General features: G+C 23.3%; 3 protein-coding genes across 5 annotated transcripts; all 3 read left to right on the forward strand.

Moving 5' to 3' along the window:
• Window positions 1-11,081: 11,081 nt before the first annotated feature.
• Window positions 11,082-22,974, forward strand: LOC122499728. Of its 3 annotated transcripts, none has more exons than XM_043608205.1 (6): window positions 11,082-11,189; window positions 18,960-19,103; window positions 20,709-20,750; window positions 20,941-21,190; window positions 22,192-22,396; window positions 22,514-22,974. In XM_043608205.1, exons 2-6 carry the CDS (start codon window positions 18,983-18,985, stop codon window positions 22,529-22,531), a joined length of 636 nt encoding a protein of 211 aa, XP_043464140.1. In that variant the 5' UTR covers window positions 11,082-11,189; window positions 18,960-18,982; the 3' UTR covers window positions 22,532-22,974. The 3 variants fall into 3 exon arrangements, with proteins under 3 accessions (XP_043464140.1, XP_043464139.1, XP_043464141.1); XM_043608204.1 differs by lacking the exon at window positions 11,082-11,189 and adding an exon at window positions 14,268-14,438; XM_043608206.1 differs by lacking the exon at window positions 11,082-11,189 and adding an exon at window positions 14,268-14,438 and having other exon boundaries at window positions 20,715-20,750; window positions 22,514-22,973.
• A 6,813-nt stretch (window positions 22,975-29,787) lies between these two features.
• Window positions 29,788-33,586, forward strand: LOC122499757. Its single transcript, XM_043608254.1, has 4 exons — window positions 29,788-29,931; window positions 32,588-32,799; window positions 32,987-33,083; window positions 33,446-33,586. The coding sequence occupies exons 1-4, from the start codon at window positions 29,788-29,790 to the stop codon at window positions 33,584-33,586; spliced, it is 594 nt and encodes a 197-aa protein (XP_043464189.1).
• Window positions 33,587-35,166: 1,580 nt separating this feature from the next.
• LOC122499758 lies at window positions 35,167-38,067 on the forward strand. Its single transcript, XM_043608255.1, has 5 exons — window positions 35,167-35,199; window positions 35,287-35,365; window positions 37,469-37,561; window positions 37,665-37,755; window positions 37,927-38,067. The coding sequence occupies exons 2-5, from the start codon at window positions 35,289-35,291 to the stop codon at window positions 38,065-38,067; spliced, it is 402 nt and encodes a 133-aa protein (XP_043464190.1). The 5' UTR covers window positions 35,167-35,199; window positions 35,287-35,288.
• Window positions 38,068-72,089: the final 34,022 nt, after the last annotated feature.

A 72,089-nucleotide genomic window follows, 5' to 3' on the forward strand; every position in this document is an offset into this window, starting at 1 on the left:
CAGGGATCGCGTCTTGGTCCTTTAATGTTCATTTTATATATGAATGATGTAAAACTTATTTTCAGGCATTCCTACTTTTTGCTCTATGCAGATGACCTTAATTAATGTTAAAAAATAATTAATTCACTTTCAGCAGAAAAAGACACTTCAGATCTGCAAAAGGATCTGAAAAGGTTACAAAAATGGTGTATGGTTATAAATTCATTTAAGTATTAATATTAAAAAAAATTATGTTGTTTCATTTTCTAAAGGCAAAGTTAGTTCATATAACTATACTATTGATGGTCAGAACTTGGAGAGAGTAACTAGATTATTGAGAAAAGAAAAAAATGAATGAGAATTTTCTTACCTTGACGCTGGATACAAATTAGCACTACAGTTGTTGCGTTCATGAACATGTATGTGCATCGCTCGGTAATCATTTGAACCTTTTATGAGTGGTCGGTAAAGTAGAAATCAAATTTTAATTTTTCAATGTTGCATAAAATTAATATAAATAAATATAAATACATATAAAAAATATAAATACATGTAAAAAGAATAAAATATTCAGAATCTCATGTCAGATCGTTTTCAGATCATTGATAAAAGGACGAACTAATTATTTTTGGTGAAAAATGCGAAATTAATAAAATGAGGCAGATCTTTTGAGATGTAAAAATTATAAATTTGTGCAGCATCACAAAACAAAATAATAAAAAATTTTTTTGCAAATAAAGGTACCCTACGGTACCGCAGTGTTACAAGAAGAGAATAATAATAAGGCTCATTGACATTAATTTAAAATTGAATTAAAATAATATTTTATTACAATCCGCTAATTAAAAAATACAAACTTCCCATGTAATGGACCATGTATATTAAAACTCCCACGCAATTTTGTACCTACGTATAAGAACAGCACAAAAGCAGTACACGTCATTGGAAATTATTTCAAAGCTTGTCGTACTATATACAAAATAAATATACGTTGAAGTGTCTATTTAATCAAAAAAAGTAGTAAAGAATTCTTTTTTTTTAAAATAAAGAAAATGAAAATTTTCCTACGAATGTACATTTGAATTAGGATTTTTGCCATGCAAAAAGCATCAAGTTTTCTAAAATAATTGAAATTCATGACGAATGACGCAGTCAACAATAAGGGAAATGACACGACAGCATTCTTCACTTTTTGAAATCCGTATTTTGCATACTCGGTTGTTCTTTCTTTCGCGTCACAACTCAGGAATAGAAGCGGGAGAAAAAAAAATGGAAAGAAATAGAAAAAGATTCAAAGTACCTCCGATCATTATTTACAGCCTCTCCTTGTGTCAAAAATTTAGAAATCATTTATTATCCTCTATAAATTGAGAATCTATTAATTATCAACTAGGTCATTGCGAAATTTATTTTGCCTGAGAGATATATAAAGTTTACAATACGTAAAGTCTGAATTCTGATATCAAAGAAAGTATTTTTTTTAAGGAAAAAATTAATTATATTATAATTTTTATGAATCCTGTTTAAGTAATGTTAATAAGTAGAGAATCTTTTTAAGGAAAGAAAATTAAATAACATTGGTATGACAATTTTTTTTCCCTCGACTGAAAAGAGTAAAGTCAGATTGATTAACACCTACTAAACAGGATAAATTCACTCGCGTAAATGGATTCGAATTTTCATACGATATTAAAAAAGTGCAAACCTTATTAAAGTCGGGAAAGCATATTCATCTGTAGAATGTAATTTCTGATTTTCTATTTCGCCGTTGCTTTGAAAAATAAAAATTTCTCTCTATTATTGAGATGAAAAAAATTGATTGAAATCTGATTTTCATGCCAAAACAATTTTATTATTAAATTTAAATTGATTTCTTAAGATTGGAAATAAGAACATAAAAATTCCAGAAATTATTGTACTTTCCGCAAAGGAAAAGAACTATATGAACTATATTTATTAAATTGTTGATAATTTAATAATAAATTCCAAAAGTGTAGAGTAACTATTTAGTATTTTTGTAATATTAGATTCTTTCTGAATTTTGTAATTTCATCTACTAGACTCCCTAATGTCCTTATAAGTGAATTATTATTTCAGTATAAATGTAAACGTTTTCAAATTTACATTTATAAGATCTAAATGGACACTAAAAGTTTAGACATAATTTTGAAATTAGATTAACACTTGTACTCAAATTCCCAAAAGACGAATTTTTAATTAACCCCCCCTTAAAATTTTTCAGATTCCAATACATTGAAATTGGGGTAAAAAAAAGTCGGAACATTTTTAAGAATATTGATTCATGTCAGATATGCAACGTACCATGGTAAAATTTGTGACTCTTTGGATAATTAAATTCACTTTAAATGATTATAATTTATTTTGCAAGAAAATCCTTAATGACTTTCAAAGGCATTAATTTTCTCACAAACAGTATATTCATTAACAAAACATAAAAAGTCGAGAGGCATATCCCTGGGCTTTATTCACTGTATATAATGCATAAATACATACACAAATAATACGCATTATGATTATATACAGACCATTTGCCACCGGAAAATACATACACGATACAATAAAGTAGAGAATGAAAAATAAAAAAAATGATACGAACAAAAAAAAATCCGAGAGGAATAAACGGCTTGCAATGGAAATGCAACAGTTGTCGATTTATATACTGCGACTCTCGTTATTGTGTCGTGGGTGTGTTTCGCGCATCGTTAACGTTTCATTCATTTCAGAGATTTGCCTTATAGAATTTTTATTGTAGGGGGGAGGAAATTTCTCAAAAGGATCAAGAGGCTTCTCCTTAAACTTCATATCATGCGTATCTAATTTTATTGTTTATTATTTCTTTCTCAGAGATAAAAAAATATTATCAGTTAAAGATTTTATTCTATTTCATGAACAGCGTTGACTTTTTCTAAATCTATTTTGTAAAAATTTCAATTCATTGTGATAGCGTTGACTTTTTCTAAAGCCATTTTGTAAAAATTTAAGTGTCATAAACACTGTCACTCTCGGATGTCTGGAACCGTAAGTCCGCTATTGGAGTGTGTCCTTCCTTATATACCTCCATCCCCACTCCACTCAACTGTGTGCGCAACGTCACATACTTAATGAGGGTGAAATAATAAATTGTAATACCCAATGAATACTAATTAAAAGATTTTTGAAAAATTTACTTACTCAATGTTTTGGCCGGAGCGTAAATACATTTATTTTGTTACGATTTAGTTTTCTAACAGAACCACTTTTTTGTCTGGAAATCAACTAACAATGAACCACTTTGACCTTGACAAAATCAAAGTGGTTAATTGTTTGTTTTATTTCTTTTCATAGATAGCGTTGACTTTTTCTAAATCCATTTTGTAAAAAATTTGAATTCATTGTGGTAGCGTCGACTTTTTGTAAATCCATGGTATTAATTGTTTAATAGAGTTGACTTTTTCTAAACCCATTTTGTAAAAATTTAAGTGTCGTAGACACCGTCACTCTCAGATGTCTGTAACCGTATGTCCGCTCTCCGCTCTTGGAGTGTGTCCTTCCTTATATACCTTCATCCTCACCCCACTTTTCCCCACCACTCAACTGCGCGCGCAACGTCACTCGCCGTCTGTCCCATTACACTTACTTTATCATACCAACATCCCCTCCATTTAACAAACAGAAAATTTAAAAAAAAAACACTAAAAAAGAGACTAATAAAAATATAATATTTACCTCACTCTCCTTTTTTAAAGTTTTACTTAATTTCAACTTGAATATTTTTATTAACTGTACATAATAATAATAAAGTAGTTAATTGAAATTTTCACTCTTGCGGCACGCTGTAACTTTATATTTCATTTAACTTTTGATCTAAGGAATGCGAGAAATAATTTTGAAACGTTTATTCTAACACAGATTTGAATGTAGGAGAATTTAATATTCGTAAATTGAGAGCGGTGAATGTTACACATTCTCTTTATCTTTGTGAATGCTTAAATTAAACGCTTAAAAGAGCATCAGAGCTAAGCCGTCAAACTATCGTTATATTGGATTTGCCCGCGTGAAACTGAGGGTTGAAGATAATTAAAAACGAGAGTAAGTTGCTAAACTCCCTCATCTTCATTTTGACGATTATACGATGAATTTACAATATACTTTGATTCTGATGGAAAAGAAGTTGGTTTTACAAATTTTTTATTTATTTCCCTTTCGAGGAGACTATTTCTAATGTACCTATTTAATTTATAAATTGACAATTACTAAATTATAAATCAAGATTTAAATATTTATTTTTATATTACTTTTTTTAGGTAAATTTCTGAGGAGGCGTAATGAGGTAATAATATTATAAATTAGTTATTTATGTACTAAGTAGCTACTGGGAACATTTCAACAAAAATTATATTACGCAGGAAAATCCCACTGTAAGGGGCTTATAAATAGTTTTTTAAACCATTTTTTTGAAAAGGAAAATATAACTTAAACCTTTGTGGTGATTTGAAATATTTTCAAATTTATATGAAGCGTCCGTAAAATTCCTTTTGACAAGAATTATTAAATATTATTAATATAAACAAGTTAAAATTAATTATTGACAGCGGTGAATATTTTGACTTCAAAAACAGTCAGTTTCATTACATGTTCCACTTTTAAGGTGTATTTCTGAGCTAGAATACTGACTTTATAATATTTATAATTAATTATTTACTTGTTAACTTGCTACTAAAAATATCCTATCCGCCATCTGTCGGTGGCGTCTGTGAACTAATTTATTTACTATTAAATCTCTTTAATTCCATATTCTTCTTTTTAGGTGGATTTCTGAGCTAAAATATTGACTTTATAATATTATTAATTAATTATTTACTTGATAACTCGCTACTAAAAATAATCTATCCGCTATCTGTCGGTGGCGTCATTGAACTATTTTTCTAAATTTAATATTAATATTATTAATTACATATTCGTATTAAAAATTAACAACTAACTCAAAAATCAAATTTAATTAAACAAAATTTTAATTTCTGAAAAATCCTTGAAAATCTCGTTGAAAATTTATAAATAAAAATTAATTTGTAAAATTTCACATAAATATGAATTATTAAAATTTGTTATCTAACAAAAAAATGTAGGGCACATACTTTTAATAATTGTAAAATGTTAAATTAATTAAATTAAAAAGCATACAAATATTGTGTCCTCGCATTTAATTACCAACATTTTATTATTGTTTAATTTTCATTTTGTAATTGCATATAATTGAAATACCTGCGTTTGAACATTTGATATCATAGTAAACAATATGTCAGGAGCTACGTTAATTCAGTTTCTCTCTTGATTAGACGAATTACAAGATGTATGTGTATATAAACAACTATCTTGGTCAATTTTGTATTTAACAACAAATGCTGTACTCTCACTTAATAAATTAATTAATTTTCATAAATTTAAACACAAGAACCAAAAAAAAAAAAAATTTTTTTAAATTTTGTTCCTAAAATCTTTTAAAATTATTACTGTTATTATTAAATGTTGGTTTGCAATACAAGTTTGCATTTCAATTTCCATCTTTGTAATTTTGAAAACTTTTTTTATTTTTAGTTTATGAAAAATAAAATTTAATATAAAAAATAGTTTTTTTCTCAAGGGGATTTGTTTAAGAGAATAAAATGGAAATATAGGCGAGTTGAGAATGAGATGAATGAAATATCGATTCACGTATTCCACTGTATATATCGAAAGCCTTCTCCAAAATATAGTAAAGTGCAATGTATCCCCTTGAGAAGCTTTTAATCTCTTGCAATTTCTATCAAGTATTATTTTCATTACAATTATTTTCTTAACAAATTCTCCCAGATACATTTCCATTTAATTTGTTTTTAGTCGTTAAAGTCAATATTGTATACATCAGGAAGCAGATAATCAAAAATATTGACACAAACATTGACCACACTTAACACGATTTTTTTAATTCAAATTGTTTTTTCTTGTAATTTTATAATTTTCGGATACAAAGAAATAATATATTTGGTGGGAGAAATAATTATTTAGGAAAACTGAAATAATTTGCAATTTCAGTAAAATAATTTATCTGCAAAGTAAATATATAAAATGTGTAAAAATCTTCTTCCAAATAATTAATTAATTCACGTTTTTCTTTTTAGTATTTTTCTAATTAGCATTATTCTATTTTCTTGAATGGAAATTATAAAAACCTACTTTAGAAATTAAAATTTACCGCAGTTGAAAAGTGCATTACATTTAGATCCTCTCTGGGAGCAATGAATTAATTTTTTTGTTTTAAATTTGTCAGAAAACCGTAATTCAAAATTATGAAAGTCTTCGTGTCAGTGAAATAGAGAATAACAAGAATTTAATTTAATGCAAAATACAATGGTATTTAAAACATTAATATTCTTATGAAGACTTTTCCTGGGTCAGAATTCGTGAAATTTTCACAGAAAACAAAAAGTATTTTTTTTAAATCGAAATGTTGAAAAAACATACTTTCTATTTGGCCTTAAGAATGTGTCCACCAAAAAACAGAAAAAAAAATTATTTTTTATAAAAATTATTGCAAAATTAATTTTTTTGCAACTTTTTAAACAAAATTTTATTTCTTCTAAATGAATGAACCGATTTAAATGAACCAAGCGGGAATATAAAGGGGATAAAATATACTTTTGTTTAGAATTAGAAAATTTTTAAAAAGTTTATTTTTTAATAATTATTTAATAAATTTTTTATAAACAATTTTTTTTAATGTTCTACGCCTTTTAAAAATTTGAAAAAAATATTAACATATACTTAAAACTATAAGAAATCAAAATCCGTTGAGAAAATTTTGGAGCGACAATTATTTTAAAAGTTATAAACAAATTATATTGAACGGAGATGCGATTTTGAAGATTTTCAGAACGAGGGGCTGTGGATTTTGATTTCTTATAGTTTTAAGTGTATTTTAATATTTTTTTTAAATTTTTAAAAGGCGTAGAACATTAAAAAAAATTAATTGTTTATAAAAATTTTATTAAATAATTATTAAAAAATAAACTTTTTAAAAATTTTCTAATTCTAAACAAAAGTATATTTTATCCCCTTTATATTCCCGCTTGATTCATTTAAATCGGTTCATTCATTTAGGAAAAATAAAATTTTGTTTAAAAAGTTGCAAAAAAATTAATTTTGCAATAACTTTTATAAAAAATAATTTTTTTTTCTGTTTTTTGGTGGACACATTCTTAAGGTCAAATAAAAATGTTTTTTCAACATTTCGATTTAAAAAAAAATACTTTTTATTTTCTGTGAAAATTTCACGAATTCTGACCCTCCTGGAAAAAAAATTCTTTTTTTATTTAATTTTATTAAAATAAAAAATTTCTAAATTTAGAAAAAAAAATTTTTCTGTTTTTTTAAATTATCTTTGAAAAGTTCAGGTATTTTTTCCCGGGGTTGAAAAGCAAACATACAATTCTAAATATTAAAATATCCAATCAAGAGGTACATGTAACACAAAAACAGTATAGAGTAGAATATCCTCTTGAAGATAATCCATGAATCTTTATTCATAACAGTAATGTTAAATTTTGTATAGTTTTAATGCAGTCAAGTTATTTTGCCTTGTTTTTTATGTCAAGAAGTGGATTATCCCAGTGAATAAAAATTGAGAGAAAAAATAAAACGATTTTTTGTTTTTTGAATTTTTGGAAAGATTCCATAATTTGTTAGTTTAGTTCTGCAGGCCTCGAATCGACTTTAACGAGACAAAAAAGTTCATTAAAATTAGAAAAAAAAGTCGAGAAAGTCGTTTATTTAATTCATTGTTGTCACAAAAAATTTTATTTTTTATTTCCGATTCTCCATTGATTTGTAAATTCAATTATTTAAAACTTGAATAATTTTGCTAAATAAATATTCAAATAAACTTCTTATTTTTTTCACGGGAAATAAAATTCAAAAAATAACAACTTCTGAAATTTATAAATTTATTAATTTCTTAAAATTACAACCATAACCCTTCCAAAATTCTATTATTTTCTACAATTTTGAACTAAAACTACTTCATATCTAAATCAATTATATTTAATTTTTAATAATTTTCCGAAAGTTCTTTGAGAATTCAAATATTTAAATACAAAAATTCCATTTTTTATAATAATTGAAACTGTCCATTTTTTTAAAGATATTAAGGTAAAATATTTTCAATAATTTTAGTTAAAAAAATTCTTAAAATTTTCTAAAAATATTTCTAAATAATTTTTAAAAGACAATGAAATGAAATGAAAGACAAATGTCCAAAAAATTGAAATTTAATAAAATCTTTTAAAAAATAGTTGAAATTTGGTAAAATTTTTGAGAAATAATTGAAATTTGATAAAATCGTTAAAAAATAATTTAAATTTGATAAAATCTTTGAAAAATAATTGAGTTTTTAAAAAATATAAAAAATAATAATCAAATTTTTAAAGAATTTTAATTGAAAATGATTTTTCCGAAATTTTAATAAATCTAAGAAAGTAAATTTAAAAAAATTTTCCTTTACTTTGTTCGAAGGTAATTGAATCTTAAAAAATTATGATAAACCAATTTGAAGAATTAGTTTTTTTTGATAAATATTGTAATGTAATTTTTCGAAAATAATTGAATTTCTAAAAATAATTTTTTTATAAATTAAAAAAAACCTAATTAATTTTTTGAAAAATTTTAATTAAAAATATTGAACATGATTTATTTTTAAAATTTTAAAAATAATTCTAAATTGTTAGTATCTTTTTTATGTGTTTGAATTTTCGGAAATATGTAATCGTAAATATTGAAAATAATTGATTTTAAAAAAATTAGAATGAAAAAATTATGAAAATTTAGTTTATTCAAAAATATTTTAATATTATTTTTGTAATTTAATTTCCATTAATTTTCATTTTTATTAAATTTACACTTGAAGATTTTTCATTATAATTTTTGAGAATTCAATTTTCATTAATTTAAAAGTTTCAATTTTCATTAATTTAAAAATTAAAATTTAATTAAAGGTGTAAGGTTACAGTTTCTTGTCAAGTCAATTATTCAGCCACAAGTCGAAACTACAACTACATCTAACTATTATTAAAAATTTAAATTTAAAAATCTATTTTTCATTAATTTACATTTTTATTAAATTTACACTTGAAGATTCTTCAATAAAAATTTTTGAGAATTCAATTTTCAATTAAAATTCTTTAAAAGTTAATTTTTCAAAATTGTAATAAAATATTTGTATAAAAAATGATTTATTTTCAATTAAATTTTTCAAAATTTCAATTATTCAAAATGTTTTTAATTGTATATTTTAAAAATTTAATTAGAAAAATTATTCAAAAATAACTTTTCAAATAGTTTTCTGTAGTTATACTTTTACACAATAAAAATCGAAATAAGTTGCATTTCATATTAAAAATGTGGTATTTTGTTAAAAAAAAACTTGGAAGAAAAGTCGAAAAAGTCGTAATTTTTTTAATATAAGTCGATAAATGTTGCATTATTTGAAAATAGTCGGAAAAAGTCGAAAATGTCCCTGGTTCTGCTAAAGTGGATAGTCGAAAAAATTATAGTTGTAAATATTTTAAAATACGAACAAATAACGATCGTAATTTGTGCATGCTCTATTCAATTTTCTCCCTCTGACTTTGCGCATTCAAGTCACGCGGATAATAGTAAAAGAATTTCGATTAGTTTCAAACTTTGGTGGCAATGACGCAATTATATAATATCACAGGTAACTTTAAAAAATAAAAGAAACTAAAAATAATCATAAATATGTTTGCTTTATTTGAAAATCGAAAATAATTTCATCACCGAGAATTAAATTCTGTTAATAATTTTTATCAATCCGATTTTTTTTTTTATTCTGACATTCTGCTGTAAAGAAAAAAGAAGATTAAAAAAAAAATAATTTCTTTTACTTTATTAGTAAAATGCAAATTATTTTTTCTTAGTATTCATAAAAAAAATGTTGGATTTCACTTCGAATTGTAGGAGGAAATATAAGACGATTATGATGAAAACTGTAAAGACGCGTATTAACTGGTAAATTTACACCTCCAGTGTTGTGAGTTGGTAAAGTTCAAAAGCTCCAGGTGCATGTATAAAAAGTACACGTTATTTTATGTGCGAACAGGGGCAAGAAAATGTCCACATTTTTTTACTTTTCTTTTTTTATTCAAAACATGTATCTTTACCATAAAATATTTATTTACTATTTTCTTTATAATTATATATTAATTCTTAAAACAAAAAAACAAAAAATATCGAAATTTGTCTATTTGACTCTGTTTGTACTAAACTTCAAAGAATTCATTTATTCATCATGAAATTTATAATCACTTGAATATTTTCTACCTGGGCCTGTGGTAAAATTCCTTTAGAAATGTTTTTTTACAAAAATAATAAAAAGAGAAAAATTACGAAGTCGCATTATGAGGGAATTTGTAAGAAAACATTTCGGAAATACAACGGTTTGGTTAATATAATTTCTTAAAGACGGGACCTAACGATATGAGAGCTCTTGAATTGTGGTCTCATTTCGGTCGAGCGCGTGACTTTTATACTCAAAGTAGGCGGGGCTTCCCTACTTAACGGTCGAGTCGCTGGTGGGGCGGCGCGTGCGCACAATCCCATCAGTACTTCAGGGTCGTATGAAGGTACTGCAGAACCCTGTTTGGCGTCGATATATTTCTGACCCTATAATCATATTATAATGGCAAAAAATTTTTAATACTTAAATTTTTTATTTTTTTAGATCAAAACAAAATAAATATAAAAATTTAAATTTTCCAGAAACACTATTTTTAAAAATTCGCAAGAAAAATTTTAATTTGTTTTCACTGCATTAAGGCGTTAAGAAAAAAAAATATAATAATAATAAAAAAATATAATAATAAATAGAATAAAAGTATAAATTGAAAGAAAAATTTTTGCGTCTTGAGACACGTTCGAGTGCATTTTTACTTTTCCCTCATATTATTACTACATTCAATGGTGTATATATGGAAAAGGTTATAGTACTATATAGCTATTTTATTCGTTGTCGAATAATGTACAAGTACCTCGGGAATGTTTCGCCTTCGATATGTATATAAAATTATGCGCGCTTTCAAAATAAGAGTAATACTAAAGAAAATTAAATATTATCGTTTTATTTTTCATTCGGACATATTCATTCGGGGTTAAAAGATCAGGTATATTTTTAAAAAATAATTTTCTTTCTATATAGTTTCCCTTCTTCTTCTTCTTTTTTTTCTTTTGCTCTTTATTCTTCTACTTCACAATTAAGTATCGATCATATATGTGATGGCTCTCGATGAAGCTTGCACAAATACTTTTTAATACCAGTATTTATTCGGGCACAAAAATAAATACTTGGCATTCAGTTTTTATTAGGAAAATAATGAATTTTTTTTATATTCGCCAATCATTTTGCAAAATTTTTTAAATAATTTTTCATTTATAAATCTACTTATTTACTTTTTCAAAAAAAAGAAAATTTTTTTAAAATAAAATGTTATCTTTGATAATAATTCTTTTATGTACCATTTTAATTTTTTAGTTTGACAATTTTTTTTTTGTAACAAATATTCTACATGGTACTTTATTTTTTAAATTTAAAAACTTGTTTTGCAATGCTTTTTAATGAATTTTTTTATCTAACAAAAAGTTTATTATTCTTCAAATTTATCATAGAGAGAATTAAATGAAATAATACCTTTTCATGGGATGAGAATGTAAAAAAAATTTTTTATTCTAACAATAGAAACAAGTTTTTAATATTTGTAAAATAAACACACTAAATTTGAATCAATAATATTTGAGAGAAATTTTCGTTTGACAATTTCAAAATGAAAGTTTCATTTAGAATTTAATTGATATATTGCTTTTTTGTGAAGACAAAAAATAAATAAAAGTAAAATAGGTTACATTTTTTACTTCAATAAGTAAACTTAATTGTTATTGCGTTTTTTGGAGATATTGAAAACAATGTTTCTTTTGAAGAATTTATAAAAATACTCGAATATTGTAAATTCACTTTTTTAAAATTATTTCAAGTATAATATAATTAATATTATTATTAAATAAATATATTGGTTATTAATTTAAAGAAACATTTATGTTGTATATTCAAATTCTTTGATAAAATTTTAGGAGCTTAATATTCCATAGAAGTTAATTTCATTATCCAACGAAAATCTGACATTCAACATAATAACTTAGATTAACCTTTATCAAGAATTGACAAAGCATTAATCACTTTTTGTCAATTTATATTCAAATTGACACCCGAACCTTCCGTAATGAAAAAATATTTTCTTTCATTTCTAATTCAATTTTTCTGAAAAAAAAATTATTTTTTATCCCCTGTGCATTATTAATTGTATAAAAAATTCATTTTTCCCTCTTAGAAAAATATTAAAAATTGTATTTTTTAATCTAGCACATATAACATTTCCTAATATAATTCTTGATTTAATGTCGTCTATTCAAAATAGAAACAAGGGTAGCAAATGAAGAAAAAATTACTAATTTAACAGTGTACATTTATTCACATATAAACTTTATTAAATATTTATATTACTTAATTGCCTTCGGAGTCAAAAATGAATACACAAATTCTTTATATAGTCCTTGCAGTTTAAAATAGTTTCCCGTATTGAAAAAAATACCTGTACCCTTGTAAAATAATTATGTAAATTTTTTGCTGTTTTCAAACATTTTTAAATTGTTTTGTTTTAAATTAGAAAAAAATTTTTCATATGTGCAACTACATGCGTCATCACATTCGAAATTTATAAAATTAAATACTTGAGTGTTTATATGTGCAAATACATGCTTATTCACATGTTATAATAGACGAGTATTCACATGTGAAAATTTATGCACATTTACACGTGTGAATACATTCACATGTGCAAATAGATGCCCATTCACGACACTAGAGGTAAAATTACAAACGTATTCACATGTGCAAATAGATGCGTATTCACATGTGCAAATAGATGCGTATTCACATGTGCAAATAGATACCTATTCACATGTGCAAATAGATACCTATTCACATGTGTAAATAGACGCCTATTCACATGTGCAAATAGATTCCTATTAATATGTGCAAATAACATGCTTATATTCACATGTGCAAACACACGCGACTATACGTGAAATAATAAACATATTCACATGTGCAAATAGATGCGTATTCACATGGTGCAAATAAATTCGTATTCACATGTGAAAATACATCAGATTATACATGAAATTACAAACATATTTGCACATGTGAATTTAAAGCAAGATTTACACATGTAACTAAATTTGAAACAAAACAATAATAATTTATAATTTTTTAACACATAAAAAAGAATATTTTTTAAAAGTATAATTCTGCATTTATAAATCATCTTTAAAATTAAGGAGTCAACGATTGCACGTGTATTAACATACGTAAATACACTATTAATTACACAGCTATTTATATCTGTATCTATTTCTATTGTTGTACATGTGTATCTACGCATGTAATTATGAGTATGTTTATAATATAAATAAGAATAAATAAAAAGCGTAAATACGAAACTAAGTGCAGAGGTATAAATACAGATATAAAAACCGTTTATAAAACCGATTTTATACTCAGAAGAGTTATTCTACAATTTTCCTGTTCTCCAATAGAACAATTGAGAAAACCCAATAGAGAGGTGGTCCAGAAAAATGTTAGTACTCCTATAATTTCAAGCCGTTCAGTAAACTAAATTTTTATTTATTTATTTATTTATTAAAATGAAATGAAAATAGACTAAAAATAAATAAAAATAAAATTTTTATTTATTTACTTATTAAAATAAACTAAAAATAAATTAAAATTATTTATTTCTATTTGTTTATTTATTAAAAAAAATAAAAAATCACATTTAAATATATTTTAGAAAAAAAAAATTTTTTACTGTATTTTTTTTTTCATAAGTTTAACAAAATCAAAAGAGCGCAAATAAACAGGTAGATTTAGATATTTTTTTAAGGTATTCTCGTAAAGAGAGAAAATAAATTTAAATAGAAATTTTTTTTTTAAATTATTGAAGGACATTTTCTTTTTGCATTTTAAAAATTGTAATTTACAAATGACCTTTAAATGTCTTTTGAAATATTCGAGGGTACATACTGCCAATTTTATGTAGCGTAGGTGCGCATTTTCTGCGGCGCCTGGACCACCCCACCTTTTGAACCCATGGGTTCTGTCTATAAAAGCTTTCGTAGTTACGATTTCATCTTGAGTTCAGATACGAATCCTTCGTCATTGTTCACCAAAGAAAAAAAAATTATTTTTTTGAATTTTTAATTTCGTTCATATAAGGTGAAATATTAATAAAGAGTGTTCTTAACGTAAAAAAGTGTAGAAAATTTTTCCCTAAAAGGAAAATTAATTTTTTTTTTCTGAGGTGCGATATTAGTGGTTTATTATTGGCGTCTTTTTGGGGAGAGATTTATATTTTCTTCAGTGTTACGTCCTCTGCTGATGAACTTCTTGGTTTTTTTTTTAAATATTGTTTCAATTCTTCTGCTTTTATGTATGATTTTTTTTCTTTTTTTTTCTTTCTTCACTTTTTGAATATTTTGTCTGCTTGCTTTTATTTTCTTGTCTATTTTTTTTTGTTTTTTCTTTTGATTATATATTTTTGAGTTTAAAAATTTTCTTTTAGTTCAATTCATTATATTTTATAATTTTTTTAATTTAAATTTTTTTTGAGTTTCTTTGTTTTACAATTTAAATTTTTTTTTTTTGGTTTCTTTGTTTTACAATTTAAATTTTTTTTTGAGTTTCTTCGATTTACAATTTTTTAAATTTTTTACCTTCGTTTCGTTGTATTTGATTATTTGAATTTTTATTCTCTTGAATATTTATTTTCTTTCTCTTTTTGACTGATTGCTGAATTTCTTTATAAAAATTTCCATCTTCCGCTTGATTTAAAAATTATCTAATTATTTAATTAATAAAAATTTAATAATAATTATTTAATTTTATTTAAAATTATTCTTCTTTATTTTCTTTTGAATTTTCGTAGCTTTCTTGATTTTTTCATTTCTAAATCTTTTATTTTCTAAATTTTTACTTTTTTTTATTATTATTTTTATTCATTTTGTTTTTCTTGTTCTTTTGAATTTTTCGTTTATAAAAAATTACAAAATATTCACTAAAAAAAATTTTCCTTTTGCTTCTTTTTTTTAAATTTTGCATCTAATTTTTTCGCAACTTTTTCAATTTTTTTACTTCTTTTTTATTTCTTTTATAATTAATTTTTTCATTAATTTTTCTAAATTTTCATTTTTCGCATCTTACTTTCTATCTTATAATTTTTTGTTGAATTTCTTAATAAATTTTTCATTTCATTTGCTTGCTTTTATTTTTTTTGTTATTGTGTTTCTTTTAATTTTTCCAAAACACAACAAATTATTTAATTTCAATTATTAAAAACTAATTTATTATTAATTTCAAAAGTTAATGAAATTTTTTTTTATTGCAAATTTAATTTTTTCAATCGACTATTTTTTAAGTATAACAAAAATTTTTTCTAAAAAAAATTTTGAAAAATAAGTTTAAATTTAAATCTGTTTTATATTTTCAAAATTCTAATATTAACTTTATGTTTGTTCAACAATATTAGAAAAAAATACATCACAGGAAGTGTTTAAAAAAACGCTTTACCTAAAGTTCAATATTTCAAATACAAAGAGAGAATAAAAATTATATTTCAAAGTAAACATTTTTTTAAAAAATCACCATTTTTGTTATGATTTAGTTTTTAAAAATTGTGTTTTAAAATCTGTTTTATATATTTTTTAAATTTAAAAAATCAACAATATTTAAAAAAAAACGCTTTACCTAAATTTCAATATTTCAAATACAAAGAGAGAATGAAAATTAAATTTCAAAGTAAATATTTCTTTGAAAAAAATCATCATTTTTGTTATGATTTAGTATTTAAAAATTGTGCCTACGTTATTGACAGGTTTTTTAATTGTTAGAATTATTAAATCGAATTTTTAATAAACTGTTTCTCTTTTAATCAAAATTTCTTACAGGAAGACATAAAAGGAATTCTACACTTTTTTAAAAAGTAAATTCAAATAGAAACTAATTTTAATTATGACTGCATTAAATTTAATTAACATATAATTACTGAAAATCCTCTTTGTTTCATTTAAATAAATTGTTCAAAATTTATAATATGTCATATTTTGAAATTGAATTTTTTAAAAAATAATTTTAAAAAAATGTAAAAATCTGGATAATTATTTTTTTAATAAAAGACTACATTTTTTTTTTGAAGAAATAAAATGTTTTAAATTATTTTTATTTGTTAAAAATCTATATCACTTATTCAGTTACAATTTTTCTACTTTAGTAAATAAAAATATTTGTATCAAAGAAATTAAAGAAAAATTGTTTCCCTCTAACTTTGTTTTAAAAAATAAAAAATATTTTTTTAAACAGAAAATAAAAATTTTTTTTGTTGAAAATATCGACCTTTCTTTGTATGAATTGAATTTTTGTTTTGCATCAAATATACATCAAATATTGATGCAATCAGTTTTTGAAGTCAAAGGATGACGTTTGCGTGGCTCAGGAGACTTTCTCAATCTGAAAGTATAGAAAACTTTTCTCTTAATGCAGACAGTGCGATTTTTCCATAGGCTTTTATTTAAAAAAAATGCAGTCTTATAAATCTTATAAAAAATTTTTCTATAAAAATTTTTTTTATAGAAACTAAGCAACATAATACGTACGAACAAATGGAATTTATTTTCAATAAAAATATATTTTCTAACAAAAAACATATTTTTATTTACAAGTTATATTACAATTACTAGAACAATTACAATTATTAATAATTTTAGTAAATAAATAATTAAATTAGCTTCGAAATATTTTATATATTATAATTATATTCAACTTGGATTTTATTCTGCTTTTCTAATTAGAATTCTCATAAAGTTGAAATGTATCGTAAAGGGTTGTGAATAAACTGCGTGAAAACGTTGGTTATAATTTTATCAAATCGAAAACATAATTACTTTCTTATTTTTTCACTTTGATGATTGAAATTAAATTTTTAATGCTAAGAAAATAAATAAATTTTACATTTAATATTACAAAATCTTACATTTATTCTTACATTTAATTAAGTATTTCTACCTTTTCTTACCTTTTATTATTAAATTCAGAAATATGTCTATTAAATATTATTTTATATTATTAAAAGAATTTAATATTAAATTTAAATTTTTTAATTTAATTTAAAAAATATTATTATTAATAATTTATATTAATAATAATCGTTGTATTCCGGTAATCTGTTCGCAGTTTGAAGTCAGTTGTTATTTGCTTTTTTGTTTTTTTAAATTTGTTTTTTTGTTTTTTTAAATATTTTAAATTTTAAAATTAATGTATTGAAAAACATCGAATTGTTGCAAAAAATTTTATCAAAACATTGGATAATAATAGAATTTCTTAGAAGAATTTTATTATTTGGGAAAATAATTGAATTCTCGTGAATAATTATGTTAAAATTTTTGAAAATTCTAATTAAATTCATTATAAAAAATTAAAAAAATTTTTTTTAAAATAATGGAATTTCTTCAAAATTATTAAAAATAATTGAATTTTTTAAACAATTTCTGTCAAGTTTTTAAAATAATCCTGTTTGTTAATAATTGAAATTAAACATTTGATTATTTAATTTTATTAAAATTTTAGAAAACAATTGAATTCTTTTGAAAAATTTTATAACGAATTAAGAAAGAAAATAGAGTTTTTACGTGAAATTTTTTTTTGAAAATAATTAAATTTTTGCAAAAAATATTACTATTTATAAATATAATTGAATTGTTTTAAAGGATTTAAAAAAGTTTAGGAAATTATTGAATATTTTTGAAATATCTTATAACGAATTAAGAAAAAAATTGAATTTTATTAAAATTTTAAAAAATAATTGAATTGTTTTAAAAAATTTTATAGGTAATTAATAAAAAAATTGAATTCTTTCGTGAAATTGTTTTGAAGATAATTAGATTTTTGCAAAGAATTTTAGTATTTATAAATATAATTGAATTGTCTCGAAAGACTTATTAAAAGTTTAGAAAATAATTAAATACTTTTGAAATATTTTATAACAAATTAAGAAAAAATAGAATTCTTTCGTGAATTTTTTAAAAAATAATTTAATTTTTCCAAAAAATTGTACTATTTATAAAAATAATTGAATTCTTACGAAAAACGTTGTTATTTATGAAAATAATTGAATTCTTGTAAAGAATTTTATTAACATTTTTGATATTAATAAAAAAGAACAATTAATTAGTTAATTAGTTAATAGTTGAATTTTTTAAAGTTTGAATCTGTAATTATTCAAAAATTTATAGTTATTTGAAAATAAAATTTTTTTTAATTTTCAAAATAATAATAATAATAAATTGAATATCACGTTTTGCACGTTAGCGCGCGTAACATTTGCTAGTTAATAATAACAGATATTAATAATAAGCAAATTTGTAAAAAATAAATAAATAATAAAATAATAATAATAAACATAAATAATAAAGAAATTGTTAAAAAAACAAATAATAAAATAATATTAATAAATTAAATATTAAGTAAATATATTAAATATGAATAATTTATAATAAAAATAAACAATTGCTAATTTTTAGTAATTTATTTTAATGCTGCGTTTAAATAAATGTTTTTGGTAAAAGATTTCTCACTATTGGGTTAAATGTTACGTCCAGTTTAAACAAGATTTTATTTTACAATAATTTTTATGGTTAAAAATGAAAAATTTAAATTGTTTAGAATATATGAATATATTAATTTATATTTTTTTAAACATTGACGAATATATTTACATAGCGTATGTTTATAACTTATTTAATATCATATTTATTATTTTTTTTGATTTTAGACTAAAAAAAAGGTGAAGAAGAAATGACATTAAATATGCGAGACAGTAACGGTGTGGTCGCAACGAAGAATTCGTATTGTCTGACGGGTGTAACATGGTCCTTTATCTTCATGTTGGTTTTCTGTTTCGCCAGTTGTGCTGCAGGTAGGACAAGTAATCTCAAATTTTGACAAACAAACAAATTCATTTCAACAAAGCAAAATTATTAATTTGATGTACGCAATTATTAACTTTAAGAAAATTATATATTCTGTAAATATAACATCCACCTGATTATGATTTAAAAGTGAAGATTCCATTCTTGCTGTTTGGATGTCCTTTAGTAAAAATTCTTTCTCAAAAGTTTTAGAAAGTAAAAAAAAAATTATACTCCTCAAATTATTTTGTTTCATTTGATTAAAAATTAGTTTAATTATTTCTTATACAAAGTGAAAATAATTTTGAAGAATATTGTAAATAGTTAAATGTTGTAATTAATTAAAGTGTAGTGCTATCTGGGGATTCGAAATATTTTACTCGACTTCTTGTTCGTTAAAAAGACCATTCCAATCTTATTCCGGAATGGAAATTAGAATGTACCAGCAACTACTCATTAATTACATGTTTCTTCGGGGGAAAAAAATGATTGAAATCACTTTTCCAGTAATTGCAATGGGACATTGCTAATTAAAATTAGAAAATCTATGTATCTGACAAAATCAAAATGACTACCTTTTCTTTGGAATGACGTTACCCTTTTTTTAAAAAAACCAATAAATTTTTTAAACAATCCTTTATTCGATTTCAAAAAAAGAAATAAATTTTTGGTTTAAAAAACATTTTTTTTTCCCTCTAAATTACAATCTCGTTGAATATAGGTTTTTACTTGTTAGCCAATTCCCATCGGGCACCTGTTGATTATTGGTTGAAGAATATCTCCGAACAAGAAAAAGCGCTTCGCCTTTGATAACGAAAAGAGTCTATAAAGAAAATTGAATACATCCCACAGTGGGCACTACTTCATAATCTGAATTCATCATTTCCCTATCAGTCTATAATATACATAAAAAAAATTTACAATGAATCTTTATGCATAATTCTTATTTTATGAAAGAAATATATTACTATCGAACAGAGAGGATTAAAATGAAATTTAAAAATGGAATTTAAAAATTAAATTTCTTGAGAAAATTTATAAAAAGTCAGTAAAAAAAATAGAAGTGTTTCTTAATTGCCCATCTGTCTTTTTAGTTTTTCTGAATTATTTTTCTGCAACTAAAATAATTAGAATAATTATTATTTATAATAGTACTATTTACAATAGAAATTATTGCAATATTACACGATTGAATTAGAAAAGATTTTGGTAAAAATAAATTTAAATTGATTAACTTTTATCCGAATGCAAATCACTTGAAAAATTACAAATATTAAAAGTTTAGACGCTTAATAATAAAATGGAAACTTTTCTTTAGAGCTTTCAAACTTTATTCACTTCAATTAGTAATTGATAAAAGTGGAGAATTCTCTGGGATATTGTGGTTTGAATACATTCTGTAAATGGATACTGTTAGGCGTACAATATATAAATGGAAGAAAAGGAAAAAAAGCAATACTTGAAAAAATGGAAATTATAATTAAATATGAAATTAAAATACCCATAAGAGTTATAATTTTATTCTAAATAAAAACATACACTTTATTTGTATAATTGCATTGAGTCATTCACTTTAAAGTTAATTGAATAATAATCATTAATTTCTATTTGAGTTTCAGGTTCTTGTTTGAGCTATGGGCACTCTTGTTGGGGTGGTGAGTTCTTTATGATTTTCTATTTTGATAAAGGAATTTAATAAAAAGAGTTTTAAAATTATAAATTATTACATTCTTATTTTTTAAAAGATACTATATTCTAAATGAAATCAAATAAAGTAAAGCTTATTTACAGTTATGAATTTCATAATACCAAAGATATACGAATTTGCAAAAAAAAAATTTACAGCTCACGGAAAGCGGAGTGGCAGTAATTTTGGTTCGAATAACTTACGAGTAAACGAAGATAACAAAAATATTGTTTTACCATTGGTAAACGATCAGTGGATGTTGTCTCCATTGATTAATAAACGACATCCGATGCCGTCGACTGGAAAATATCGAGTTAGATGGATGAATATATTCAAGGGTAAAAGTTTGCCTCGCGACTGGGATAGTAACGAATCAATTGCTTCGAAGGAGGAAAATGATATTACGAGGTAAAGAGCATATCGAAGTATTTAGATTTAAACTGAGATATAAAAATATCGAACAAGATATATTCGCATATATTGATAATATTTATTTCCCGATAATAGTTATATTATTAATTTTTGAATTAAGGTCGTCATTAGACGGTCTGAACATAGAAGGATTCCTAAAATCATTGCTCAGGAGTTTTTGGGGTCTCTGATTTTGAATCTGAAGTTAAATTTTTAAAACTCAAAATGATGGCAGACTGTTGGATTTCTAAGAAACTTGGTATTAGGCGGTTTTTAGGATCCCTGATTACGAATCTAATTATGAATAAGATATCAGACTTGAAGTAATAAAAGCAGCGGACCTGATAATGATGATCATAAATATTGAAAATTAATCGAATTCATTGTCTGGGGTTTTCGAGATCGATGGAATGCATCTGATTTGAAATATTCAAAATTTCAAAATTAAGAATGACGTATTCAATAGGGTGTTTGATTTTTAAAAATCGGTATAATCAGATTCGTAAATAAGGACCCGAAAAATTGCCAAATACCAAGTTTCTCAGAAATCCAACTGTTTTTAAAATTCTCGTCCGTCATGCTGTTAAACGCCAAAAAAAAACACCAGTTTTCCAGAATGTTTTTTTAATGGAAGGAAAGGGAATACAATTATAATAATGTAGTATGTTATTAGTCTTATATTGAACTAAAAAATTTAAATTTCCAACAAAAAAAAATTGCAAAGTTACAGACTTTTTAATAAATTGTTTTTTTAAGAGCTCCGCGGCACGCAGCACACAGAGTGCAAAATTGAATCTAGAACAAAATAAAAAAAAAATTTTCTTGATCTGCATGAGAATAACTAGAAAAACACGTAGGAGTTTTTAAAAATATTGATTTTTGTGTAATTGGCAAGCATTTGAAAAAAAGACTCATTTTTCGACCAAAAAAGCCCCTGTGCGCAGGAAGAGCACACAAATTATATATATATAATTACAAAAACGTTAAAATATTTTCAGGCACATAAATTTTGGATTGCCCAGTGATCAGAATGAGAGATTTGTGAAAAATACCGAAAGTAGTGAGGAATCAAAGGAATCAGAGGGAATTGTACACGAGGCGACGGAACCATTTGTCAATGACGATAGTGAAGAAATTATTTTGCTTCCCAAACATCGGGAGACAAATGACAATTCAAGACAATTTAGATTCATGAAAATAATGGTAACTAGATTTTTTATAAATATTATTCATTCAAAGTCGAAAAAAAAATCCTACAACAAAAAGTTAATTTTGCAATTGGTATTAAAATAAATAATAATATTTAATTATTTTTTTCAGCGCAACAGGAATGCTTAATAAAAACATAGTCCTCTTATTCTATAAAATAATTAGATGCTGAATAATTCTTTAAGTCAGCGGGGAAAAAGGGGTGGGGGGGGGTTGGGCCAGATAAATTGTTTCCAACTGGTTCTTTAAAGAAAAAAGAGTAATGATTTTTTGCAAAATTTGAAAAATTCTACAAAACGCGACAAAAAAGGGGAAAATATGATTAAATAATGACAAAAAAAAATTAATTAACTTGTAGACTCTTTAAGAAAAAACTCTCTTTGGACTGATACTTAAGAATCTTTTAAATATAAAAATATATAATTGCGAGGAGATATAAAAAAAAGTCTCTAAATGCACGTACTATCATCATAAGTCGTTTCACGATACTCTCTAAATTATTAAATATTTTTCTATTATTTAAAAACTATGTTTTTTTCCTTTCCCTAAATTTATTATTTATTTTAGAATTTAATTTTTATTGATATATAACATGTCATTTTTATCTTATAAATAAATATATACATATATACATAGAAATTACTGTTACTGTTGAATAAATAAAATTTTAAGAGATTATATAATTATTTTATTCTGTTTAATAAGAAAAAAATATAATTATTTTCACTAGAAATTTTTTTATATAAGTATAAATCCTACTAAATATATATTATTTTTGTAAAAAAAAAAGATTGTAACATTTAATTTCAAATTTTCTATTGGTTGTCAACGAAAAAAAAAAAATTGTTAATTAACGACGTGTGTGGAAAAAAATTGGATTTATTAGCTAAATTTAAATTTATTATATTATACATATGTAATGATGAAAATGAAACCTGTTACAATTAATATGAAAATTATTTGTATGTTGGAAATTTTCTTTTCTTAAAGTTTCTACGTCACAAAATAAATATACAATAAATATTCGAATGAATAATGAAAACATATTTGAAAAGAAGTTTATTCTTTTTTTCCCTCGAAAATTTAATTTTTTAATCAGGTGGAGTTTCTTTATCTCTGCGAGTCAAATTATTTATTAATTAATTAAATTTTATTAATTTAAAATTAATTATTAATTAATAATAATTAATTGTAATTTGACTCTAAAAGTTTGATAAACTCCGTCTAATACTAAATTACTAAGTGCTAAAGAACAAAACAAATTTTTAATTCTTTTAATGTCAGATCAATCGGATAAATAAAAAAAGTTTTTTTCTCAAAAAAATTAGATATTTAGTTTTGTTTTATTATATTCTTTAGTTAAAAATTTAATTTTATTTAATTAATTAAAAATTTTTCTATTCACATATGTTATAATTTTTTGCATAAATAATGAATTTGTGGAACAATTTTTATATTTTACCACAAAAGTTATGATTTTGTAAAAAAAAGATTGTATAGTTATCTTCCAAAGGTAAATAAAATTATCATCCCAATACCGACAGATGAAAATGTACCAGAAGAGAAAATTTTCAATTTCTGCCATATCGACAACAAAATATTATCTGTTGAAGATAAATGTAAATATTGCTACTATTTTCTGTAATTATTTCGATTTTTTAATAAAATTGTCATCAATTTTATTTTAGTGACATCTTTTCTTGCAATTTATGAATTATTATTATTTATTTCCTCAGACTTTATTTCTGAATTTCTACAATAATGATTAGTCACTTTCAATGATTGTAGAATTCCACTTTAATTTTTTAAACTATTTTAAACTATTTTTTAAAATTATAAAAATTTTAAAATAGAAATCGACATAAATCTTATTTTCTTTAGGTTGGTAGAAAGGAAAATCGTAGAGCAATGCGGTGTAATTTACAAACATTCCTAACTTTAACATTTCAATACAATAATTTAATCCCTTTTAATCCTCTAAGTAATTCGCCTAATTTCAATTTCTGTGGCTAAAATATTGATTATAGGATAATCAGTCTCACATTAATTGGTATATTAATTATTGGAAATTAACACAATATTTCTAAACTGGACATTTAGTATTTGAGGTTATGTGTTGAATATTATCGCGACAATATCAAGTAATCTCTTAATATCTCTAAAGAACTGAACATTAAATTAATGATAGTAAAAAACTAACTTACTGTAAAAAAAATTATTTAAAATTCTCTTTTTACCCTGCCACTGACTATCCCTAACCACCTTAAAACTTTTTACTGATTTATAATTAAAAATAAAATACTCGTATTCTCCTGACTTTTTCTGACCATAGTTAAAGAGAACAACGGAGTTTCTAAGTTCATATTTGTTATTAGCGACCTTAAAACCATAAAAAAATGTTAATTCTGAAGCATTTTGACATTTTATTAAAAAAACATGGCGAATTTATATTTCTAAATTTTTTCAATAATTCAGGCATCGAATTCGTATTCAGCATAAAAAACTACGTAAAAGTATAGTCGATACAGACAATGATTTCAACGCTTTTGTGTTATCAGTACGAAAACTAATTTTCTTCAGTCAAATTCCAACTTTGCATAATTTTTTTTATATAGGTTAAAATATTTTCTAGGAGTTTCTCCGCATTTTTTCCATAACCCATAGAGACTCAGCTTTTATGTCCAATTTTTTCAAAATAAATTATATCAACTCTGTCAAGAGTTTTACGATTTTGTCACAAAAATAAAATTTTCCACAAGGTCGGGTGCGAACCAAGCAACGCTTACCATTCGAAACGGTTTCCTTCTTTTTTATCGTCGAATCTCAATCATGTCAAAAAAAAAATTGTGTCACTGTCCTAGGGTAAGCGTCTTTTTACACAGAACAAGAAACAGTAGTGAAACGTATTATTTCCAACAACCACCATCATCATCGACCATGATCTATATCTTGCATACACAAGAAATAAAAGAAAAAGACTCTCTCTGAGATGTATATATATAAAATAATGAAATCCATTATATCCGGAGGCTGAGCGATAACGGAGCGGCGTCATAAATGAAAGTTGTGAGCTTTGCAATTTTGTTCTCGAGGGAAGACGGTATTACCCGATAGGCTAGCTTTCGGAGCGGGGTGTCGGTTGGATAAATCTTGTGCAAAACCTACTCATAGATATTATCACCCCTGATACGTGACGAGTTCAAAGAACCAAGAAGTTGGGACATCCCGAGACATACTATATATGCCAGGCACTTTGTACCTATAGGGAAAAGGAGGAGTGTTAAAAATCGTTCAATCAATTTCTAGATGTTTATTAGTACAAATTATGTAAAAAAAGAAGATAGATGGAAGGTTTATTGGTTTGAGTCTAAATATTATTATAATTAATTAGTTTTTCTGTTTTTAAGGCCTAGACTTTTAGGTACATAAAACTTTGATGTAAACATTGACACTTTTTAGGTCCATGTCCATGATCAGACTTGAACGTGTTCAAAATAGATTTCTAAGATTTGCTGCAAGATTGCTTAACATTCCTTTTGATTTTCATACACATGACCGAGAATTAAACAAGTATTAAACTTATTCCCAAAAAAAGAAAGAATAATTAATTATAAAACTTTTTATCACTATAACTAAATGTTATTAAATAGATAGAAAGAAAAAAGACAGACCTACTCCTTAGTACGGGTATTAAGGAACTGAGAGTGGACATCGAGCGAACGTGGCTTATATAGTGCCGAGGGAGGGAGCAACCGCCAATCACCGCGCGCGAGTCTCCCCTCCACTCGCTACTGCCGATATAAAAGTACCGATTCCGCTTTCTTGCGATCAGTTCCAGTCGAACGCTGATGAGTAACGGATGAAAAAATATCTAACCCTTTTACTTTTTAATAACAGGATTTTTAGGAAAGGAACCATGTTTCTTATATGAAACGAGTAGATATGCAAATTAGGTAAAGAAAGACATTCTTATTCATCTTTATTTTGAAAAGAGGAACAAAGAAATGTTATTAAAGATTATTAGTATTAACATTATAAAAAATTATTATTTTCATTGAATCCACAGAGATGGAAATGCATTAGATTTTCAACATTATAATAAATCAATTTCTGTTATTTGTCTAGAAAAGAAGAATCAAGAATCTTTCCTCTTCTCACAAACATAACGAAATAGTAAATTTAAACTAAAAAAACATTAGAATTAAACAAACTTTTTCAAAAATTAATATTAAAGTAAAATTAAGAAAAAGGATTTTCCAAAAAACAATTTCGAAAATGGTAGCAGATGTTTAGTAGTGTCTTCTTTTCTGCAAATTGAATTTGTGAACTTGTATTTGAACAGGAAAGTACGTGATGTACATTATATCCTGAGAAATTGTAAATTGTAGTTAAAAACAAAGGCGCAACATATATTTGAGAACGTGTTTTGCACTTTCGATGCATTATTTCGTTATAGTTTTCAAGAGAGCAACATCATCATTATTTGTTGGATTTTTGATATATAAAATTTATAAATACATGTATATACGCGGATATGAAATTCAGAAAATGCATTGTTCTCGCTTCGATTCTTTCATCTCAGCTGATCCTATATCGGCACTTGACTCCTACATATCAGAACTCTCAATTTTCGCCAAATAGACATATTTCCTGTATCATTCGCGTCATATCAGTAGAATGCATTGCCAAAGTCCCTTAAAAATCAATATATTCTTTAAAAAAAAAACGTTCACATAGACTTTGAATTCTTGTTATATTTTCTGGAAGGAAACCACATTTGAGTGTTTTTAAGAATTTTTTTTAAAGGGAAGAAATTATTTAAATTTTAATTAGCAACTTAGAAGTTTTATCTAAATTGATTTTTCCTCTTAAAGGGTCATTATTTTCACAAAGAAAATGTATTTCTACTTGTTTCTTATTAAAGTATATACAGCATCTCAGAAATTTTCTTCTGAAACTTTGAATATTTGACGGAAATTGAAAAATAAATTGCAAAAACCAATAGCTAGGAGAACTAGGTGATAACTTGTTACGCGGGAGGTAAGAATTCTTTGCCGACAGCAACAATGTGACATATTGGACTTTGGCGAGTTCACTGTTTTTTTTAGCATCATTCTCTTGCAAATTTGCATTTCACTATTTTGCATTAGCTTCGAATGCAGTTTAGCACTCCTTAGAATATTTATTATAAATAATGAAAATTAATTTTTATTTCTAATTTATGAAAATCTTTTCAATTCACTTATAATTATTAACAAAGAAGAAAAATATTTTTTTTAATAATCAATTTACGATTAGATTTCTTGCATTGAATCGTTGTTAATCTATATGATGTCTGCGGATGGAAATTAAACGGAGCCTTCTGTAATTGAGGCATTCATTGATTACTGATTAGTCATTTACAGCGTTTGAATGCGACCAATATAACAAAGGAATTATTTAATAATAAATTTAAATCGTACATTACAACGATATTCATTGATTGAAAATCAAGTATTAATAGTAGTAAAACTGTTATTAAAAGCTTGTATTAATTTCTTTTTTAGTATGCTAATTATTATTATTTTTAGACAAATTTTGTCAAGTTCAGCTAGCTTCTATCTTCTTGATAATTATTTAGATACACAAAGTAGAATATCATTAAATTTTATATTAATAAAAGCAGCAACAACAATTTTTCGTTGCAGCCATGTAATGATATGATTTTTATTTGCTGAGAATTTGTTCGCTGGATGGAGTCCGGGTTCCCTTAATTTAATTAAATTTTATTTATTAACTGCGTGAAGCGACATGTAGATTTAGTTTTATATTTAATTTTTTCATATAAGCAAGATGGTACCTTATCTAAAAATCCTGTTATTAAAAAGTAAAAATTTGGTTAGATATTTTTTCATCCGTTATTCATCAGCGTTCGACTGGAACTGATCGCGTGAAAGCGGAATCGGTACTTTTATATCGGCAGTAGCGAGTGGAGGGGAGACTCGCGCGCGGTGATTGGCGGTTGCCCCCTCCCTCGGCACTATATAACCCACGTCCGCTCGATGTTTGTTCTCAGTTCATTAATACCCGCATTAAGAGCAGGTCCTTCGTTTTCTTTCTGTCTCAATTTAATAATATCTAGTGAAAATTTCTTTCTCACTTCCTCTATTCTAGACAAATAACATAAATTGGTTTTTTTTATATCAGAACTATTATTATTATTACTATTTTTATTGTCACTCTTGTTAATATTTATTATTATTATTATTAATATTATTATTATTTTAAAGTAACTGTTCTAATTAATTTAATCATAAACGAATTAGAAATTATTTTTTAATTTTTCCATTCGCGTTGGCTGTTTCGTTAAAAGAATCATGTTGACATTCATCATGAAGGATAGTTTCGTAGTAAAGTTCCTGTAGTATTTATATTTTAAAGTTACACATACTCAGAATGCGCGGATTCATTTAGGAAGTAAACACTTTGCCAATTAAATTTTTAAGCAAATTGCACGAGTAACATTGGTGGAATGTTTTTCTTCCATCGCCTTTAATTAGAATTGACTTCAAGAAACTCGGGAAATCCAATAATTAAGTGCGATTAAAGATGCCGATTCACTTCCATTTTACCTTGTTTCCAGCATTATTAAATTCACGAAATTTTTGAAAATACACGTAAATAAAATTATTATTAATAGGTACATAATAACAATAGTTAATAAATAATTATAAAAATAATAATTAAAATGTCAACAATAAAAATAGAAGTTCAAATTGTATTATTTTTAAAATTACTTAATTTTATTTAAAAAGGTAGTAAGAAGTAAAGTTGTTGCTATAGTGAATTTTAGAAAATGAATATTAATAACAATATTTTTAATCACATATGACTTTTAGAAAATTAAAGTTCGAAATTTTATATCAACTCCCGAAAAGTTTAATGATGCGGAAATTTTTTAACATTCTGAATATGAAATTTCCAAATTATCGTGTATAGTGGGTTAGAAGTGAATTTTACACGCTTTATTCAATTATAATGTCCATCAAGAAAATTTCATTAAATGATAGTTGCAACAGTTTAAATTTGTAGCAGATCTCTTCAATTAATATGTGAATTTAATTCCTTTTACTATTCTCTAAATAATTATTTTGGTAATAAAAAAATCGATTTTCGAATTACAAAAAAATAGTTCGACAATACTCTATTGTCAACTGTATTATTAAATTTATTATTAAAGTTGTTGAAAATTTTTTTTGAAATCAGTATCCAGAGAAAAAATTAATTATTACATTTGTTAATGTTTAACTATATTTTTTCGTTTATTAATAAAAAATTGTTATATGACATTTTGTTTTAATTAAAGTATTCAATATTTTAATCAATTAATGCTCTGCTTGCTTGTAATGTTACTATGTATATGGATTGGCGTTTATGAATCAGGACTGTTGACGATAGCCTCCGGTGGCTCCGGTGTTTTGAAACAAAATAAATTCAATTCAGTTCATGCCGAGGAGCTTGTCAATGAAACACATTGCATTTCCGTCTATGTTTGTATACAGGAAAAATATTAAAAATATTTAAAAAGGATCAAAATATAGTCTTAATGATGGTTGGATACTTATAACTTTTATGATTAGAGACAAAACTGATAGATTACTCTTCTGTTAAGGTCACAATGCCTATAGATAAAAACTAGAGGCCCGAAGGCAGTGCAGAAATATTTATAAAGACAATAATTGAAAACTGCAAACTTCTTTAAAAGTTTCTTTTCAAGTAATTTTAAGAAAATTAACAATATATTTCTTGTCGAAAGTTATAATTCAGTTACTTATTGTGTTCAAGGAAAAAAAAAATATCAGTCTACATTTACCTTTTTGACACAAAATGACTAAACTGTTTGACAATCGTTATTTTTATTTGATTAAATTTTTGTTGACATGCCTCGGCCAATGGCCTTTTCATAATCAAAAGCGAAATCATTGCATTCAGTGGTTCATAATTTTAAATCTGTCAATGTTTAATATAACTTTGGTAATTTTCTTTTTCATATTCAACTAATATAGTTAGAAAATGAAATAGATTTAATCTTTTTACAGACTTTGCACTGGATAATTAATTTTAAAAAAGTAGCTTTCAAACTAAAAAAATAGCAAAAAAGTCTTTCTTATCCAATATGCTAATAAATTGAATTCTTGCAACGAATTTTATTATTCATGAAAGAATTTAAATATTTATAAAAATACTTTAATTGTTGCGAAGAGTTTTATAAAAAGTTTTAAATACTTGATTTATTTCAAATTATTTTTATGAAAATTCAAATTTAAATAATTGAATTCCGGAAAAATTTTTATTATTCATGAAAAAAATTGAATTATTCTTACAAGGATTTTCACAAAAAATTATTTAAATAATTGAATTCTATTTGAAATTTTCATGAAAATTGTAGATATTGAAAATGATTGAATTGCAAAAAGTTTTTTAAAATAATTAAATTTTGATAAAAGAATTCTGTTAAAACTTTTTAAAATAATTTAATTCTTAAAAAATTTTAATAAAAAAACATTTTTTAAATAATTGATTTTTTCGAGGAATTGAAATTAAATTTTTAAGAACAAATACAATTTTTATAGCAACTCCTGTAAAATTGTATTAAAAATAAATAAAATCCTGTGATGATTTTATTATTTATAAAAATAATTGAATAGTTTTAAAGAATGTAAAAGAAATTTTTTTTAAATAATTGAATTCCTGAGAAGAATTTTATTATTTTTTATGAAAATAATTGAATTATTGCGAAAAATTTTATTAAAATATTTAAAAAGAATTGAATTTCTGTGAAAATTTTTTTTATTTTTGAAAATAATTGAATTCTTTGTGAAAATTTTATAAACATTGTTTTAAAAAATTTATTTTATTTGAAATATAATAAATATTGCAAAAATAATAATAAATTCTTTTTGAAAAGTTTATTTGTGAAAATAATTGAATTTTTCGATTAATTAATTTTGAAATGGTATTAAAAATAATTGAATTTCTTCCATGAGTTTTATTATTTATGAAAATAATTGAATTCTTGCTTAGAATTTTATCAACAAATTTTTTAAAATATTGAATTTCCATAATTGAATTCCTGTGGAAATTTGATTATTTATGAAAATAATTGAATTTCGGATGAATTTTATCAATTTTTTTTTTAATAATTAAACTCTTTTGCGAAATTTTATGAAAATACTAGATATTGAAATTTGAATATTTTTTGAAAATAATTTAATCGTTTTAAAAAATTTGATTATAATTTTTGAGAATAGTTTTTTGATTTCTAGTATTAGCGAATTTAAAGTAGTGCTAATTCTTAAAGAAATCAGAAATAGTGGCTTTTAGTGGTTGAAATCTAAAAAAAGTACCCAAATAGTAGAATGGTAGATTTTAAATAGTAGGTTTTAGTAGATGAGTGCAAAGCCTGTTTTATCAAAAATCTCAAATGTTGTCTTTTTTCAGCTATATATACATGATAATAATTTATAAATTATAATTGTTATAAAATAATAACTTTTTCCTTTAGTCGGCAGGTTGCTTTCTAGTATGGGGTAATACGGAAAAAGTGATCGAGTGTATTGCAGTACATTCTACAGCACTCATTGTTCTTTGTATAGTTGTTATTTTCTTTTTTAAAGAGAAAAAGGTGAATATTTACTTGTGGACATTTTTTTCATACTCCTAAGTTTTAGTTCTGAAAATAAAATAATTAAGAACTGAGAAATTAAAAACTAAATTAGAAAATACCGACTGTTTTCAAAATATACTGTATATTCTTTTTGTATATAGATTAAAGAATTATTCATTGAACTGGAATCTATTTGGAAATTTTGGTCATCTGTTCAGGAGAAGAAAATTATTTCCACCCACGCCAATTATGGAAGACTTGTTACTATTTTCTGTATAGGTCACTTTTTTATTTTCTTCTTCTACTTTCTAATCCGAAAAATTACAATAATAATAATTTACTAATTTAGAAAAATTATAATTTTTCAAATAGATAATTTTTAAGCCCTTTTTTATAAGCTCTATATTTTCAATTAAATCTTAACACGGTTGCCACAAGATTTACAAAAAAAAAAATTGAATAAAAGGAAAAAATTTAATTTTTCAGGATGTCTAATTGGATGTTTGATTTGTTATATAATACCACCGATAATTCCACAGATTCTTAATATTATTGTTCCTCTAAATGAATCAAGACCAAGGGATTTACCATTTCCAGTGTATTACTTTGTTGACTATTCTGAAGATCATTTTTATTGGGTTGTACTTTATGTTGCATTTAACTCGTTTTGGATAATTACTATTTACATTACTTTTGAATCTGTTTTGGCTACTAGCATCGAACATGCATGTGGATTATTTAAATTAATTAGGTAATTAAGTGTATGACGTATTTTTTTAAATAATTTACTCAATTCAGAAACTTTTCTGAATCATTTTATTAATTACAGGTAACATTGATTTTCAATTATATTTTTCAAGTCTGAAAAGTCATTCTAATTCTAACTCTTTAAATATTCTAAAAATTGAAAATTGCAGAAAAGATTCTTTTTGTTTTAGTTTTCATTTGAGAATGATTAACGTTAATGAGATGGAAATGGAAAATTTGAAAGCCGTTCGTTTTTGCATCGAGCAACATAATCGAGCTATTGAGTTTGTATATTTATGAAAATTGCTTCGAACATCTTTATATTTTAGGATAATATAAATTGATATAAATAATTGTCCTGCAGTTGCAAATTTTTATGTTTTACTAGATATTACAACATCGTTGAATCGATTTTTAGTCCTTGTCTTTTCTTCATGGTATTTTCGAATTGTATCTTCTTTTCTCTTTGCCTAATGGAGGTGCGAATCAAAAGTTTGTTTATAACAAATTTTTTAAGGATTTATTTTTTCTAGACAAATAAAAACTTTCTCAATAAAATTTCAATTAATAATTACTAATTTAATTACTAATCAAATTTTAGGTTAAAAATTTCAGTTTTAATTTTTTAGTTTTTATTTTTAAATTTTTAGGTTGTTACAAATCTTGATGACTTTGAAATAGCCTTAAAGTTCGGAATATTTCTTATTGCTTCCTCAACGAACCTTTTGGTTCACAATGTTTTTTCGCAAAGATTAATGGACCACAGTACTGAAATAGCAGATACTATGTAATATTTTTTAAAACATTTTAATGACAATCGTTTCTCAATTATGACATTACTGAAATATTAATTTGTTTTTCAATAACTGAACATACTAGATACGATATTTCTTGGGATGAGCTGCAATTGAGTGTGAGAAAAATTTTTTTATTTACTATGATGAGATGCAGAATTCCCTGTAAAATGACAGCAGGGAAAATGTTGGATTTATCATATAAAACTGCAACAGCGGTAAAAAAAGTTTCTTGGAGAATCTTAATAAAGATTTAAAGATTTTAATTATTATAATATTCCAGACTCTTCAGGCTTCTTTCTCGTATTTTACTTTGCTACTATCAACCACTACATGAAGAAAATATTTTTATGGAAAATAAATTTAGTCATTTTTTAAGTTAATCCATATTTTTGGTATCAATTCGTTGCAATGCGATACTATTAAGTGATTGCAAAAAAGAAAATAGATTTATTGGAATAAAAGTATATTTAAATTGCTGGTTTTATTGCTAGAAAGTATAAGCCTTTCGTTTTAGAAATAACAGTGAATTTTATAGTTCCTCTTTGCTTGAAGATTGAGAGAGGACTGACGGGAAATTTTCCTGCGAAGACGGTATGTAGAAGGGTAGAGAATCGTAGCGTGAACGTTTAACAAGAATTATTTATAAAGATAATGACGAAAATGTGTTATTATGTTAGAGATATATGATTATAACTATAGTTTATTCTGCTAAAAGATTATTTGAAATTAATACTTGAAAATCCACAGAATACTTTGTTCTTTTCTGTAAGGGTGAAAATTGAATAAATAATGTTGAACATTGATTTTATCACGAGTTACATTTTCACCTCTTGTCAGTAAAGAAGTAGGTGAATTTTATCCGATCAAGTTTTGGAAAATAATGTCGAACACCTTTGACAATCATTATTTTTATGTTAATAAATTCTTCTTATCTTGCATTGGCCAATGGCCTTTTCATAATCAAAAGCGAAATCTTTCTATTCAGTGCTTTATAATTCTACATCTATTCATCTTCTTTATTCCAACGGTAATTATTTTCCATTTTTAATTCTAAAAAATTTTCCACCACTTTAATGCTTCATTTTCTGAATATTCAAAAAAAAAAAAAAATTATTTTCTAGGCAACTGGTTTTTTTAAAGCATGCGGAAATATGAATAAATTAACGGAGTGTATTCCAACAATTTTTTCAGGAATCACTTCTCTTAGTTTTAGCATTATATTTCTATTTAAGCAAGAGGAGGTTAATTTCATTTTACAATTATTTATTTCATGGAAAAATTTTCAACTTAAAAAAAGTGGTGCAAAAATATACTTAATTATTTTATTTCTAGTTGATGAAACTTTATCGAGAAATCAAATTTGATTGGGAATGTTTGTCCTCCGATCAGGAGAAATTAATTATTTCTAAACACGCCAATCATGGACGACGTTTTACAATTTTCTTTACAGGTCAAAGATTTAATTTATGAAAAAAAAGGAAAAAAAATTATTTTTTAAAAAATTTCGAATATTCTAGGCTGTATGATTGGCTCATTAATAACTTATATATTAATGTCATCAACAACACAATTTCTAAATATTTTACCTCTCAATGAATCGAAATCAAGTGAACTGCCATGTCATGTTTATTATTTTTTCAATTATTCCGAAAAATATTTTTATTGGATACATTTTTCATTTAATACACTTTTAGAAATGGTTATTTTTATTGTTTTCGAATCCGTTTTGGCTGTATCCATTGAACATGCATGTGGATTATTTAAAAAAATTGGGTAAATTTTAGATTATAATTGTTATAAAATTTGTTCATTTATAATACAGGCACACAAAAAAATTTAAAGTGGTCTGTTTATTGAACCAGACTCTATCACCCTCTAATTTTTTTTAATCGAAAAAACTACCCTCAAATGTAAAAATTCAGAGTTTAAAGTAAAAAAAATAAAAAACAGATTGTGTCCCAAACAGAACAATAAATTTATGAACTTCCCTTTCAACAACTCAGAAACAAAAAACAAAACCTATTTTGTGAACAATTTTTATTTCTCAATAACAATATTGTTTACAAACTCATTTTTTTCATTTTAGATAGAAAAACATTAGATTATCCCGTTTCTTAATATTTTTGTAGAAAATTCTCTATTTTTATAAGCAAATAATTTATGCATCAATTCTATTTCTTAATTTCAATTGTTTTTATAAAATTTAAAGTTTTTTTTAGAAAATAACGGAAAAAATTTTATTGAAAAAAAAATGTTCTCTTAAATTTATTTAAGACTATCTTTAATTGTAAAATTATTCGAAAACAATAATTTCTTTTTTAAATATTTTAAATATATTTAATTATTATTATTTTTCCATAGGAATTAAGATTTTCAAAAATTTCAAATTCAAACCTTTTTGAAATTAATCCACTTTAAAAATATTGCTATAAAACATAAAGATAACGATTTCTTTAATTAACAAATTTTTAAATAATTAAATTCTTTTGACAAATATTAATAAAATTTTATAGAATAGTTACATTTTTCAAGGAATTTGATTAAAATTATATTAAAAATAATTGAAATTCTGTGATGAGTTAAAACTTTTTTAAAAATAATAAATTATTTCTGAAAATAATTGAATTCCGAAGAAAAATATTATTATTTATAAAAATAATTAATTTCTAGTGAAGAATTTGATTTAAATTTTTTTAAATAATCGTATTTCTCAGAATTTTTTTAAAACCTTTTGAAAATAATTAAATTTCATCTATAGAAATTTCATTAAAAAATTGAAAATAATTTAAATGTGATGACAAATTTTATTAAATTTTTTCTTAAATAATAGAATTCTTATGAAAAATTTTGTTTTTGAAAATAATTGATTTCTTTCGAAGAATTTTATTTCAAATTTTTTCAAATAATTAAATTATTTTTGTAATTAGGCATGTAGAAAATTTTTGGAATAACATTTTCTTACGTATTTTTTTATCGCTCTTTCAGAATCTGTCATCAAAATTGCAAAAAACAAAAATTCCAAAAAGTTAAGGCTACTTATTTGGAAAAAAAATGCAAATTTTTGACATTTTCTATCCAAAAATGATTTTCTTTTTCATATAACCAGTAACCAAAAAAATTCTTCACCATAAAATATCGCGTCCACAATATCCAAGCTTTAAAGTGATGGACCCTACATTTAAAAATTTCAAGATGACGGATCCAAAATGTCGACAAAAGAATTTTTTTTCACAAAAATTGACACCCTGTGGACGCTTTTTTTTAATTCTCCTTTTATTTATATGAAAAGGAGTACGTGAATGTTTTTTGGGTCGCTGATCAATTTCAAAAATATCGACCGCCATATTGGATCCGCCATTTTGAATTTTTTAAATGTATGGTCCATCACTTTGAAGCTTGGATATTGTGGACGCGAATTTTTCTGGTTACTGGTTATATGAAATAAAATCATTTTTGAAAAAAAAATTTCAAAAATTTGCATTTTTTTCAAATAAGTGGCCATAACTTTTTGGAATGTTTGTTTTTTGCAATTTTGATGACAGATTCTGAAAGAGCGATAAAAAATACGTAAGAAAATGTTATTCCGAAAATTTTCTACATGCATAATAACAAAAATAATTAACGTTGAAAATGATTGAAAAAAAGCGTCCGTCCCGGCGTTAAAGGGTTAAACTTTGAATTTGAATATTTAATGGTAGTTTTTTCGATTTAAAAAAATATGGTGGAGCAATTCTGACTTCATATTCGTTTTCAGCAGGCAAAAATACTATAAATATAGGCCTGGTTTAATAAACAGACCATTTTTATTTTTTTCTGTGCCTTTGTAATTATTTTGTTTATTTTTTATTAAAAAGATTATTTTGAATTGTGCTTCAGTTTACATGTGCAAAAAATTAATTGCAACAACACCGAAAGGGATAATTTGAAAGCGCTGATTTATTGCGTTTCGGAACATAATCGAGCAATTGAGTATGTATACTTTGTACATATTTAAAAATTTAATTTCAAAATAATAGATTTTCGAAATATTTTTTAAAAAATTATTCATTTTTGAAATTGAATTTCTAATTAGATTTTGTAGCAGTATTAAAGCTCTCTACTTGCCCTGCTTTATGTTTTTAGTGACATTAAATAGCATTTTTATTTCTGCTTCTTTGATTCAGGTGAGTATTTTTCTAAGTTCTATTAACTAATTTTTATTCTGTTTGTACCAAGGGAAAAATTTCATTAGTTCATTATAGTTTTTTGGACTTTTGAAAATTAAATTTTTTTTACAAATAACTTAGCTTCTTACTGAATTCAAAATCATCAATTCCCATCTTTATTATTTACAGATTGTTGCACATTCAAATAATTTCATAGTAACTGTAAAATATTGTGCCTTTGTTGGAAATTCTGTGGCTCATCTATTTTTTAACACACTTTTTACACAAAGAATAAGGGACTATAGTACTGGTCTTACAGATACTGTGTAATATTTTTTTTTAAATAAATCAGGGACTTGACTGTAAAGAAGATATGTTAAAAAAATTTTTGAACTTTATGTGGTATACAGAATTTTTAGTGACTATAATATTCACCTGGTGTTGGTAATAATAGTCCTGTTTGGTCTATTCTTACACTAATTATATATTTTTCTAATTAATTATACTCTTTGAAGAAAATGATAAATAATAAGTTGTAGTCAGTATTTTAATATTTTTTAGGTGTTAAAAAAATATTTTTAAACATAAATTTTTTAGGTTCACCATAAAAGTTTGATTAATTTACAGATACAATTCTTTGTGGTATGAAAAACCATCTGGAATAAGAAAAATTTTGTTACTTATTATGCTGAGGAGTAAAATTCCTTGGAATATATCTGCTGTAAAATTGTTAAATATATCACTAAGAAGTGCTTGTTGGGTAAGAATATTTAAAAAGTTATAATCTAGTAATTATTTTGTTGTGCTTTACATGAATTTATTTGAAATATTCTACTAATGAAGACCTTCTTTTAAGATCTATTAAACAACTTCTATTTTGCTCTGATAATATCAACAACGTATTAAAGAGTTAATAGTCATAGAATCAAAGTGGCTCACTTTCTTCTGAAATATTTCATTATTTAATTTAGCAATCACTTGCTAAACAATTGGAAAATAAAATTGTTTATTAAGAATTGGAAAGTATTTTTCTAACCCATTGTATGGGTTTTTCTTTACCCATTTTATTTTATATTTTTTTTAACTCCTGTGTGTTGTGCGAGTAACCTAATAGTATGGGTGTTTCTTGTTTTGCGCAGTAGACGAATTTAAGTACACTACGCATTCCGACCTATGTGTCAGTATGCGCAGAACACTAAAATTCGTTAACTGCGCAACGACGATATAGTAACACGATTTTCCTAAATACAGCAATTCAATAACTTTGCATTGAGACGTTATAACATCTTTCTTTATTAAACATAATTTCTAATAACTTTCTTTATTAAACACCTTTTTAAAATATTCAAAAAATATTGTACTATGTGGGGAAAAAATTATTATTTCACTCTACTCTCATCAAATTACATTGGTATTATTATTTCTCTCACCAATAATATTTTCTGAATTATACATTTTTTTTTATAAAAATTCTAGAGAGTAATTTAAAATTAAAACTCACAGTACATCATAAATGTACGTATACACTAAATAATTGCCATTTGCAGAATAGAATAATGGCTCTCTTCTTCACGGTGATTGACAAGCATTCAGCCAAACAGTGACTCAACATTTCATACTTTTAATGATAATAGCGTAACAAAAAATAGTTACAATACTTAACAATAAATAACTAAAAAAATAATATCAATAAAGAAAAAAAATTAAGAAAAAAAATTATTTTTAAAAATTTTAACGAATATTTTGTCAAGAATTCAATTATTTATCTTTATAAATAGAAAAATTTTTTCGCCAAAAATTTAAATAAAATTTTTTGCAAAATATTAATTATTTTCAAAACAAGTTTTTCATAATTCAATGATTTTCAATTTTTACTAATTTCATGAAATTTATCAAAAAAAATTTAATTTTTAAAAAAGATTTTTGATATAATTCTACGAAAACAATCAATTATTTTCATAAATAATAAAATTACATTCAGTCAAATATTTTTCATTGCAGAATTTCAAATATTTTTAATACCTACAATTTTAAAGAAATTCTTTAAAAAAATGCAATTATTCTCAAAAAATTTTTTAAAAATTGACGAAAGAATTGAATTGTAAGAAACATTCAATATTATTTAATAAAATTATAAAATTCGTTGCAATAATTCAATTATTTTTATAAATAACTTTAAGTTGGTCGCAAGAAATCAATTATTTTCAAAATTTTTTTCAAGTTTTTCTGCAAAAGAATTCAATTATCTTGAGAAACAACAAAATTTTCCCTATAAAATAAATTATTTTAAGGAATTTTCATATAAATTCTTTTCCAAAATTCAATTACTTTAGTAGATATCAAAATTCATCACAAAAATTCAATTCTTTTGAAAAGTAATTCTTCCCATGAATTCAATTATTTTCATAAATTATTATTTAAACTCCTTTCGGGAATTCAATTCTTTTAAAAAATTTTAATAAAATTCTTCAAAAAGTTTTCAATTATTTTCAAAAATTGTTATAAAATTCTTTAATAAATAAATTCCAGTAAAATTTAAATTTAATTCCTTTAAAGAATTTAAATATTTTCAAAAGTTGTTAATAAAATTCTTCGTAAAAATTAAATTTTAAGAAACATTCAATTATTTAATAAAATAATAAAATTCGTTGCAATAATTCAATTATTTTCTTAAATAACTTTTAATTCATCGCAAGAAATCAATTATTTTCAAAATTTTTTTTAAGTTTTTCTGCAAAAGAATTCAATTATCGTGAGAAACAACCAAATTTTCTCCATAAAATCAATTATTTTAAGGAATTTTAATATAAATTCTTTTCCAAAATTCAATTACTTTGATAAATATCAAAATTCATCGCACAAAAATTCAATTCTCTTGAAAAATAATAAAATACTTTGCAGAAATTAAATTATTTTACAAATTTTTTAAAAATTCTTGTCAATAATTAAATTATCTTTATAAATTTGTAGCGAAATTCAACTCAAGAATTAAATTATTGTCAAAAATTTTAATAAAATTCTTTGGCAAAATTTCAATTATTTTAAAAAAAATGTAATAAAATTCTTCGCAGGAATTCAATTATTTTTATAAATTATTATTTAAATTCTTTTTAGGAATACATAATAATAATTAAAAATTATTAAATTCAATTAAAATTTTTAAAATTTTTAATAAAATTCTTTAATATAATAAATTCCAGTAAAATTTAAATTAAATTCCTTATAAGAATTTAAATATTTTCAAATGTTGTTAATAAAATTCTTTGTAAAATTAAATTTTAAGAAACATTCCAATTATTGAATAAATTATTTATTTTTCTATTTAAGTAATTGAATTCTCGTAAAATTTTCTAATAAAAATTGATTTAAAAATAAATTTCAAAGAAGTTAGAATATAACAATATTCTTATATAAAATAATAATTTTATTCCTAGGTTATCTTTCATTGTTATCTAAAAACTAAAACAAAGTTAAATTTTTGTGGCAACCCTGCAGTAATATATAATAATAATAATTAATGATATTTATTCTAAGAATGATATGGCTCTATAACGATCGTCAGAGTGAAATTTTATAAATATACATATATATATTTTAAAGCTCTGGGAAAGCATTTGGTGCATAATTAATAACAACATTAGCATAAGCTGATTTGCAATAACTCGTTCCTTCCACAAAGCTTGAGAATTACATTAATTTCGAATAAAATTACGCTAAATCTATATACAGAGAGAGAGAGAGAGAGAGAGTAGAATCTTCTTTCATGAATTATACACTCGTATTAAAACTACCGATTTGTAGTAAACAAATAAATTTATAAACTTCGAAGTATTATTTGTCTAGGTTTATGAGAGAATGTGTAGAAATAATTTTAAAAAAATAATTAATTATTTCATTTTTCTTACTTCAAAGTTTGGACTAGCAACAATTTCGTGAGCCAAAGCGCGCTGCTAACTTCTTACTGATTTTTTAAAAAAAATTTAGCAATTTTAAAAATAATAGAATTTAAACATTTTTATTTCAAATTTTTGTTGAAAACACTAAAAAAATTCAATTTTAGAGAAATTACAAATTGCAGAAATTCAATTATTTTCAAAAGTAATAAAATTCTTCTCATAAAATTCAATTATATTCAAAATTAAAAAAAAAATGTTCGTCAAAATCCTAATTATCTTTATAAATAACAAAATTCTTCCCCAAAGTTCAATTATTTTCAAAAATGTCAATAAAATTCTTGTCCTAATTTCAATTATTTTCAAAAATTTTCCTCATTTCAATGATTTTCAATATCTACTATTTTAATAAAATTACCAAAAAGAATTCAATTATTTAAAAACAATTTTAATAAAATTGTACGCAAACATTTAAATATTTTTTTTTGTTAATTTGTTAATTTGTTAATAAAATTCGTTATATGAATTAAATTTTAAAAAACATTGAATTATTCAATAAATAACTTACTTTTATATTTAAATAATTGAATTCTTGTAGAATTTTTGAAAAATTGATATGAAAATTAATTTTAGTATAAATTTTAGATAGTAATTAATGATCAAAAGCATTTTAAAGATGTTACAGTGACAATATTCTTACAATATATATAATAATGATTTTAACACTCGATCCTCTTTAATTATTATAAAACATGAAGAAAACGATTATTCGGAGTAATCGTTATCTTCATGTTTTTTAACAATATTTTTAAATTTTTGAAAAACTTAATTCCTATGGAAAAATAATAATAATTAAATATTTAAAATATTTGAAAAAGAAATTATTGTTTTCGAATAATTTTACAATTAAAGATATTCGTAAATAAATATTTAACAGAACATTTTTTCCTTTAATTTCTAAAAATTCAACAATTCAATTATTTTCAATTCATTTCTTCTTAAGAATTCAATTATTTTCACAAATAATACATTTTTTTGTGAGAATTAAATTATTTAGAAAAAGTCAAATAAAATTCTTCGAAAGGAATCAATTATTTTTAAAAATAAAATTTTAGAATTATTCAATTATTTAGAAAAAAATTTAATAAAATTTTTCGTCAGATTTAAATTATTTTCAATTTTTTTAAATGAAAATTAGGACAAAATTATTAACAAAACTGGTATCAAAAATCATCTTTTGGCAGACTTATAATTTTTTTTTTGAAACCATTCATAACCAACATAAAATAAATGTGATTCGGTAAATATTATTTTTCACTAAACAAACAATTTATCCTAAACTAATTTAATTGTAGATGAAAATAGAGAGTGAGAGTGAGTGTATTTTTTTACAATAAAAAACATCTCGAAAGAGAGATGAGGGAAAAAAAAAGAATCGAGTAAAATGATCACGTGCAGACTTTTGCGGATGGTCCACTTCTCTGTACCGGAAGAGTGAACCTTCCGAGCTTTTAAAGATTAACTTGTGCGCAAGCACAGGTGCAAGTTCCAGGGTATAAAGCGAGGAAGCACGAGCTCACGGTGCGCACTTTGTTGTGTATCATTTGTCGTTGAAGTCACGCTAAGATCCGATCCATTTATCTCTTTGTATTTCTTCCGCAACTTCCTCCGAATTGTGAAACTTCAATTAACTTCACTTTTGGGATTTTGCACCTGACACGTTACCAGTTACACATCTCTCTCTCTAAAATTCAACACAGGGTGAGTCGTTTTTTAAATTCTTTTTTCAAATTTCCCACCCAAATAAAAGTTTTGATTTATTTCATTGGAAAAAAGTTTTCTTTTTGGAAAAAATAAAAAATTTCTTCTTTAACAATTAACATTAAAATCTATTCACTATCATTTGTATAAAGTATAATTTTCATAAAGATTTGTATAAATAATAATAATAATAATAAATTAAATAAAAGATAAAATACGTTTTCTAAAATAGTTTTCTTTTTAAAAAATTTGTTCTTCTTAATTTATATAAATATATAATTTACTATCTATAATAAATTTATTGTTCAAATAAAAAACAGTATTATAATTTTAATATTATTTTTAATTTTCAATTTAACTTAAAAAATTTTTCACTGTTATTAAATTAATTTCTACAAATAGTAAGAAAAAAAAATAAATACTTTTGAGTACAATTCTTTTAAAAACAATATTTTTATAATTTTTATTATAACTTATATAAAGCTGTTATTATTTAATATTTAAAATTTATTGTTAAAATAAGAAACAGTATTATTTCAATTTCAATATTACTTTTTAATTAAAATAGAAACATTTTTCTCTGTCATGAAATTAATTTATAAAAATAGAAAAAAATAAAATACTTTTGAATACAATTCTTTTTAAAAAATAATTAATTTACTATTTAAATAAAAGATAATGTAAAATAATATTGGAATAAAATTTGTTTTAAAATCAGTTTGTGGTAAACGAGAAAATAATTTTTGTATAACATTTAAAACTTTTAACAATGAATTGTAAAAATTTATAAATGAGATAATTTAAAAATATTCTTTTACTTTGCTTTTATATAAAATGTTTTTTTAATCTGATTTTATAACATACACTGTTTTTGCTCTTATAAAATATCTTTTATTTTTATGATTATTTTTTATTTTATTTATTCATAGTTTTGTGATTGAATTAAAAATTTTTAATTTTTATTCTTAAAAATTATAATTGGTTTGGGGTAAAGTTTTTGTGAAACGTAATTTCTAACTTTTTATTTTCTAAAAATTTTTTTTTCTTATAAAGGTGAATTTTTGAAAATTGTAATATAAAATAGAAATTATGCAAATATTTTTAACAAAATTAAAAAATAATCCAGTTAAAAATCGTAATTAACAAATAAAAATTATAGGGATTTTTTTTCTTAAAGATATTTAAAATTTTCTAAAAAAAATGTTTCATAAATAAATTAATTTTGGTATAAAAAAGATGGAAATTATCTTTTTTTAAATGAACATAATTTTGTTAACAAATTGTGATAAGAAATAGTAATTTTACAAAAATTTTTCTACTTTTTCAAAAAGAAACATAATTTTGTAAACAAAATTATGAAAATATGCAAAATAGTTTCTATTTCTTGATGTTAATTTTTTAACAATTTTCTAACTTTTATCAAAATTATGAAATTTTACAAATTATAGGAAAATAAATATTAGAAACATAACTTTTTAGAAAAACTTCTTTTAGAAATCTTTAGAAACACTTTTTTTAGAAAACAGATTTCATTAGATATCGCTTTTTTTAGACAAAAAGGATTAGAAAATATTTTTTTAGAAAAAGTGACAACCTACATTTTAATAACTTTTCGTAATAATACTTGAACTTAAAATTAAAATTTTGCCTACTTTTATGTTCAATTTAACTTTAGAAATAATTATTTAAATTTATTATCAAACAATTAAAAAAAAATTTTTTTTTAAATTACAAAATTACAAAAAAAATTACATTTACCATGTAAATTAAAAAAGAAAAATCTCACTAAATTTAATATTCATTTATATATAAACTTAAGTGAATTTTAATTTTTCACTTCCGCATTTGAAAATTGAACAAGTATGGGACAAAAATTATTGCTTTGTTAAATCTAGCAATTTCGGTAAATGCTGTATTGTAAAAGCTGCAGTTAATGAGAATTACAATGGCAGTTTTATTGTATATATTAATTATGCAAAGGCAATTAACCTGAAGTGGAAAATTTCTTTTAAATTTTTTTTCCTTTCCCCTTTTTTTTTTTTGCTGATTCTTTTTACGTTCTCAAAATCCACAATCCAACGTTACTTTATCCAATTACTTCGCACTATACAATCAACGATTCACAAAAGCCCAAAAATCATATTCATTTTCATAATTGAATTCTGTGAATTTCATTTTATATTTTTTTCCACCCTAATCGTTTAATTGAAAAACCCACTGAGTTTTGCAAGAAAAAAAATTTCAATTAAATTTGAAAATTATTTATTTTGCATTTTGTAATTTAACGAAATGAATAATTATCCTCTCGCTTTTTGAGTTTAAATACAAATTTTTTTTTTTTTTTTAATGTGAATGTAAATTTGAATTATCATTGAAAAATTAATTGTCATATGAAATATTACAATACAATGGAAAATAATTTAAATATGATTGAAAATAATATTGTTAGCTCAAACAATAATCAGATTTCCTTCTATAACGTACAATAATGAATGGAAAAACAAGTCAGTTTGTTCCTCTAATTACGGAATTGTCCCCCGTTCGCTTTAATTACAAGACAATTAATTGAACTTTAATTTCGACTAGAATGAAATAATTTAATTTGCATAAAAATTTCTCTACTTTATCTGCAGTGCATTAAAATTTATTATCTTTCTTCTCTTTTGTTTTTTTTAATGTTCCTAATTGTTGAACAGAAAATTTGTCATATTAATTAGCAAAGAGAATTTTTGAAGCAAATAATCGATTATATTTATTATTTTTTATCACTTCTAGTTAAAGTTATACTTTCTTTGAAATATTTTTGTTCGGTTTGAAAAGTGCCAAAAGATTTTATAAACTGAAAATGTTGTTAAAGTACAAAATCAATAGCAGGAGGTTTGAAAGTAAATTGTCAGTAGAATTATTTTAGAAAGGTATTTAAAAAATCGTTATACGAATCGTCTGATGTTGAAAATTATTGAAATTTGTTTTCGATAATATTTGATAAACTATTCTTATAAAATAAATTAATATTTGGAAACGTTCGAATTAAAGTGCCTGTCTAACCTAAAAACATGAAAGTTGTAAAGTAATTATTTTTTTTTGTAAATAAAAACTATTCTATAAATGTTGCATAATTGTTACGTCCAGTTTAAACAAGAATTTTGTCGTAGATAGTTAAGTAAATTCGCAATAGAATAATTTTAGAAATGTGGAAAATTATTTCAAATTTGTTTTTGATAATATTTAATAAACTATTTTTATAAAATAAATTAATATTTTGAAACGTTCGAACAGAATTGTCTGTCTAACCCGAAAACATGGAAGATGGGAATTAATTATTTTTTTAAATAATAACTATTCTATAAATGTTGGATAATTGTTACGTCCAGTTCAAACAAGAATTTTTCTGTAAAGTAAATTCGCAGTAGAATTTTAGGAATGTGGAAAATTATTTAAATTTGTTTTCGATAATATTTAATGAACTACTTTTATAAAATAATTAAATATTTGAAAACAAACGAACTCAATTATCTTACTACCTTAAAAACATGTAAAATGTACATTAATTATTTTTTTGTAAATAAAAACAATTCTATAAATGTTGGATAATTGTTACGTCCAGTTTAAACAAGAATTTTCTTTTATTTTAATTAAAGAACCACTTATTCTTAAAGTTCATTTATTAATCGTTTCATTAAAAACTACAGAAACTACAGAAAATATAACAAATTATTACAAAGTATAAAATAATAAGCAACATAACACAACTCGACAGAAGCATAGACCAACAACACATGATCGCACACTCATACTACAGAACTATTAAATTTCGCATAACGCGCCATCTGACGTTCAAACCAAGGAACTAATTTGTATACAAATATAGCATTACGAATAATGAATATAGAAATTTTAACATTTTTCGTAGATGATTAAGTAATTTCGCAGTAAAATAATTTTAGGAATGTTGAAAATTATTCAAAATTTGTTTTCGATCATATTTGATGATCTATTTTTATAAAATAAATTATTATTTGGAAACGTTCGAATTAAAGTGCCTGTCTAACCTAAAAACATAAAAGTTGTAAAGTAATTATTTTTTTTGTAAATAAAAACTATTCTATAAATGTTGCATAATTGTTACGTCCAGTTTAAACAAGCTTTTTTCGTAGATAATTAAGTAATTTCGCAGTAGATTAATTTTAGGAATGTTGAAAATTATTCTGTTTTCGATAATATTTCTCGTATCACTCTTATTTACTTTCGCTCAGAAATAGTTTGTATTACCTGAAATGCACTGATCCAGTAGAAGTGCAATTTAACTTCTAAGGAAACATTAGAAATTAATTTTCATTCCTTTCAATAAACACTGCAAACACTGGTTCACTATTGAGCTCTGTCCACATAGCCAATGCAGAATGTCGAAAGTAAATTCTGATTCACAGTTGAATAATGCTGAAATTTAAAAATCATTATAAAAATCGTTTAATGTTAAAAATTATTCTTCGCTATTATTCAATAAAATTAGAAATAACTTTTGTCTGCGAAAATTTTTTCATATTGATTTTGAAAAAGTGTAACTGAATTTCCGAAAAGTGGAAATTGATTAACCAGACTCAGCACTGAACTGGAGAGCTTGGATCTGTGTTACTATCCCTGCCCTTGAATGGCGACACTATTTATGGGTTCCAAGTGTGAGACTCTTTTCCAGAGGGTGCAATCCTGGAATTAGATCAAAATCCCACATTGGTCTTTGTGGCTCTGGAGGAATCTTTGCAAGTCCCAGTTTCAATGTTGTACCATCAACACCTTATTCAGACTCTGTGTCTTAAAAATTAAAATTAAATTAATTATGCAGAAATATATTAGTTTACAAAAGAATAATTAACGAGAACTTAAAAAAAGTTTTTCCATGCGATGACAAATTTATTTTTCAATTTTCTCTCCGCTTGTGTCACAACAATTATTGACATCGCGCATTTTAGGATATTCTACAAAACGTTTTGGTCATAACCAAAAATTTGAATATTTCCCGAATGTTATAATTAGAAACAAGTTAATTATAACAAAGTAATAACAGTGGAGGAAAAAATTTATTCCCCATCACTGACTTGGTGACTTTTTAATAATATTTCCAATAGCGAGCAACACTTTAAAAATACGTTAATTAATGTAGACGAAATAAACAAGAATTTTATAAACACACACAAACACAGAAAGAGTGAAAAAAATTATTACCTTTTTCTTTCTTTTCAATGTTGTGTGTGCTACTAATTGTGTTCCACATTTTTCGTTAATTGGTTTTGCATGAAGTATTCATTTTTTTGTAAATTTGATTTCTACTTTTAACGTGTAAATTAAAAGAAAAAATATAGCACCGTGAATTGGAAATTTTTTTTATTACAATAAATATTAGATGAATATTACATACGCATAGTGGACTGTTCCGAAGGTTTTGTTCGGAAAAATAAATTAAAAAACTAAATTCACTTTCAATTCCAAACGTTGTTGGTAATTTTAGTTTCGTGTTATTGTTACTGTATGGTTGTTAAAATTTTATGAGTACCGAAATATGAAATGAAAATAATATGGCTCGTAAAAGTATTCCTCAAGCATTACTGAAAATGACTCTCGCATTTTGCTTTTTAAACTACCTATTATTTCTTCTCTTATTCCTTGTAATAAATGTTTTTAAAAAAATGATTAATTGATTTCCATTAAATTTACTTTAACTAACTAAACTATAAATTTTAATTAACCATACTATAAATTTTAAAGGAGAATGATTTTTCAAAACTATAAAATATGTTGGAAAAGGGATTTCAATTACAGGAAATAATTTGCAATTAGAAAGGTTTCGATAGGTGCCTTCCTATTATTTATCGAATGCTGAACTAGTAAATAGTCGAATCCCTTTTGGCAGGAAGTACTCGGGTCGAAGTTGTTCTTTGTAGTTTAACTTTGAACCCCCTGGCAAGCGCTCTGCTCTACAATTTTCTCCATCACTCCCCCCGCTAGGTTCTCTATTCAGTTCGGGAAGCTTTCATTTATACAATACATAAAGAGAACGTACGCACTGTGTCATGGATTTTCAAATGAAATCATGCAAGATACACAAAATCGAGAAAATAGATTTTGAAAATCCATTTTTATTTTTCTCCTATGGTGAAAATTTATTATATTTATTTCCTGCGATTGGACATTAAAATTGCCAATTTTTTTTATCATATTGTAATTTAGTCAATAGTAATTTTAATTTTTATGGAAAATAACACATGAAATCTGTTTCAAAAGTTGCACTTTTCAATGAAACGCTAATTGTTAATTAATACAGAGAGAAAGGTGTATATATATACACTTTGAAATCGCTAATATTTGCGGTTGATGCATGCTTGACATTCCAGAAAACGTAATTAAATCCTACAACGGACAGGGATCTGTAAATATTTCCTTTTATAATAATATCCTCAAACTAATCGCCAAGACTCAAATAATTTAAATGCTAAATTCCATTTCGAATAATCCTTTATGTTCCAATTTTCATTCTTCTATTGTCCTGAAAATTACCTCAAAATTTTTAATTTTTTTTAAAATTATTTTTATTTTTCTATAATTATTGGTTTCGTAAATCGGGAATTAAATTCTTTATTAATTTGGAGAAAAGGGGGAAAAGTTTACGAGTAATAAAAATACAGCTACTAATGAATCAGTGATGAATGTGAATAGAATTTTATTTCTTGGGAATTGAGATAATTTACTGTCGGCATGGCATACATGTGAGAGGAGGATCCCTTATCCAATAGGTTGGCGATGAGGGTTGGGTGAGAAATAAAAGTATTTTGAAACTTGGGCTCGAGAATTGAGGAGAGAAAAATCTGCCATGGAATATCATCCTCAGAGGAGTTGTGTTGTACAAGTTTCTTTGGTGATTTACACAAAAGTTTTATAAGGTTTCAGACAAGCTCGTTTAGATAATTTAAGGGGGTCCGAAAGTCGGCCAGGGTTTAAGGTCATATGTTGCCCTATATGAACCGTGTATGTCCCTTGTGAATACGTTAAGCCACAACCTTAGTAGAGAACCCTCTCTCTCTCTCTCTTACGCTACATAACAGTCAAACGAAAATCCTCTCGGCAAGAGCTTATATTGGGAATTATCGAGAAGATGATATCTGAGTAAAGCAAATTTGCTACTCTATTGGAATATATCAGTAATGTATACACTTCACATTTAATGGCTGACCTATCAATTGAACATTTAATTACAACTAGCTAAAGCAAACATAGTTACTTGTTTTGTTCACAGATCTCTGACAGCATTATATAATTGTTCAGATTTATGCTAAATAACATATTTTAATTTTAAAACATTCAATAAAAATGTAAATCATTAATTTCTGTAAGAAAAAGTCTTGTTTAAACTGGACGTAACAATTATCCAACATTTATAGAATAGTTATTATTTACAGAAATAATCATTACTTTACATCTTACATATTTTAAGGTTAGACAGATAATTCAGTTCAAACGTTTCCAAAAATTAATTTATTTTATAAAAATAGTTTATCAAATATTATCGAAAACAAATTTGAATAATTTTCAACATACCTAAAATTATTCTACGGCAAATTTACTTAATTATCTACAAAAAAAAGGGTTGTTTAAACTGGACGTAACAATTAAAAACATAACAAACAAAATCACGGCTCGAACCAGTTCAGTATTTAAAAATATGGACTTTACGGACCAAAAATGAAAAATTACGGACCATTTAAGGACCAATAACAGACAAAAATACAACAAGTTCGAGTCAAATAAGAAAACATTTTACTTAAAACTATAAATTAAATTATTCATAACTATAAAACATGGTCGATTTTTTCATGTTTTTTAATAATAAAAGATAGCAAAAAAAATCTATTCATTATTTTATATTAGAAGAATATTGTACTTTTTCAAAATTATTTCCATCGTTTCAATTCAATTATTATTTTCAAAATTTTTTAACTAAAATTTTTCTTTAAATAAATTAATTTTTGCAAAAGTTCTTTGACAATAAATTTTCAAATCCATTTGTTTACAATAATAAATTTTACGAATTTCAATTATTCGTGAATTCTTCAATTAAATATACATTAGAAAATAAAAAAAAATAATATAAAAACATTTTAATTAAACTTTTAGAAAAAAAATTAATTTAAAAATTCACGCTATATTGTTTTTGATATTTATTTATTATATAAAATTTCAACTATAATTCAATTTTAAGTCAATTTTTATTAGAAAATTCTATTGGAATTAAATTATTTAAATAAAAAAATAAATAATTTATTGAATAATTATATGTTTCTTACAATTCAATTCCCATAAAGAATTTTATCAACAAATTTTTAAATAATTAAATTCTCTCCACGAAATATAATAGAATTTTTAAGAATAATTGAATTCTTTCGACGAACTATAATAGAATTTTTAAGAATAATTGAATTTTTTGCAGGAATTCAATTAAAGTTATACTGAAAGTAATTGAATTTTTTAGCGAAAAATTTTGCGATTTATAAAGATAATTGAATTTCTGCGAAGAATTTTATTACCTACTTTTGAAGATAACTGAATTCTTGTCATGAATTCTATTGTTATTTATGAAAATAATTGATTTTTGCAATGAATTTTATTAAAGTTCCTGAAAATAATTTAATTTCCAAGAAGAATTTTATTATTTTGGAAAATAATTGTATTTTGTATTAAATTTTCTTAAAATTCCTAAAAATAATTGAAATTTTTACGAAAAATTTTATTACTTTGGAAATAATAAAATTGAATTTTGCAATGATTTTTATTAAAATTCCTGAAAATAACTGAATTTCTGGGAAAAATTTTGTTATATTTTGGAAAATAATTGGATTTTGTATTGAATTTTCATAAAATTCCTGAAAATAATAAAGAATAATAATAATAAGAGTCATTCCATTATATTTCGACTAAAGTCGTTGCTGACTAATTTTAAAAAATTATAATATTTTGCAGGAATGATGTTAAAGATATTAGGATCACCGAACAAAAAGAATTTTTTAAATATTTTTTATATTTATTGTAAAATAAGCATCTAAAGTATATGAAGTCGTAAAAACTGTCACATTTTCATCTATTAGAAAATATTAAAGAAAACACATAATTTACTATAAAAATGTAAAAAAGTTATAAGAATTTATTAAGAAAGAATTGTTTTATTATTATAAATTGATAGAAACAATTATTAATAAGAAATATTAAATAAAAAAGGATTTTTAAGTTCACCTGCCAAATAACCTAATTTTGCAAATTTCATTCACTAAATGTGAGAAAGAGAAATCATTAAATTAAATAAAACCTTATGAAATATAAAGTACCTGTGATTAACTTTTAGTTTTTCTTATCACTTTCTTCCTTTTTTCTTCATAAATGTTAAAAAATAAGCAATTAAAACTGGCACTTTGCTTATTTTCACGATTTTAAAATGCAAATAACTTCTGCCCAGAAAAATGAAAAATTACGAAAATTGGGCAATAATTATTTGATCACTAGATACACTCACTGGAAAAAGATTTTCTTTGGTCCCGAAGCTATTTTCCGAATTCATTAACTTTAAACTTTTTACTATTTTTATCAGGTTAATACATGTGTTTTTTAAAGGACGAAGTTAGCTCTTCTTGTTTAATCGTTTTGAACCAACTTCAGTTTTAAAAAAATCACATGTATTAACCTGATAGAAATAGTGAAAAGTTTAAAATTAATTATTTCGGAAAATAGCTTCGGGACCAAAGAAAATCTTTTTCCAGTGAGTGTATTTAGTGATCAAATAATTATTGTCCAATTTTCGTAATTTTTCATTTTTCTGGGCAGAAGTTATTTGCATTTTAAAATTGTGAAAATAAGCAAAGTGCCAGTTTTAATTGCTTATTTTTTAACATTTATGAAGAAAAAAGGAAGAAAGTGATAAGAAAAACTAAAAGTTAATCACAGGTACTTTATATTTCATAAGGTTTTATTTAATTTAATGATTTCTCTTTCTCACATTTAGTGAATGAAATTTGCAAAATTAGGTTATTTGGCAGGTGAACTTTAAAATCCTTTTTTATTTAATATTTCTTATTAATAATTGTTTCTATCAATTTATAATAATAAAACAATTCATTCTTAATAAATTCTTATAACTTTTTTACATTTTTATAGTAAATTATGTGTTTTCTTTAATATTTTCTAATAGATGAAAATGTGACAGTTTTTACGACTTCATATACTTTAGATGCTTATTTTACAATAAATATAAAAAATATTTAAAAAATTCTTTTTGTTCGGTGATCCTAATATCTTTAACATCATTCCTGCAAAATATTATAATTTTTTAAAATTAGTCAGCAACGACTTTAGTCGAAATATAATGGAATGACTCATAAAGAATTTTATCAACAAATTTTTAAATAATTAAATTCTTTCGACGAATTTTAACAAAAATTTTTCAACATAATATTTATTTATTTATTTAGAAACATAAGGGGACATGCCCTTTCGTACACAAGTACTCTTAAGACTAAAAAGAAAAAATTACAATATATTTTGTATAACTAAATCTAGGTTTAAAATAATTAAATTTTTCGAGAAATTCGATTAAAATTGTATTAAAAATAATTGAAATTCTGCAATGAGCTTCATTATTTCTGAAAATAATTGAATCCCTGTAAAAATATTATTATTCATGAAAATAATTGAATTATTGCGAAGAAATTTATAAAAAAAAATTTGTAAATAATTGAATTCCTGTGAAATTTTTAATATTTATGAAGATACATAATTAAATATATTTTAAATTATTTAATTCTTTTAGAAAATTGTATTAAAATAGTAGATATTGAAAATCATCGAATTGACAAAATTTTTTGAAAATAATTAAAATTTTGCCAATTTTTAAAATAAAAACTTTTCTAAATTCAATTATTTTTAAAAATTTATCCTCAAACGCTCTTAATATTTAATTATTATGTAAAATTTTAACTAAAATTCATTTTTAAATCAATTTTTATTAGAAAATTCTACGAGAATTCAATTATTTAAATACAAAAAATAAATAATTTATTAGTTCAATGTTTTTTAAAATTAAATGCTCGTAAAGAATTGTATAAAATGAATTTTTAAATAAGTTAATTCTTTCGACTAATTTTAACAAAATTTTTATAAATAAATAATAACTTTTCCAAAATTATACATTTTTTTTAGTTTTTTTAAGTAAAATTCTTCTTTAAATTCACTGTTTAATTTATTAAAGAATTGAATGTTTCTTTGAATTCAATTCTCACAAAGAATTTTATCAACAAATTTGTAAATAATTGAATTCCTGGGAAATTTTTCTATTTTATTTAATTGAATATTTGACTAGTTTTATGAAAATTTTTGAAAATAATTGAATTTCAGAGAAGAATTGTATTATTTCTGAAAATAATTAAATTTTTTTTTAATTTTTGAACATAGTTGAATTTCTCCAAAGAATTTTAAAGAAAATATGGACTTCTCTACAATAAAATAATCTTCGTCAGTGTAATAACGGTAAAACCAAAAAAAAAAATTCCATCTTTCACAAATAATTTTAACATTTCGTTGAAAATTAATTCTCTAATTTAAAAAAAAAGTCAACACAATTGTCTGCAGTCTTTTATCTCCATAACATTTTACTGTTTAAATATCGCACAATATCTTATATATGAATCAAGAAATTTTCATTGTAAAAAAAGTATCTTTTAAGACTTAAGGTCTTTAAAGCTTTTGAATTTCATATTCCTTTTGATATAAAAACATTTTTCAAATCCTTACTTTTCTTAAAACTCCTCTTTAGAAATACAGAGTATTCTCTTGGAAATTGTTTGTTTATATTTTCTATTTTTAAAAGAAAAAATAAAAGAAAAATGAAATATTCTATGCTTTAAAATCTTTTTCGAAATCGATTAAAATTTTTCTTTTCATATTATTCGCGCATGAGAAAGTATCGCAGGTCTAAATCAATTCGAAGTTTACGAGCGACCAAACTCCTAGCCTTAATTAGATTTTCCGTATAAATGTTGTATAGCTTTCAAAGGGAGATAATCCTTCTCTATAATTTATTTTCTTAGCTGTGAGGGGAAAAAAATATTTTTTTTTCCGTTTTCTCTTATTAGAATTATGAATAAGACAAATTTTATTCAGAGTTTTGTTTTTTTAATTCGCACTGAAAAGGACGAGTCGATAAAGGAAAAATTATACACAATTCGAATTTTTTTTTATGCCTGATTTTATTTTCGCGTGTTTAACTTTTAGTGCTATTTATGAAAGTACTTGCGTCTCACAGAAATTGCTTTTCATAAATTGCTACTCTGTATATTTTATATTCAGCATTTTTCCCCTAAAATAGTGACTTTTATATTGTTTGTCCATCATTATGGTGGCAATAAAAATAAGTTATAAAATTTAGAACTTATAATTTGAGTTTGACTTTTTTTTCCATGCCTGAAAAGGTCACGAGATCATTCCCTAGTCAATGAGTGGAAAATTTTGTTTTTTTATTTTACAAATTTTATTTCTAAAATTTTTTTTTCAATTTCTCATATTTTCTATAATAATTTTTTTTCGAAATTTTTTGAATTTTGGTAAAATTAGAAAATGTTTTCCACTATTTTTTTTTCCTCGAATTTAATGGGGGATTAACACAAGTGTCCTTCGTTGAATAATGCATGCATAAGGTTTGGTCGAGCACATTAGTTATTTCTGGAAGTATCAGGAAAGAATTTTCTGGACGTTCCGCACAAGCATGAAGGACGTGACAATCATGGTTAATTATGGGTTTAAGGCTTCTCGGATTAATCTAATTGATCAGTGAATATTTTCATCGGACTTAATATTCTGAAAAAAAAAATTAGCTCCCCTTGGTCCAAAATCCCTGAAACGTGAATAAACTTTAATTTTTCTTTTCTGTTAATAAAAAGTGTTAATAAAACTAAACGAATTTCCGTTTAAATTATGTAATCAGAGAGAAATTTTTTTTAGGGTTATAGTTTTCCTTTTTTTATTTTCATTCAAAATTTACGCACGTCGAAAATATTTAAGTCAAGAGGGAAGGGAAAAAAAAATTATGAACTTTGTGTTCTTTTGAAATTTGACCCAATTACGAAACACATTCGAGCACTTAGTTTTAGAATTTCAATTCAATTGCGCAAAACTTTCAATATCTTCGCTAATGGAAATAATTTGTAATATAAATTTAATTCACACTATTTTAGAATACTGGTTTTATTATACTAAACGAAAATTATGATTAAACTTTTTTTTGCTATTTAGATATAAATTTGTCACAATATTTGCCAAAACGGGAAATATTGGAAAATTTCTGCTGGAAGAAAAAATTTTTTTTTTAAAACGAGGCAATAATCCAGGGACAAAAAATTTATCTTCGACGCCTGTCAATTTCAGTACATTTTATGACTCCTGCCTTCACGAAGATTCCACGTAAATTACTGGGTCATTGGATAATGTTATTATAATTTTATGCAAACACTACCCCTCAGTATAGTTCGACACACTCCGTCTTTCGGAGATCTGCGTCGGAGGATTATAGAGACTTACTTGAGCGCAATCTTTGTACTACACACACAGTTGTCTATTTCATTTCCCCAATATCGTTTCATGTTTAATTTACGAATTATTAATTAGAAAAAAAACTGCAATTTACAAGTTAAATTATAAATTCTCAATGATTCAAAATGAAAAAATTTTAAGGATGCATAGTATTTAAATTTTTATACATTTTTTATAATCATAGGCTACACAAATTATTATCAAATAAAAAAAAATGTTAAAATTCGTTCCGCATGAAGTGAATAAAATCATTATCAATTCAATTATTATTTTCAAGAATTTTTTTTTACTAAAATTCTTCTTTAAATCGATTATTTTTAATAATTTTCCATAACGTTCTTTTAACAATTTTCGCAAATATATTTGTTTACAATATTCAATTAAATTTTACGTAATTTCAATTATTCGCAAATTCTTCAATTAAATTTATATAAGAAAACGAAAACTTAAAATAATAAAAAAATTCAATTAAACTTTTTTAAAAAAATTAATTACAAAATTCAATTATTTCTAAAAATTCAAGCTATATTGCTTTTAATATTCAATTATTATCTAAAATTTAAATTGAAATTCATTTCTAAATCAATTTTAATTAGAAATATCTACTGGAATTCAATTATTTAAATATAAAAATAAATAATTTATTGAATAATTGAATGTTTCTTGAAATTCAATTCCTATAAAGAATTTTATTAACAAATTTTTTAATAATTGAATTATCTCCACGAATTTTAATAGAATTTTTAAGAATAATTGAATTCTTTCAAAGAATTATAATAGAATTTTTAAGAATAATTAAATTCTTTGCAGAAATTCAATTAAAATTGTACTGAAAATAATTAAATTTTTTTGGCGAAAAATTTTGCGATTTATAAAGATAATTGAATTTCTGTGAAGAATTTTATTACCTACTTTTGAAGATAACAGAATTCTTGCCATGAATTCTATTGTGATTTATGAAAATAATTGATTTTTGCAATAAATTTTCTTAAAATTCCTGAAAATAATTGAATTTCCAAGAAGAATTTTATTAATTTGGAAAATAATTGAATTTTGTAGTGAATTTTCTTAAAATTTTGGAAAATAATTGAAATTTCTACGAAAAATTCTATTACTTTGGAAACAATTGAATTTTGCAATGATTTTTTATTAAAATTCCTGAAAATAATTGAATTTTTGGAAAAAATTCTGTTATATATTAAGATAATTGAATTTTTTCGAAGAAATGCTTTAAAATTTTTAAAGAATATTCAAATTCATTTCTTTACAATTCAATTTTACAAAATTTCAATTATTCGTAAATTCTTCGATTAAATATATATTAGAAAATAAAAATTTGAAATAATAAAAAAATTAAATTAAATTAATTTTTTCAAAAAAATTGATTTCAAAATTCAATAATTTCTCAAAATTCACGCTATATTTCTTTTAATATTCAATTTTTATCTAAAATTTAAATTGAAATTCATTTTTGAATCAATTTTTATTAGAAAATTCTACTAGAATTTAATTATCTATAAATACAAAAATAAATAATTTATTGAATAATTAAAATGTATATTAAAATTCAATTCCCATAAAAAATTGTATCAAAATTTTTTTAAATAATTGAATTCTCTCCTCGAATTTTAATAGTATTTTTAAGAATAATTGAAATCATCTGACGAACTGTAATAGAATTTTTTAAGAATAATTGAATTCTTTGCATGAATTCAATTAAAATTGTATTGAAAATAATTGAATTTTGTGGCGAAAAATTTTTCTAATTTATAAAGGTAATTGAATTTCTGCGAAAAATTTTATTACCTACTTTTGAAGATAACTGAATTCTTGTGATGAATTCTTTTGTTATTTATGAAAATAATTGATTTTTGCAATGAATTTTACTAAAACTCCTGAAAATAATTGAATTTCCAAGAAGAAATTTATTACTTTGGAAAATAATTGAATTTTGTATTGTATTTTCTTAAAATTCCTGAAAGTAATTGAAATTTCTACGAAAATTTTTTTTTTGGAAATAATTGAATTTTGCAATGATTTTGATTAAAATTCCTGAAAATAATTGAATTTCTGGTAAAAATTTTAATTTTATTATTTTGGAAAATAATTGAATTTTGTATTGAATTTTCTTAAAATTCCTGAAAATAATTGAAATTTCTACGAAAAATTTTTTTACTTTGGGAATAATTAAATTTTGCAATGATTTCTATTGAAATTCCTGAAAATAATTGAATTTCTGGTAAAAATTTGAATTTAATTATTTTGGAAAATAATTGAATTTTGTATTGAATTTTCATAAAATTCCTGAAAATAATAATAAATGTTGTTTTATTTTTGGCGTTTTTAACTAAAATTCTTCTATAAATATATTATTTTTAATAACTTTTAAAAAATTTCTTTGAGAATTTTCAAATTTATTTGTTTACAATTCAATTTTACAAAATTTCAATTATTCGTAAGTTTTTCAATTAAATATACATATATTAGAAAATAAAAATTTGAAATAATTTTAAAAAAACTACATTTTTTAAGAAAATTAATTCCACAGAATCGTTATGGTTAAAAATATGAAAGATTTAGATTTTCAATGATTTTAATTTGAAAACTTTTCCAAATTCTACTAGATTTCAGTTATTGCATTTTTTTTAAAATTGAATTACAGTTTGTAAATTATGTTTATTTTTTACTATTCAAAATCATGTTTACATATTTTATTTTTTAATTGATGGAATATTTAACGTATTTATTCAAATTAAATTTTACTCAACAAATCTTTATATAAAGCGTCGTAAAATCTATTTTCTACTTATTTTTGAAAAAATAATAAACATCTTTTACTTATATTTTTGTGGGAAAAAAATTATGTTGTCAAAATTATAGGTTTATAGAAACTTATGCGCATTATATTCGTGCAAGGACGACACATTGTGTAGATTATTTTGCCAATATCGGTAAATGTTTAATTTGTGGATTATAAATTTCAAACTGAATTTTCTTGAGAATTTTTTCTACCTTGTATGGTAAACACGTATCAAAATATATAGAAAGTAAATATAGATACAGTCTTAGTTGCGAAAATTATAATCGTGTAAAGAAAATATTGCCACAAAAGTAAAAGGAAAGCAGAAAAATGTTGGTAGAAATATTTTGCTGAATCCATCTTTTTATTTCTAGCTATATCAAAAAAATATTTTATCCACTACTTTTTATATCAATGTCAAACTAAAATTTAATTTCGTTCTCTTTTGACATATATTCAATTTGTTTCCCTAAATTTTGAAATTTGGTAAATCTCGAATAAGTGGTAATCAATAATTACACAGCTTGTTCTTCTTTTGAAAATGAATAATTATAGGTACCTTATGGTGTTGAGAAAAGATTTATCTCTAGTTTTGAAAGTGCTCATCGATAAGATAGAGTTTGTTCTTAAGAGAAGAGTCACAGCTCATTTGTTCCCTTGTAAACGAGTTTCTACTTGCGGAGGGAAAGAGAAGGAGCTTGGATTTCAAGATGCTGCAAGAGGATTCATTTGCTTGGATCACTACGGGATTTCAATGTAAAATCTTCCTTTTAGCAAGGGCAGATAAAGTGTCACCTGGCGCGTTAAACCTCACCGGCAATTAAGTTTCCGACAAAGATAAACGACTTTTCCCTTATAGTCGCCAACTTTCCATACAATGGTTATTCCAACGAAATCTGCACCACTCCTAACTGCAATTTGTACTTTACTATATATATATATGTATGCACATGACAAAATTGCATTCACCGCACATTCATTATATAGAGAATTTTCTCAATCTAAATTTAGATTCGTAAATATTCCTCCCAACCACTTTGTAAAATTACAACAAATTAGCAACAATTCGCGCGCTAAAACGAGCGGCTAACTTCTTACTACCTTTTTAAAATAAAATTAGCAATTTTAAAAATAATAGAATTTAAACATTTTCTAATTTACATTTTTGTTAAAAACACTAAAAAAATTCAATTTTGGAGAAATTACAAATAATTGCAGAAATTCAATTATTTTCAAAAATAAAATAAAATTCTTCTTATAAAATTCAACTATATACAAAATATGAAAAAAACTTTCCTAAAAATCCCAATTATCTTTATAAATAACAAAATTCTTCTCCAAAGTTAAATTATTTTCATAAATATCAAAGAAATTCTTGTCCTACTTTCAATTATTTTCAAGAATAAAATGCATTTTTCTAATTTTAATGATTTTCAATATACTATTTTAATAAAATTTCCCAAAAAGAATTTAATTATTTAAAAAATTTTCTACTAAAATTTTATGCAAACATTTAATTATTTTCATAAATAATAAAAATTTCACAGAAATTCAATTATTTTCAAAAATAATAAATTTTTTTTTAAGAAATCAATTATTATTTTCATAAAAAATAATTTAAAATTCTAGAAAATAATAATTGAATTAAAATAATGAAAATAATTTTGATGAAGTTACAGTAACAATATTCTTTTAATATAAAATAATGATTTTATCCCTCGGTCATCTTTAATTTTATTAGAAAACATGAAGAAATCGATCACTCGGAGTCTTCGACTCGGAGCAATAGATATCTTCATGTTTTATAACAATTATAAGTTGTTAAATTTAAAAAAGGTTTGGATTTGAAATTTTTGAATGTCTTAATTCCTGTGGAAAATCCTGTTCCAAAAATAAGATTAAAAAAAAGGAATTGTGCAAATATTTTTCTTCTTTTTATAAAAGAAAATAATAATTTTGTTCAAAAAATTGTGATTCATAAACAAAAATAATGCAAAATAAATAAATTTTCTATTTCTTTATCACAGTTGTTTAACAATTTTCTAATTTTGTTTAGAAGTAAAGAACAAAAATCTGCATAATTTCGATTTGACAAAACATAATATTTAACAAAATTTTAGTCTTTTAATGAAAGAAGTGAAAAAAATTCTGATGATTTCTATTTGTCATTTCAATTTTGAATTAATTAGAAAATAAAAATTTTATAATTTTTCTTTTCAAATATTTTCAATTTTAAAATTAATGTATTGAAAATCATCGAATTGTTGCAAAGAATTTTATCAAAAAATTTAATGATAATAGAATTCCTTCAAAGAATTTTATTATTTAGAAAAATAACTGAATTCTCGCAAAGAATTTTATTAAAATTTTTTAAAATCCTAATTAAATTCTTTTGAAGAATTTCTTTGAATTTTTTTTAATCTAATGGAGTTTCTTTAATAATATTAATTGAAAATTTTGAAAGCAATTGAATTTTATGATAAAGAATTTTATTAAAAGTGAATTGAAAATCATTGAATTTTTGCGAAGAATTTTAATATTTATAAAAATATTTAAATTGTTTCGAAAAATTTATTAAAATTTTAAGAAATAATCAAATTATTATGAAAAATTTTATATAAATATTTGCTAATAATATATAATATCAAATTAATTGAATTATTGCGAAGAATTTGACTATTTATACGAATAATTGAAATGTTTCCAAAAATTTATTAAAATTTTAAGAAATAATTGAAATTAATGGAAATATTTAAAAATATTTGAATTCATCCGAGGAATTCAATTAAAATTGTTCTAAAAATCATTGAATTCCTTCAAAGGATTTTACTATTTATAAAAATAATTAAATTAAAAAAATTGCATTGAAAGTAATTTAATTCTTATATAGAATTTTTTAAAAATATTTTAAGAGTAATTGGATTATTTTTAGAGAATTTAAAATTTTTGTTGAAATTGTATTTTATGAAAATTTTTGAAAATAATTAAATTCTTTCATGTAATTTTATTTAAATTTAATTATAAATAATTTAATTCCTGCACATAATTTTTGTATTTATAAAAAATAGTTGAACTGTTTCGAAGAATTTATTAAAATTTTAGAAAATAATTGAAATTTATAGATGTATTTAAAAATATTTGAATTCATCCGAGGAATTAAATTAAAATTGTTTTGAAAATCATTGAATTTTTGTTTGTATTTAAAAAAAATAATTAAATCGTTTAGAAGAATTTATTAAAAGTTTAGAAAATAATCAATTTCTTTCGTGAAATTTAAAAAAAAATTTGAAAATATGAACAGTAGGTAATAATTAATTTTGTGCTTAATAAGTGAATTTTTTTAATTTTGATTATGAAATTATTTAAAAAATTTATATTTGAAAATAGAAAATTATTTAATTTGAATAAAAAAAATAAATTGAATATAGTTAATTAGAATTAATAACAAAATTAATTTTTTTTGTAATTGTAATTTTAGATAATTTTAAAATGAAATACAAAAGTTTCCCTAACAAATTTATCCGTTTTCAAAGAAAATTTTGCCTCTGATATCTTTGTTAACCCACCGATTGAGATTCACAAAGCCATTATCTGATTACTTGGATTACTTAAATTAAGTACCCTCCTAGGTGAAAGCAGCTTCTCACTCTCTGTATTCTCCTCTCGACAAAAAATTGGACTATTTCCAAAAGAACTTGTGTTGCAAAATTTTACCACGTCTGCAAGAAATTTTCTGCCATTTTTCATAATTTTTTTATTGCCAAAAACAGAGAAAAAAAAATTCAATATGTGATCTTGTAAATTTTTTTTACTTTTTCTATAATGGCGGGGAATTGGGGAAAAAATTTTTTGCGAAATAATAATGAATTGCTGAAAGTTGCCGTTTACACCTGCTAATAGTGACGGGGATTAATGGCTTTTCGAGAATAATAATTTGAATAGATGCCAAACCATAATGTCGTTGCCAGAATTGTTTGTTAAAATTCATGCAATTTTGTCCATAAAACAAGTGCTCAATTCCAAATCTTTAGGGAAATATTTTCTCTGTTAATTTATAGGGAAAAGTTCTTTGATGTCTTTTAATGTACAAACTGATTGGGAATTATAAATTAGAAAAATGAAAAATTAAAGCTAAAGAAATAAAAAGGTAATTAATTTCTTGATTTTACGATCACTCGAGAACATGCTACGAAAATTAGTAATATTAAATGAAAAGTGTTAACTTTTAGAATTATCTTGGATATCAAATATAAATTTTTTAAATAATTTCATAATCAAAATATAAAAAAAATCACTTATTAAGTACAAAATTAATTATTACTGTCATTCATATTATCAAAATATTGAATAAAATTTCACAAAAGAATGCAATTATTTTCTAAAATTTTAATAAATCCTTCTAAACGATTGAACTATTTTTTTAAATAGTAAAATCTTCACAAAAATTCAATGATTTTCAAAACAATTGAAATTAAATTCTTCGGAAGAATTCAATTTAAAAAAAAAATTAATAAATTCTTCGAAAAAATTCAATTATTTTTATAAATAGTAAAATTTTTCGCAATAATTCAATTAATTTTATAAATAGTAAAATCCTTTGGAGGAATTCAATTATTTTCAAAAATTTTAATTTAATTCCTCGGATGAATTCAAATATTTTTAAATATTTCCATAAATTTCAATTATTTCCTAAAATTTTAATGAATTCTTCGTAACAATTCAACTATTTTTATAAATACAAAATATCTTTGCGCAGAAATTAAATTATTTTTAATCAAATTTAAATAAAATTATATGAAAGAATTTAATTATTTTCAAAAATTTTCATAAAATGCTATTTCAACAAGAATTTAAAATTCTCTAAATATAATTTAATTATTCTTAACATATTTTTAAAAAATTTTATATAAAAATTAAATTACTTTCAATGCAATTTTTAAATATATTCGTCAAAAAAATCGAAAGAATTCAATTATTTTCAAAAAATAATAAAATTCTTTATAAAGAAATTCAATTATTAAAAAAAAATTCACTTTTAATAAAATTCTTCTTTATGAAACTCAATTGCTTTTAAAATTTTTAATTTAAATTATTAAAGAAACTCCATTAGTTTAAAAAAAATTCAAAGAAATTCTTCAAAAGAATGTAATTAGGATTTTAAAAAATTTTAAGAAATTTCTTTGCGAGAATTCAGTTATTTTCCTAAATAATAAAATTCTTTGAACGAATTCTATTATCATCAAATTTTTTGATAACATTCTTTTTGCACCTATTCGATAATTTTCAATACATTAATTTTAAAATTGAAAATATTTGCAAAGAAAAATTATAGAAAAGTTCAGAAACGAAATTAATTTAAAATTGTAATTTTGGAACAGGATTTTCCACAGGAATCAAGACATTCAAAAATTTCAAATTCAAACCTTTTTTAAATTAAACAACTTATAAAAGTATTGTTATAAAATATGAAGATATCGATTGCTCCGAGTCAAAGACTCGGAGTGACCGATTTCTTTATGTTTTCTAATAATTAAAGATGACCGAGAGATAAAATCATTATTTTTTATTATGAGAATATTTTTATTCTAATTTCTTCATATATCTTCAAAAATTATTTTTATCATTTAAATTTAATTATTATTTTCTAGAATTTTTTATTTTTTTTATGAAAATAATATTTGAATTCCTGCTTCAAAAAATTTTATTATATATGAAAATATTTGAATTTTTGTGAAATTTTTATTATTTACGAAAATAATTAAATGTTTGCATACAATTTTAATAAAATTTTTTTTAAATAATTGGATTCTTTTTGGGAAATTTTATTAAAATTGTAGATATTGAAAATCATTGAAATTAAAAAATTTTTTTGAAAATAATTGAAATTAGGACAAGAATTTTTTTGTCATTTATGAAAATAATTGAACTTTGGAGAAGAATTTGGAAAATTTGGATTCTTTGGCCTAAACCTCAAAACACAAATTAATTAATATTGTTACGTCCAGTTTAAGCAAGCCTTTTTATAACTTTGAACTTAAATAAAAGGAAATTACGCACAAAAGTCGTCTGTTATCTACTTGGCTTGCAACACTCGACTACTGGTAACTCTCCTCGAATAGTTAAGTCCCTTAAGGCGCTAACCAATCCATGTGGCGCAATTGTCGTCAATGCTAAATTCAAACGAAACTAATTCTCTTACCAAATTAGCTTCTTCAAACATTTTTTCTTCACCTTTTTTCCATAATTTTTTTCTTCCAATAGATCCGGATATTTCCATCATTATTAGTTTTGCATTTCACTGAATTGATTTGAAAATCAGTTGCATTTTATTTTATCATTTTCAAATGGTTTTACCTTCAACTAAATAAGAGATGCAAATAAGATCTGCAGTCGACTTTTTATTTTTGACAGATTCCAATAATAATTGGTCGCGACTTGATCTTATTACAAGACAGCGTTTAGAGAAGAATTTTTTTTCATAATTTAATAAGCTTCTTACTATATACCAAGATATATATACAACACTGCACGTGCACTTGATTCAACAGTTGCCTTCTCTCTTCTTAATGCAATAAATTTACTCTTGATTCAAATTAAACTTCCGGTTTTATTGTCATGAATAAAAGGGATTCACAATTCTTATTGTTCCATTAAAGTAATTTCTTTTTTTTTAAATCGTCAAGGATAAAAGAAGAAGTTATATAGGTTATGAATTTTTAGTTGGTAAATTTTCAGAAATTGAGATAATATTACAAATATATTGTCGAGATGAATTTATCGGTTGAGTGATTGTGAATCCGTTGAAAGGATTGTTTAAGTGGATGATGATGATGATGATTTTCCTTAAATGTTAATTCAAAACCCCTTATCTCTTGGAAAATTGACGTCAGAATGTTTGAAAATGCATTAAAGCATCCAGTTACCCTGCGAAAGCTGCGATTACAAAGCCAAAGGACTCTTCTATTGTTCAATGTATATAGATATAGTTGGAGGAATGTTTCTCGGTAACTACCGCGTTGCAACTACTGGAGTTGTTCCATTTCAGTAACTTTCAGTGTGGCTTTGTCGAAAAGCCATCCTCTCTTACTTACACACAACACTCTTGTTGATATACTCAAACACACGCCTCATTCAACCTGTTATTAAAATTAATTTTTTTTAATCTTATACCAATGAAAATAATTTAGAAACTACCATCATTAATCAAGTACGATGCCTACTAGATGAAAAATATTTCCCAGAAGAAGTCTCTGATATAAAAAATTTCTACCTCTAAATTAATTTTTTTTTATAAATATAATGGCAAATATACAATAACTGTGCTTCTGCGCAAAAGATTATATTGTACTATGCGATACATATTCAAAATACAGTTTATTGATTCGATGCAATACCAATATACAATATTTTCCCTCATTGAACACGAAAAGAAAATTTTTCATATTTATTATCATAAAATAAAAACATTTATGTACACGGAAGAGTAGGTTTTTTAGTATGAAAAAAAAGTTTTTTAGAAAAATTCTCTTTTAGAAATTAATTTCTTTTTTAGGGTTGGTAAATAATTAACTCTTGTAAATATGAAAATTAGGGGGAAATATAATAGAGTTACATTGTACAATGGTAGTGTAACTTCTTTTTACTAAATTCCTCTGCGGTGAGTTTTCCTCTATTTCGCACGTCAGTATTTGTATGGATAACATCAACAACTTATATACTCTGCAGTGGTTGTTTAGTGTTGGGCCATGTTCCAAAAGTTACCCCGAAGGAAGTCAGTAGATCCGGAGGTATTTAGTTACGTGACCGCTGAAAGTATTCTACAGCAACTAGTTCTCAAACTGATTCACTGGAAACAAGACTTTCACCCCCTTTACGCCCTTGGGGGGAAAACATTTCTTTCCTTTTCAAAGTTATGACACACTTCGGAAGTAGGATATCGTATCTATTAATAAAATATTAATTAATAAACATTAATAAATATTTAAAATTTGAAATAATTACAAGCATTAAAAGCCCGTGTACTTTGAATAAATAAATAATAGTAGGTTTTGAATTTGTTTTCTGAACAAAAAATTAATTTTTCAAACTTTGTACATTAATGGCAGGATCAGGTGATGAAACGTGTTAAGTATGAATTAAGCTTTAACGACAACGGCGCCACCTGGAGAGAACAGCGTCAGACTGTACTTGACAATCTAAGGGAGCGTCAACAGTAGACAGTTGAAGGCCTTCTTGTCAACAAGAAACAGTCGATTATAATTTTTTTTTAATATGTAATATATAAAATGCTTGCTTAAACTGGACGTAACAATTTTCTAAAAAATTTCAATAGATAGGATGAATATTTTATAAATTATTTATTCTATAAATATTTATTTATTCTTTATTTATTTATTCTATTTTTTTCATACATATTATATATAATATTCAATTAAAATAATACATTTTTTAAGATAAGTATTAAAATATAATTTATACTTAAATAATTTGAAATTTTTAATTGTTCTAATAAAAGAATTGCAAAATGAAAAAGCAAATGAAGAATGTAGTTGGGAATAAGGATAGTAGTATTATTAAATCAATAAGCACAAACAAATATACATCACTTTTATTTTATTTACAGCCACAAATATATACATAATTGTAAAAAATTAATGTTTACAAAAGGTTTATAAACATTTTAATTTTAAAAAACTTACAGTAAAGTCTTTTTAATTTCTTTTGTATTTAGTGAAATGTTTACAGGGCTCGGATTGTGCGACTTTATTGACTTTTTTGTGAAAAAATGCGACTAATCGACATTTTTTTTAGTAAAATGCGACTTTTTCAAAGGAAAAAGTTTGAGTAAAAAAAATGTTCTGTTACATTTATTTGCAAATTTCTTTCAAATTTTTCGAAAACATCAATAACTTGTTTTTTAAATAAATATTTAATTATTATTTGTCTATAGAAATTAAAATTTTTTTAAAGATTTATATTCAAACCTTTTTGAAATTAAACAACTTATAAAAAATTGTTATAAAACATGAAGAAATCGATTACTCCGAGTTTTCGACTCGGAGCAATCGATGTCTTCATGTTTTATAATAATTAAAGAGGATCGAGTGTTAAAATCATTATTTTATATTATAAGACTTTATAAAAAAAAATTTTTTTAATTATTTTTTATGAAAATAATTGAATTATTGGGAAGAAATTTAGAAAACATTCGTAAGTAATTGAATTTTGATATTTACAAAAATAATTGAAATTTTGAGGAGAATTTAAAAAAAAATTTAGAAAATAATTTAATTTTTGACAAGAATTTTTTTACTTTTGAAGATATTTAAATTTTGCAAAGAATTTTATCAGAACTTTTGAAAATAATTTGAATTTCCAGGATGAATTTTATTATTTATGAAGATAATTAAAATTTTGACGAGAAATTTAAAAAAAAATTAAAAATAATTGAATTTCTAGGATGAATTTTATTATTTATAAAGATAATTTAAATTTTGACAAGAATTTTATTAAAATTTTTGCAAATAATTGAATTTCAGAGAAGAATTTTATTACTCTCAAAGATAATTGAAATTTTGAACAGATTTTTATTAAAAATGTTTAAAAGTAATTTAATTATAGCAGAAGAATTTTGATATTTATAAACATAATTGAAATTTTGAGAAGAATTTTAAAAAAAAATTTGAAATTAATTTAATTTCTGACAAGAATTTTCTTACTTTTGAAGATAATTGAATTTTACAAAGAATTTTGGCAGAACTTTTGAAAATAATTAAATTTTCCAGGATGAATTTTATTATTTATGAAGATAGTGATAATTTTGACGAGAAATTTAAAGAAAATTTTGAAAATAATTGAATTTCTGTGAAGAATTTGATTACTTTTGAAAATTATTAAATTTCTAGAATGTATTTTATTATTTATAAAGATAATTTAAATTTTGACAAGAATTTTATTAAAATTTTTGCAAATAATTGAATTTTAGAGAAGAATTTTATTATTCACAAAGATAATTGAAATTTTTAACAGATTTTTTTTTAAAAGTAATTGAATTTTGCAGAAGAATTTTATTATTCACAAAGATAATTGAAATTTTTAACAGATTTTTTTAAAAAGTAGTTGAATTTTGCAGAAGAATTTTGATATTTATTTAATTGAATTTCTTTAAAGAATTTTCGTGCTTTTGAAGATAATTGAATTTTGCAAAGAATTTTATTAGAACTTTTGGAAATAATTAAAGTTTTATGATGAATTTTATTATTTATAAAATTTTGACGAAAATATAAAAAAAAATTTTGAATATAATTGAATTTCTGCTAAGAATTTTATTAACTTTTGAAAATAATTGAATTTCAGAGAAGAATTTTATTAAAATTTTTTTAAATAATTGAATTTCGGATAAGAATTTTATTATTTATAAAAATAATTGAAATTTTAAAGAGAGTTTTTTAAAAAATTGTTAAAAATACCTAATTAAAATTTTGCTATGAATTTTATTATATTTTTTAAATTTTATTCCGGATTGTTTGATATTAATGTATCTGTTGTCGAGAAATGTGATTTTTTTACAATTTTGTGTATATTTGTGGCTGTAAATAAAATAAAGTATTTTTTTATTTATTTAATAATACTATCATTATTTCCAACTATATCGTTCATTTGCTAAATGGTAAACGGTAGTTCTTTCTTTTTAAAATATTTTTTCTTCAAAATAACAAAAATTATGAAAACTTTTTCACAATTTCTGCATTAATATTCGAAATGTTACCATCGATAGAGATAGAAATGTGGTCGAATTGTAATTTTCCAAATGAAATAGCGGATCAAAGGGAAACTCTAAGTGCTTCTGAATAATTATCGGATACTTTGTGGTCCTGCGTAAGACACATATGCGGCTCTTTCTCAAAAATTAATATTAACCTATAATTATATAGTTTGAAAATTTTAAATTCAAAAAATAATTTTTACTTTTTTACACCGGTTCTCGTAAAACTGATCAATTTTAATATTTGTACCTTTTTTTAAAATGACAACTTTTTTATCCTTCCCCTACTTTCAAGTTCTTATTAAATTACTTAAATGCCTCTTTTGATATTCTGACAGTTCTCGATTCATTAAAATTCCATATTGTCGCGGATCTATTTTTAATTCTACTGATTTGCTTTATTTTTAATTTTAATTATTTCTTTTTCAAAAATTCTTTAGTAGAGATTCTTTTTTCGAGCGCCCTCTAAAAAATCTGATGGGGATTAGTTGACGTCAAGGATTGACGATTATTTTTTATTATTTTTTTGCTCAATGAAAGGAAATGGATCTTTTAAAGTTTACTATGAGAATAAATATATCTTACGTGTCTCGCGTATCTCTTTATACTCGAATGGTTACAACACTGTCATTTACTAAACTTCTTAAGCGTAGAAATTTTTCCCTTCACGGAAAATAAACAAAAACGTTTTTGTTCTACGTTGGAAAAGTACATTTTTTTCTTTGCTTATTTTTCAGAAATATTTTTATGAAAAATAAACTTTTCTTTTACTAAAAAAATATTTGTTTTTGATATTTTCGATAGGAATAAATATTAAGAAACATTTTGATGTAATTTTTATACCAGATGTGAAAAATAAACAAAAAAATTTTTTTTTTTTTTTGCGAAGAAGGAAAAATAATAATGAAAGACTCCATAAACCGGGTGAAATAAATGGACCTTTCAACCACTCCTCTAGCTCATAACGTTTTAAAATTGTTTCAAAGTTGAATTCAGTCTTTTCAATCTTCTTTTCAGCCACAATATTTTTCTCAATCTCTCACTAACACAGGGAGAATTCTATATTTTTATTTCGCAAAAGATAATTCTAGAAAATTTCAGTCTACATGAAAACTGATTAAACTTGCAGAGATTTTTGCTGAAGGGGAAAAAAAAGAATTTTAATAAATAGTCGGTGAAGAACGTAACATTGAAAAAAATATGAGAATGAGGTCAAGCCAATTACGGGTCTTTTTTATTTGTAACAAGTTTTGTTAACAAAGAACGTTACTTGTAGATCGACGTTAATTATACACATATAATGTTCTTTATTGTTATTTTCTAGATGGAAAAAAAAAATCTTCAAAATTTTTGTTCTTGAAACTATTTTAATATTTTCTGTAAGTGTTAATTGTTTGTTACGTCCAGTTTAAGCAATCCTTTTTGATTCAAAAATTAAATTTTAAATGAATATTTAATTTAGAATAAATATTTTTTTAAAAATTCAAGCAGGCGGGGATAATGGAATGAAAAT

Source organism: Leptopilina heterotoma, unplaced genomic scaffold (genome assembly GCF_015476425.1).
Source record: "Leptopilina heterotoma isolate Lh14 unplaced genomic scaffold, ASM1547642v1 Lhet_174, whole genome shotgun sequence".
Taxonomy (NCBI): Eukaryota; Metazoa; Arthropoda; class Insecta; order Hymenoptera; family Figitidae; genus Leptopilina; species Leptopilina heterotoma.

What these genes read in the sequence shown, in the direction of transcription:
- LOC122499757 (XM_043608254.1), top strand. Translation starts at nt 29,788, where the DNA reads ATGTTACTATGTATATGGATTGGCGTTTATGAATCAGGACTGTTGACG. An exon ending in GGATTATTTAAATTAATTAG is followed by an intron (nt 32,800 to 32,986) that starts GTAATTAAGTGT and finishes TTTTTGTTTTAG; the next exon opens with TTTTCATTTGAGAATGATTA. An exon ending in ATAATCGAGCTATTGAGTTT is followed by an intron (nt 33,084 to 33,445) that starts GTATATTTATGA and finishes TTAAATTTTTAG; the next exon opens with GTTGTTACAAATCTTGATGA.
- LOC122499758 (XM_043608255.1), top strand. Translation starts at nt 35,289, where the DNA reads ATGGTTATTTTTATTGTTTTCGAATCCGTTTTGGCTGTATCCATTGAA. An exon ending in GAACATAATCGAGCAATTGA is followed by an intron (nt 37,562 to 37,664) that starts GTATGTATACTT and finishes ATTTCTAATTAG; the next exon opens with ATTTTGTAGCAGTATTAAAG. An exon ending in TTTCTGCTTCTTTGATTCAG is followed by an intron (nt 37,756 to 37,926) that starts GTGAGTATTTTT and finishes TATTATTTACAG; the next exon opens with ATTGTTGCACATTCAAATAA.
- LOC122499728 (XM_043608205.1), top strand. Translation starts at nt 18,983, where the DNA reads ATGACATTAAATATGCGAGACAGTAACGGTGTGGTCGCAACGAAGAAT. An exon ending in TTTCGCCAGTTGTGCTGCAG is followed by an intron (nt 19,104 to 20,708) that starts GTAGGACAAGTA and finishes TTTCTATTTGAG; the next exon opens with TTTCAGGTTCTTGTTTGAGC. An exon ending in GAGGAAAATGATATTACGAG is followed by an intron (nt 21,191 to 22,191) that starts GTAAAGAGCATA and finishes AAATATTTTCAG; the next exon opens with GCACATAAATTTTGGATTGC.